Raw genomic sequence first — 72,089 nt, 5'->3', positions numbered from 1 at the left:
CTTTAAAAATAGTTATTTTTTGTAGATCTCAGTGGATGCCTCTGATTTAGTTGAGATTTAATCCAGGTCTCTTGCTAAGTGGCCAAACTTGGAGCAGCTGTGCTAAACTGACTAGGAAATAATAAGGTAGGAATAAATTGTGAGAAACATAAATAATAAGATAAGAATAAATTGTAAGAAACATAAATAATAAGGTAGAAATAAATTGTAAGAAACATAAATAATAAGGTAGGAATAAATTGTAAGAAACATAAATAATAAGGTAGGAATAAATTGTAAGAAACATAAATAATAAGGTAGGAATAAATTGTAAGAAACATAAATAATAAGGTAGGAATAAATTGTAAGAAACATAAATAATAATGTAGGAATAACTTGTAAGAAACATAAATAATGAGGTAAGAATAAGTTGTAAGAAACATAAATAATAAGGTAGGAATAAATTGTAAGAAACATAAATAATAAGGTAAGAATAAATTGTAAGAAACATAAATAATAAGGTAGGAATAAATTGTAAGAAACATAAATAATAAGGTAGGAATAAATTGTAAGAAACATAAATAACAAGGTAGGAATAAATTGTAAGAAACATAAATAATAAGGTAGGAATAAATTGTAAGAAACATAAATAATAAGGTAGGAATAAATTGTAAGAAACATAAATAATAAGGTAGGAATAAATTGTAAGAAACATAAATAATAAGGTAAGAAACATAAATAATAAATAAATTGTAAGAAACATAAATAATAAGGTAGGAATAAATTGTAAGAAACATAAATAATAAGGTAGGAATAAATTGTAAGAAACATAAATAATAAGGTAGGAATAAATTGTAAGAAACATAAATAATAAGGTAAGAATAAATTGTAAGAAACATAAATAATAAGGTAGGAATAAATTGTAAGAAACATAAATAATAAGGTAGAAATAAATTGTAAGAAACATAAATAATAAGGTAGGAATAAATTGTAAGAAACATAAATAATAAGGTAGGAATAAATTGTAAGAAACATAAATAATAAGGTAGGAATAAATTGTAAGAAACATAAATAATAAGGTAAGAATAAATTGCAAGAAACATAAATAATAAGGTAGGAATAAATTGTATGAAACATAAATAATAAGGTAGGAATAAATTGTAAGAAACATAAATAATAATGTAGGAATAAATTGTAAGAAACATAAATAATAAGGTAAGAATAAATTGTAAGAAACATAAATAAAACCACAGCTGTTAGAATCAAACACTTTGACTAAGTGCAACCCCTCCCCCAGCTTTGAGAAGTTTCAGCAAAATGGTTCACAAGCCATCTCAACTCAGACATTTGGGGTACACAAACCCTTAAACAAAAGAAAGTGTGAAAAGGAAAAGTCTATACGTTTGAGAGCTGTCTTGAGCTATAAATACATGAAGAACCAGGAAAGTGTATTTTTTGGGTATTGGATTGAAAAGTTTTGCACATCCTACTCATAAATGTTGCAGAAACATAACACTGAAAGCAGATAAGGGCCAGTAGTCCCACCTATCTTGCCCATTTTATAAGAACTAGATTTGGCTCTGTGGCTCCTACTTGGTCATCAGCTTTATTTCCAAATTCCAAACAAGAAATGACTGTCCTGCACATTTCTGAATTCCCAGACTGATACCGGTCTTGGTATACCCTCAGGAAAGCTTTTCCACGTATTCAGAACTTTCTGTGAGCAGAATACTGTCTAATATTATCCTCAGTCTTTTCCCACATCTCTTTATATTGTCTGTGGTTTCTATTATATGTTAATTTTTTTTAAATATAGTACCTGCTGAACGTTATGAATAGCTTTAAGGTATTTTACAAAAGTTACTTCCATGTTCTCTTTATTCATCCTGGTGTTTTTAAAGCAGTTACTATTATGTTCTCCTTGTCTGTCCTGTTGACCATAAATAATATATTTACTTAGCTGCATGTATTTACACACACACACACACACACACACACACACACACACACACACACACACACACACACACACACTCACACTCACACTCACACACACACACACACACACACGGCACAACATGCAGAGTATAAGTCAGAAACGAAACCCAGGGAATTAATTAGATTCCTTGAGAGAACCACTATGTCTCTTATTTTGAAAAATGTAATGTACTTCATCTGAAGTTATCCCGAGATCAGGCAAACCTTTAATTTATTCAATTCTTTAATAACTAGACAAATCCTCCTGAACTATTGAATCCACCACTATGATCATCCACCTATCTAGAGAAAATATAAAATTGCCAAGGTTATTTGGAAACTTTCGCCGTCTCTATGTCCATTTTGTAGGATCATAGCTCGATATATTATATCTAATTTATCTTTTGTTTATATTATGAAAGATAAGGGCATAGTATAGTTGTATGTATATATATGTTATTGTTGATGTTTGTACAGTGTTCTCCTGTGGTTTATATTGTTTGTCTATAAGATAATAAAATAAAAAGATTTTCAAAAAAAAAAAAATGTAATGTACTTTGTGAATTATATGACGTTTTAAAAAAATTCAATAAAGAATAAGTGTTAAAAAATGAACCTGAGGACCACCATACTGCCTGATGCAAAATATATACACATGTGCAACTTAGGGTGGTTTTTATTGAAAGGAATTGTAAAATGTTGGTAGATCAATGGTTTAAAAGAAAAAGCACATGGCACATAATTATATCATTAGAATGCACTTTAGTTTCAGTAAAGAGTAAGCAAATGAAACAACCAACACATCAATATGTTTTATAGATTTTTATATTTTTAGTCAATCTTTGTTATGACCACGTAAGTATCTGAGTGTTAAAGTGTATTTTAAAATATGCTAATACAACATAGTCAGGTCACTATTGTCTCTTCTCGCCATTGGAGTTTAAACAAATTTTTGTTTATTAACCAGGGGCACAGAACTGATCCACATGGACCTTTTTCAGATTCAGCCTGGGAGCACATTCTGATTAAGTGACTTGTTTAGACTAGCACAGTACGGGCTGAGGAACTGACACCAAGGAGTGAGAGAACAAGGAACCAAGGAGCAGTACTCATTAGCTCATAACCTTAATACTCTGTGTTACTGCCAGAAAGTATACCTTATAATATGACTTCACTGCATGTTATTAATAGCAGGTTACTAAGACATTTTTTCTTCAGTTTAATGTGTCAGCTAGAAATAATTTTGAAATGGTTTGCTTATTTAAATCCTGCGTTCTAACCTGAGGAGTCACCTGGCCTATTAACCAGTGTCTTTACCAATCATCATGAGAGAAAATTATATTTGAACATTTAACAGTGTTTGCATGGTTTCTTTACTTGCCACAGTGACTCACTGATTTCTTAGACAGTAAAGCTGATCTGTCAAAGATTATAGACACAGATACAGAAAGGGAATAGAGGAAGAGACAAAGTTGTATTGTATTTGGCAGCATAGGGGGTTGATTAAAGTGAATAAAAAGTACTTTGTGATAAAAATAACATTTAGATAGAGCTTTTCTGTAAGACAACACTGCTCATTCAGTGCAGTTGTAGAACTTAGATTAATAACTATTTCTTTCAGCTGACATCCATTGAGTTCTAGTAGTGAGTGGAATAGTGCCCACACTAAAACTGATGAGATCATTGTAGGCAATTATGAAATGCACATTGTTACTTTGTGTTTCTATCTCTTGTCATCAGTCATTTTTTTCTCCTTTTTGTTTCTTGTCTTTAAGTATACCAGTAAGCTGATAATTTTATAAGAGATGCTTCTTAGAAGTGTCCCTTACTTATTAGTAATACATACTAGTTTGCATTACAATAAGCTAAAACTTTACAGGTAAATGACACTATTAAACTGTGAAGAAGGTGGCACATAAACAGAGGCAGATTATAATTAACATAAAGCAAAAGTATTACGCTGTTCTTTCTAAGACCAATGACTGAAACCACTTTACAACAGTCACAAAGATGACAAATGCAAAGTACCAACCAGTAGAATTTGTTCCCACTGTAATTCAGAAGTTAATATTTAGGTCTTTGCAATACTTTAAGATCTACAAGCTAAATGAACAACATTGCAAAACAGAATGAAACAGTTCTTCAGAAGAAAAAAAAAACATTAAAAACATTAGATTGATTCTTGAACTCTTGAAGACATGAGCCCTTATTTGTTCAGCTTGGGTTCTTGCATGTTTTACAAGGCCATTCTGATTCACAGACCCCCCCCCCCACTCATGGCCTAGAACAACAACTGTGAGTAAAGCTCAGAGTGCCAGATGCAGACGTGGGATGGTGAGAAGGATTCATGTAAGTGACTTTCTCAGCATGTTGACCTGGTCTAGAACATGTGTGGCTCAGGATTGTTAGACACTCAAGCTGCTCAAGTGTAGGGCAAGGGAGGGTTCCAAAAGGAAGTGAGGGCCACATACTGGGGTACACCATTCTGCCAAAGGTGGGAATTTGTGCAGGGCGAATCGGAGCCACTTCACCATGCAGAGATAACTCACGCAGTTATGTGCGAATGGTTTATTAATGTATTTGCTTTATTTGTCCTTTGGTAACCTGGAAGGTCTGACTGAGCCAATGACCCATTTTCAACAAAGGCCTGGGAAGAAAAACTCCACAACAGATTCAAAAACATTTAAACAGTAACTGATGACTAATTATATACAAGAGAAGAAAAGGTTTGCAACCGATTAAATATTTTACAGTGAGCTGGGGAGAAAGGCTCCTCAAAACACATATAAAATACATTTTATAATAGATGTTAAGTAAGTTATATACAATGAAACAGAAACACATTGAGATACTTTTTCAGAATATTACTAGGATAAACTAAGATCAAGAAATACAATATGAACTGCAAGTGGTAGGACACTTCATAGAAGAGGATATCTGAGGTTAAATAAAACCATATATAGCTATTCAAAATAATGACTATATTTCTAATAATAGATTAGGTAAATTATAGAGTATTCTGTTGCCAAAATAGTCAGAGGAATAAAATGAGATGAGGACGAATGAACAGGAGGGAAAATTAGGGACATGGAGGAAGAGATTATTAGTATTAGAGAGATGAGAATGTTACTAAAGGACACTAGAGAGGAAGTAAATAAGTGTTGGCTGAATAAGTGGAAGGTCATGCACTAATAGTACGTTATTGTGAAAGTAAGCGCTTCTGCTGATGTTGGGCCATTACTGCCTGCTCACATATGGACATGTTAGTGAATTCGGAGTGAGAAAGGCTTAGTTATAGTAAGCAGGTGGCCATGCATCTGCTTTAAGGGTTGTGTAGGTACAGTTCCATGCATCAGATAGATATTTTTTAGATTGGTCTTGAAATTGGAAAGGTTGCTAGTATGTTTAAGGGATGAGGGGACAGAGCTCCAGGAGCGGGCTATGTAGCTGGAATAGAGAGGTTTCTGTTGCCTGATGGGGTTTGCAGGTAGTGAAGAGCATTTTGATTCTTGATCAAAGTGGTCTAGTAGGGGTGTATGTATGTAATAAGTCTAGTCGGGCTTTGTTTTGTTCTGATTTTATATTAATTTGTGGACTAGGAGTAGTTGCATGTGAATAATTTATTTGGGTAATTCAAGCCAATCAAGCTGTTTTAGGGCTAAGCAGTGATTGGTTCTGTTTTATGAGTTAGTGACAAATTTTGCTATTTTATTTTAATATTGGTTTAGTTTATTTTGAATGGAAACTTGAAGGTTAAAGAGTACTGGGGATCCATATAATAAATCAGAGTGTAGAGGCCAGGAGTTTGGTGAATGAGTCATTTAAGCAGTTTTTTGCTAATTTAATCTCTCCAAGTCTTTTGGGATTCTAATAGCATGATGAGAATGGATCCCATTCCTAAGTCAAAGTATGATTCAAGTTCATGAAATTAATACCGATTCACTCTTTGATGTTAGCCAAAATTGCTTTTCGCAGCACCCACAATGTGCTCAGAAGTGACTCCTCCAATTCATGCGGAGTTGCACGCATCAGTAGAATATCTAAATAAGGCTGTACATTCTTTTTATGAGACCTGTTGCTCCTACTAGTACTGAAACTGTCTGGGTATCCTTCTTCCACATTGCTGTCATTTCTGCCTGCAAATCCTGGTATTTTATGGCTTTTTGTCTCTCTGTACACAAGACACTATAATTACTGGGTGTAGCAATTTCAGTGATCAATGCTACTTTTGTCTTCTTTTCCTGGACTACTATATCTGTTTTTTTATCTGTTTTTGAACTATTGGCAATGGGTATGTGATATAAGCTTAATCATTCTTTTGCTTTGTGGCTCATGTTTCAAATGCTTCTCAGCTAATTCAGTATTGTAATGTTTGTACAATCCCCAATGCAACAGTCTTGCCACATTATTATGCCTTTCAGTATACAGTCCTTCTGTCATTAGTGTATCACACCCAGCAATAAGATGTGCAACTGTTTCCAATTATATGTTCAATGGACTTTGTAAACCATATCAACCGTTCATCTTTTGGTTTAAATTTACCTTTCCTTGACTATTCCTGCATCAGATCCTGATTGACATGAGGTTGTTCCAGCAGTTTTCTATACTTGCAACTATATTTATGCTTTTTCCACATTTCTTGCCTTCTCCTCTGATCCTTCTCTTTATATTCTTTCTTTTGTTTTTTGCACATTCAGTTGCTACCTGGTTTTGTCTACTTCTGGTTTGGTTTCCATTTCTGCATGACATCAATATGCTTCTGCGAAACTAAGCAGGAAAGTCATCTCTGATTTGTTCACTTCATGTTTTAAAACTTTCACTATGTTTGGATCTGGTGAGGTCAGCAGATATATATGCAATCCTGCACATGTAATCTATATAAGTAATCAGTCCCGTGGAGGCCCATACCTCCTTCAGTTTGAGGAATATATTATCTTGTTATATGCACTAAGTTTTATGTATCATTTGATAAGTGTGAAGCATTTCTCTTGTTTTTCTGTTTATCTTTTGGGTCCAGTCAGTCACCCCAAAACTGTAAGTTAGAACAAGAAGATCAAATTGGACTGTAGCATGGACTTTGTTCCTAGATGTCAGGGCTGTTTTCAGTATTAATTTTAGTCTTCTAAAATATTCCTTACTGAGTTTTGTTTGCATTTATTCATGTTTTACTGTCGATTCTTCATCAGTTCCCAAACATTTATACACTTCCTCCTGCTCAAGTTGTTTTATATCACATTCTTGTCCCAGATTGATATTTTCTTGGCGTTGTAGTTTTCCTGCTTTAAACGTTGCTTTTGCAGCTTTATCAAGACCAAATGACATTCTTATATCATCTGAGAAAGTTTGGACCACTTGCAGTTGTGCTTTTAGCTCATCTGATGAGCTATACAGGTTTAAATCATCCACAAAATAAAGATAAGAAGTCTTTATACTTTGTTGTTTTTTGGGAGCCAAATTATAGCCATGACCTAATCAGTTAAGTTGACAGCTTAATGGGTTAAGGGCAAGACAAAAATAGCAGTGATGGAGTCACCCTGGAATATCCCCCCTTTGAATTTTTTATCCCTGGCATAATAATTTGTCCTTTATCATGGTTTAGCTCCAAAGTGGTTTGCCACTGTTTCATGGTCACTGTAGTGTAATTGATCAATGTGGGGTGTATCTTATACATTTGTGAGCACTCCTTTATCCATGAATGTGGGATGCTGACAAATGCTTTTTTTGTAATCTGTCCATGCCAAACCTAGATTCTTCCCCTTTTTAAAATGCTCTATTATGACTAACAACAAATTACCCTTTTCTCCATTTGACTTTCTTCTGTTACCCTTCTGTTCTACTGCCATGATTGCGTTTTCTTCTAAACGATTATAAAGCTTGTTGGCATCAATTCAAGTATATACTTTATACATCATTGGAAGGCAAGTTATTGGTCTATAGTTTTTAGGATAGCTTGCAGGTTCACTCTTAAGGAGAAGGGTCGTTTTCCTGTTGTTAACCAGGTTGGTGTCTGTTTGGGGTACACATATAAGTAGTTCTTACTCAGGGCTAAATCTTAGTGTAAAGATTTAGGAGCTTTTCATATTTTTTTCTTAATTTCTCTGGCTGTTACCTCATCCCATTTAATATCCTGTAAATTTGAACTTCTTAGTTTCTTTTACTACTTTTATCCATTCAGCATCTTTATGTTCTACAAGGTCTGCATACAGATTTCTTCAAAATTTGTTTATTACTTTTTTTGTTGGTGTTTCTATTCCTTTTGCTTTGTTTCCTAATTCTCTATAAAATGTTTTTGGGTCACAGTGAATTGCTTATTTTGTACTTTTCCTTTATATTTATCTGAGTATCTTCTACGTTTTTCTGCTTGTGCTTCTATCTTTATTGTATTATTTGCAATGATGATCCTGGCCTGTTCTAATACTGCATGTTGGTTTATTATGTCTAAGTATTTTTGTTGACCTGTCCCTCTTCTGTGCTCTTCTAACATAGACACTTCTTATCTTATTGCTTTGTAGTTTTCTCTGTTCGATAATTCCATGATGGCATTTAATTTATTCCCTTCCTTTCCCATAGTGCCCTATATTTTTGTGGTAAGACTTTATCTGTTATTAATTTAGCTGCAAAGTAATTTATCCTATTTATTTCTGTTATATCACATGAATTTCTGTTAATAGTCTTGATTATTATGTTCATTTGTTTTAGCAGACTTCTAACATTTTGAGTCTTATTGACTCTGTAATTTATTTCTTCAATCGATCTTAACATGCCTGTCCTTTTCTATTAAATCAAGCAACTCTTCCCTTAGATCTTCTTCTAAACTGAGGGCACATTCTTTAGTCTACGTTTCCTGTGGGCATTCTACAGAAAGATCCAGACGATCTTCCTGTGACATATTTTCCTCAGCTGCATCCTGAGTCATCCATTGCTCTTTCATATAGGAGCTCACTGGTATATCACACCACAACATTGACTGCATCAGAGTTGCCACTGTTTCCTGTTCCTTCCCTTGCTGTGCAACTCCAAATTGAACGTTTGTACTAGTTCCTTTCTGAAGACTGCAGAATATCTCTGTGTGGCAACTGATCAGATGCTTCCCGATCCAACTGTTTCTCCTTAATTTGGGTGTTTGTAGAGTGGTGCAGTGGTGTTCTGTTTCAGGTGACAGAAGAATGAAATGGTATATTCTGCTGGATAGTATTTGGACATCTGTAAGGTTTTTTTTTCTTGGAGTATAGGCTAGTGAGGGTGAAACATACTTCAGCTGGCACTGAAGAATCCTTAGCTGTCCTACCTTCATGTGTGAGGAAGTGGGAAATTATGTGGCAGCCATGATGGGTAGAGCTGATATTATTTATTGACATTGCTTATGTGTATCATATTAAGGGTGGGGTCAAGGGTGACACCCAGGTGTCTTAAAGTTTGATTTCACTGTATGGATTAGCTGTTATATGTTAGTGTGGAAGAGAGTGAAGGTAACTTATTAAGCTTTTGGTGGCTACCAAAGAAGATGAGTTCCAGATTCATAGGTTCATAGATTACTACTAGGCTAACTGCATTTGTGGACTATTTTAAGCCTAGCCAATTACCTCATGTAAGAATCAAACCCTGCACCTTTGGTTTATAAGGCAAACGCCTTAACCATTATGCCAACCTCCCACCCCTTGGTTTTAGTAACATTAATGTAGGATCATAGGATCACAGGAAGTTCATAGGATCATAGGAAGTTACTTGGCTATTGGCCCTGAGACCCTTACAAGCCTAGCCAAGAATTTATCCCATGTTCTGACAAGTCAGCACCCGATGTCCCTGTCCAGCAGGGACACAGGTGGAATCCCAATGGTGTATTTTCTGTTCCCCATCCAGTTATCCAGGCTGCTCTTAAAAAGGGTTAATGAGGTACTCTGCTTGAAGTGGAGAGGGAGTCTATTCCATAGAAGGGGGAGTGTCCGGGACACAAATCTGTCCCGCCAACAAGTCCTACTGATGTCAGACCAGGTTGAGGTCATGCGTGCAGTTTGCTCGAGTGGAGCTTGACTTGTGGATATGCAGCAGTCCCATCAAGGCGGGGTCTGAGATTACTTTGCATGCCAGACAGAGGTCACCTCTGAGGAGTTTGTTGGAGACTGAGAAGAGGTGACAGGGCCTTTAGCCTATCTGTGTAAGGTAGATGTTTGGGGCCCTGGATTCACCTGGTGAGGAACATGCCAAAAAGGGCATTGTACTCAATAGTGGGTTTTATAAGAGTACAATACAGGGATGCTATGAGCTCCCCATCTCTGGATGAGATACCCTTACTAATGAGGTGTGCCATGTAGAAAGCTTTCTGTACAGCAAAGGCAATATGGTGGTCAAAAGTCAGTTTGCTGTCAACCTGGGTGCCCAAGTCCCTCACGACTGATTGCGTGCTTAGGACCTTGTTATTAATGTGATAATTTGAAGGGATGTCACTGTCCCCCAAAGGGGATGATGAAGCATTTTTTGACATTCAGTTTGAGGCCATGTTTCTGGCACCAGTCATTTGTTTGGGTGAGACCTTCTTGTAGGATGTCCACATCACTAGGGTAATTGATGACAGCACCCAGCTTGCAGTCATCTGCAAACTTGGTCAGCTGTAGCCCACTGGTTTTGGCCTGCACCTCAGAAAAGTATATCCCAAATAAAAGAGACCCCAAGACTGATCCCTGGGGTACACTGCTTGTTTTGGGTCTACTGTTTGAGGTGGTTCCCCTCTTTTGACTAGGTGGGTTATATCAGTGATCTAGTTTGCTACCTATCTGGTAACATAAAGATTGATGCCTAGTTGAGATAGTTTATCTGTTATACCTGAGTGGGGAATAGTATTGAAGGCTTTGCCCAGGTCAAGATAGGCACTGTGTACCATCTTCCCTCATCCATGGCTTTGGTGACTATCTCAAAGAAGTCAATTAAATTTAACAGGCCTGACCTACCCTTGATGAAAACAAATTGTGTGGGATTGAGTGTTTGGAGGTTGCCAGTGTCCTTGTTAATGAGGTACATAATAATCCTTTCCATGGCCTTGCAGATCAGGCTAGTTAGGCTGATGTGTCTATAATTTCCTGGATCGGTGGATGCTCCACCTTTGTGCAAAGGGATGATAATGGCTGTCCTCCACTCAGCTGGGATGAAACCAGTACTCAGACTTTGGTTGAACAGGATACCTAATGGTGCTGCAAGTTCCTGTAGAATGCAGCCTGGGATGTTATCAGGTCCATGGACGCTGTATTTTTGCCTTTGAAAGGGCAGTGATGATTTGCTCCCTAGAGATAGGTGCTGGGGATGTCCTGATTTACTGATGGGGGGGTGCAGAGGGGTGAGGTTTTCGCTGAACTTGTCTGCCAGCAGGTTAGCTATATCTACAGCGTTTGTGTATGTGGTGCCCTTGACCACCAATTCTGAGCAGATCTGAGTGCTTCCTTTGAGATTGCGGATATATACGAAGAAGGCCTTATGATTGTCTTTAGTAGATATGGCCAATTTGGACTTTGATTTAGAGGATTTCATTAGGGCTCTTATTTGCTTGTTCAGGCTAAGGAGAAATTGCTTCCAATTAGGCACCTGCTCCTTCTTGGTCCTGGACAGCATTTTTCCTTTTATTATAGAGCTTATTTATTGCAGATGTCCACCAGATAGGTTTACTCTTACTTGAGGAGGATGATTTTGTCTTGTCGGGTATTCCTGATTCCATGCAGCTATATAAATGCTTGTATAGTACTTTGCTGTAGGTTTGGACATATGTGCCAGTTCCTATGGAGGGGGAGTGGGCTGTGAAACTGTTTATACCTTTCCTCAGGAGGTTGTAATCAGCTTTGGAAAAGTTTTGTTTATTTGACCGGGGTGGGGTTGGGGGAGATAGTGACTTGGAAAGTGACAACTTTGTGGTCAGATCTTACCAGGGAGGATGACACTGTAGGGATGCTGCAATGGTTACTCATGTTGGTTAATAGCAAGTCCAAGATATTATTACCTCTTGTGGGGGTGTTGACCAGCTGGTCCAAGGCATTTGCACTGACGAAATCAAGGAATCTCTGGGCATTTGTGTTTTGGCATGAGTAGTTCTTCCAATCTATTGTTGGATAACAGCCCAGGATCAGGGTAAAGGGTTGAATCTTGATAAATTCAGAGAGGTCCAGATGGGTGGAGTGGACATCTTGAATCAAAGTTGGGGGTCATTAAAAAAACTTGAGTAAGAAGCCTGGTGGCAAGTTTTTTTTAAATGCTTACTTCCCACCAGGACTCAATGATGTAATATCCATTTCTAGTAAGCTCAAATTAAAAGTTTTTGATAGATGAGAAATTATGACTATAACAAATAGTATTTTGCATGTATATATACATATATATATATATATATATATATATATATATATATATATATATATATATATATATATATATATATATATATATATATATATATATATATATATATATATATATATATATGGATCTACTTCACTAAACCAACATGCCACAAAGCCAACACCCAAAACACCGAGACCAAAGGAACGAAAACACACAATACCGACAACTCACAAAACCGAACACCATAACACCGACACCCAAAACACCAACACAGAAAATGTAAACTACACATTACACACAACTATATATGCACTAACCTTAACCCAAACCCTATCCCTAAGGTCTGACACTACCGCACACTTACCCTACCCGCACCCTAACCCTAACTCACTTAACCCACCCCTAAACCTAAAGTCCGTCACTATCGCACACTTACCCTACCTGCACCCTAACCGTAACTCACTTAACCCACCCTTAAACATAAAGTCCATCACTATTGCCCACTCACCCTACCCGCACCCTAACCCTAACTCACTTAACCTGCCCCTAAAACTACAGTCCGTCACTATCACACACTTACCTTACCTGCACCCTAACCATAAGTCCGACACTACCGCACACTCACCTTTCCCGCACCCTAACCCTAAATCCCTCACTATCACACACTTACCTGTCCGCTCCCTAACCCTAAATCCCTCACTATCGCACACTTACCGAGTCATGCTCACACATTGCCCATGTCGGTGTTTCGGCTGTCGGGATTTCACCTTGTCAATCATCTGCGTCATCGGTCTTTTGGTCTCGGTGTTTTGGGTGTCGGCTTTGTGGCGTGTCGGTGTAGTGAAGGAGACCCATATATATATATATATATATATATATATATATATATATATATATATATATATATATATTTTTTATATACATATATTTTTATAATTGTATCTATGTACATGTTTTTTCATATTAATACATTTTTATATAGTTATTGTGATTTATATGAGTTAATAGCGTATATTCCCTTGCTGCTTCTTAGTTCATAAGAAAAGTTCTTTTTTTTGGGCTGCTTCTTTTTATCTAATCATTCAATCAAATGCAATTTGTTTTTAAACTGGTTAATTGATCTATTCAGTATGTGTATAAAAGTTTTACAATGGGTGTTTAACTTTGTCTGAAGAAGTCTGGTGATGCTCACCAGACAAAAGGGCTCACCAGTGTTTTAATAAATTTGCTTGGGTGTTATTTCCTGGTTTCCAGCCTCGTGTGCTTCCTTTTGGACTGTTTGATTTGTGTTACTACTTGGTTTTCCTGTGTGCTCTTGCATCATGGCTGAAGGAAATGTAGGTGTCACCTATGAGGACTTCAAGCAGCTCAGAGACTCTGTTCAGTCTCTAACAGCCCTAGTACAGCAACTTCTACCTAAGCCGGCTATGGAGAAAGACTGTTCCAGTTTGGAAACCAATTTTAATGAAACACTTATCATATTGAGGGAAGGAGGTATCACAACTAACTCTATGTTATCAGGTTCTGAGCAATTTTCTGCCCTTCCCTCTCAGACTGTAACTTAATTTCCAATTAATAATAACAATGCTAATGTTGGTTCATTTGGAATGCTTGATTCCTGGCTTGATAGGAATGTACCATCATCTCAGGCCGGTGTGGGTATTTCTGATGTTATGGACACTAAATTGACTGTCTCTAAAAATAAATTAATGGACTACAAAAAGCTACAACAGGAGAATGTCTATTTTAATGAGTGCCTCAGAATCACCAAGTCCCAAAAGGCCTTCGGACTTGGAAATTCCAACTGGGTTGGTTCAACATTCACTCTTCCATCAAGAACTGTTAGTTGTCTTTGACCAGCATGGCTGTGAGCTCTTGGAGCTCATGGTTAAACATAAAACATGCCTTGAGAATATGCTTGTTGAGAGCTGCGTTTTGGATCAGGAAATTCAATCGGGCGGGCTTGCATGAAAGTAAGTCGACACCAGTATGATTCAAATTTTAAACAGGTTGATGGTGTGGTAACAGTTATTGCCAACCATAAGGCAAAGAAGTTGGAATGTGATCGTAAAGCCTACCAGACTGGTAGGCTTATCCTGCACCACCAGTTATATTTGGGAATTATATTGAACATCACAGCCCATGAACCCGGGAGAACCTGTAACAACCCATTTTGAAGGGGAGGCTGCACCTTCAGATTTATCAGGGCCGCAGAGGTCAGAGAGACTCAGGAATAGGAGGCCCCAACACTGCAACACCTATCCAAAGGAGAATGCTTGGAATCAACAAGCACAGAGGAACGGTCAAGCTTTCAACATGAGGAGACAGCAGAGGTGACTGTAAAACTTAATATTGTTTCTAATTCAACTTGTGACTTTAAAATCTACAATTATTCTGGCTTTTCATTTACTGTTCAACATGCCGATCTATTTAGTAAAGGGTACAATTTTGTACCTAGTAAATCTAGTAATCTTGGAGAGTTAATTTGTGATTTTAAAATGTATATTAGGAATTTAAATTTTTTGCATAGAAATGATAATCCTGATTATAATAGTAACAACAATGGCTGTAGAATAATGAGTACTTTTAACCCTGATCCACATTATTTGTTTAAATCTTTTGAAACAGCTTGTGAGATGGATTTTCGCCATTATATGGGTAATTCTAGAGTAGAAAATAACCAAAATAATCTTACTGCCTTTGGAGTAACTTTGTCTGAACCTAGGGGTAAAACTGACCTAAGGTTTATGCGACCAGACAAAGGGGGAGGGATGGTGATTGTTCAAAAAGAGGATTACATACAAAATATGTTTAAATTATTATACAGTAGTACCTATAGTGAGGTGGGTGGCCATGGTGGTGCAGCAGTTAGCATTGTCGCCTCACAGCAGGAGGTTCTCCGGTTCGATCCTCGGCTGTGGTGTCTTCTGTGTGGAGTCTGCATGTCCTCCCTGTGGCTGTGTAGGTTTCCTCCCACATCCCAAAGACATGCTGTAGGTGGATTGAACACTTTAAATTGGCCCTAGGCATGAGTGCGTGCGTGTTCCTTCTGTGGAAGGTTGGGTACTGGGGTGGCATCTCGACACTGTAAAAACTCTACTGCCAATCATGAGTGGACAGGTGATCTGCTGTGGTGACTCCTAACCAGGAAAAGCCGAAAGAAGAAGAAGAAGTACCTATAGTGAGGCCTCTCTCAATGAAGTCAATATAGCATAGTATAGGACTGACTGGGAACTGTTTGATATGGTCACTCAGGAACAGATCAGTATTGATTATAATTATATGGCTACTGAAACCCCTAAAATACCAGTTATATTCGGAGTTCAGAAAATCCACAAGGACCTGGCTAACCCTCCCCTCCGGCCAATAGTAGACTTGAGTTGGTCAAAAACTAGTTATATAGTCAGGTTCTTGGACAGCAAACTGAAAGAAAGGGTCTTGAACATCCCACATTTATGCCGTGATTCATGGCAGTTTTTGGAAAAATGTAAAAACCTCATCCCCTTTGGGGAAGGGGGGAGTTTTCATCACGATCGATGTCAAGCACCTTTTCAGTTGCATACCCCATGTTATGGGTTTGGATTGGTTTTCTGACTTCTTGTATGATGAATTTGGTATTGAACAAGGGCTTATTAATACTTATACCCAGTTGATGGAAATAGTTTTAAAAAATAATTATATTTACTTTGAGGGCCATCACTTTAAACAACTCGAGGGTGTCACAATGGGGTCGGCTTGCGGATCCCTATTTGCTAATATAGTGATGGCCTGGTGGGAGAAACATTTTCTATGTTGTTCTTCTTTTTTTTGAACACATCCCCTTGTATCTTTGTTAGCTAGAAGACCTGTTTGTGGCATGGACTGGACCCTTTGAAGATATTCCTGCATTTATTGATTATCTTAACCAAAGCACTAATTTTCTTAAAATTTAAATTACCCACACAGTGGAAGAGGAAAATATTTCCTATTTGGATGTACTGATTACAAATGGGTATATAAAGTCCACAATTTTTAGGAAGCCCACATACTCGAACAGCATGCTCCATTATTCTATTAGCCATCCTATGCATGTCAAGCGTGGGATTACTAAGGGCCAGTTTGTCAGAGCTGCCCGGATGGTTTCCCTGTTTAATGATTTTCTATTGGAATATGATTTTATGAATAAAATGTTCCTTGACAGGGAGTATCCTATTAGTTTTATATATAATATTAAACAGGAGGTTATCAATAAATGAAGTAATGTTTTTTATGCTCCTATAATGGAAAGTTCGGATATGACAGTAAATGGTCAATTGTTGCTACCTCCTAGAATTAACAATTATCATATAAATGATGAAGTTATACCCACTAATGGTGAATTACAAAAATGTATTGTTAATACTCAGGAGATTGTATGTCCTTTTGTTTGTACATATACTAGTGATAGCCATTGTCAGGAAAAATTGGGTTATTCTTATGCGTGAAAAGGCTATGTTGGAGACTTTTGGAGAACATCCTAATTTTGTATTTTGGAAAGGCAGGAATATTAAGAGTTTGCTTGAAGAGATTTTAGTTATTGAGGCTAAGGGAAGTATGGCACCCTGTAGTATGTGCCACCAATGTAAGCACATACTGAGAACATCAGTTATTAATATTTGTGGTAAAAAAATTATGGTTAAGGGGAAATATAATTGCCATACTCATGCAGTTGTTTAGACTGCTGTTTGTTCCCAGTGTTCAGCTTTTTATATTGGGAGGACTTGGGTAAACTTGTACAGTGTATCTATGAATTTTTTATGAGATTTGTTAGCAGTATGAAAAAAATGCCTTAAATAGACATCTAACGATGTTTCCTGATCATACATTCAAATTCTTAGTGATTCAACAAGTCGTGTGTGAAGCCAGGGGGGAGTGGGGACCTTGGAAATTACACATTGAGGAGAAAGAAGCCTGGTGGAAAGTTTTTTTTTAAATGCTTACTTCCCATAAGGACTCAGTGATGTAATATCCATTTCTAGTAAGCTCAAATTAAAAGTTTTTAATAGATGAAAATAAATTATGATTATAACAAATAGGCTTTTGTATGCATGTATATGTATATTTGTATGTATGTGTGTGTGTGTGTGTGTGTGTGTGTGTGTGTGTATATATATATATATATATATATACATATATTTTTATAATTGTATCTATGTACATGTTTTTTTCATATTAATATATTTTTATATAGTTATTGTAATTTATATGAGTGAATAGAATATATTTCCTTGCTGCTTCTTAGTTCATAAGAAAAGTTATTTTTTTTGGGCTATTTCTTTTTATCTAATCATTCAATCAAATACAATTTGTTTTTAAATTGGTTAATTGATCTATTCAATATGTCTATAAAAGTTTTATAATGGGTGTTTAACTTTGTCTGAAGAAGTCTGGTGATGCTCACCAGCCGAAAGCGCTTACCGGTGTTTTAATAAATTTGTTTGGGTTTCTTTCCTGGTTTCCAGCCTCGTGTGCTTCCTTTTGGACTGTTTGATTTGTGTTACTACTTGGTTTTCCTGAGGTTATATAGAATTGTTTTATAGCCAGCGGATAGGCATAAAATAGTAAACTGATAGAAAAAAGTATGATATTTGTATCACTGAATTCTGAAGGCAATGTATCAATTCATATACTGAAGGGTATTGGTGCTAGAATTAAGCCTTGTGGAACATTGATGATTATTTCTGGGGAGTTTGAAAATAAAAGTTGTTGCTTTTGACTGTGAAAGTTCTGTTTTTGAAGGTAGTTTGAGAACCAGTGGAGGTTAGAGGTGCTGAGTCCTGCCTGAGCAGTTTAGAGTGATTTACTGAGTCAAAGACTTTTGTGAAGTGGACAGAAATAGGTCCAGTGTATTGACATTTGTCAGTGCTAGAGAGAATGGTATCAGTCTGGGAGAGCTGAGCATTTGAAGTGTTTGATAAAGCCATGCATGTGAGAAGAGAGTATGTTATATTGGTAGATGTAGTTTGTGAGTTGGTTGTATATGTCTTTCTTTAGGGATTTACCCTTCTGGGCAGCATTGAAATAGGTAAAAAAAACTACAACTTTTGTTGAGTTCACTACATTTTGGAATGAGGATGGAAAATGGCTTTCTTCCAGATATCTGGGATTGTTTGTTGTTGTGGAATTGTTGAGCCTACAAATTTCTTTTCTGGTGTTTCCCTTAGGGTGAAAGGGTGGATGCTATGTTTTGAGGGACAGACAGATTTAGGAAGTTAGTAGTAATTTTAGAGAATTCTATTTTAAATTCATATAGGGGAAAGGACTAGTTTGTTTACTTCCTTCCAAAATTGTCTGAGATTTGAAAACATTATTGCTAGTTCTTGTTTATTGTGCAAGTACATGTAAGTATATGCTTTAGTACATGTAATGTTTTGGCTGGATTTTGTAAATATACATAGTTTCTCTAATCAGAGAGTGACAGCATTAGTTTCCAGGCTGTGTCTCTTTGTTTGAATAGGAGTTGTAGTTCAGTGGTTATTCATGGAAGATGTCAGATTTTAGATGGTATTTAAGTGGGTAAATTTTTTTCTGGATACAGATGAGGGCATTTGTTACAAAAATGGCAGCATCACTAGCATATAAGATGGCACAGAATGTTGGCCAGACAATACTGATGATGGTGTTGGCTACTGATAACATGTTGTGGGTGGATTTGTTTTACTTTGGGATGGCAGTTAAGGTAGGGTATTGTTATTTCAGGGAGTAAGTAAAGGATATGGCAAAAGAGTCCTTAATGTTTGCTGGGTAGATATCTATTCCACTTAAATGTGATGATACTAAGTAAGTGGATGCAAAAGAAAGTTAGGTTTAGTTGGTTCTTTCTTGGTTAGGACTTAGGTCAGATAGATCATTATTCAGGTTCTGATATTTATCTACTAGGACGTTTGTATTTAGGTCTCCAAAAGCAAGGGAGCTTTTTTACTTGTTGATATGCACTGATAGCATGTGTATCAGGTCAGTGAAGTCTGAGTGGGAGACTAGGGAAATAATAGACTGTAGTAACAGTGACATTCATGTTATGGGGGAGAATTAGGTCTACAATGCGACAGTTGGGATAGGGTGTACTTTACATTATCAGATGGACAAATTCTAGAACTGAAGAAATTATGCCTCAAAAGTTTGAAACTGCAAAACACTGAACTTCTACAAAACATTACAAAAACTGCTTTGATGCAGGGAACAAGTCCCCTCTGGACCTCCATGTGGGAGCTGCACCCCCACACCCCCACTTCCCTGCTAATTATATATACCAACTCTGAGATCACATTACAGTTGAGAAAGGGCAAAACCCATTCCTTACTGTACTACAATGTCTGGCAAATGGCTAACAGCATAATTGTATATTTTGTAGTTTTGACCTTTTTTAAACTTTTTTATTGCATTTTAAATCAAAATGAATTCAATTTACAAAACAAAACCATCAATTAAAAAGAAATAAAACTATATACAAAGTTCATAAAGAAAATTTACATTAAGCAAAACCATCAAAATGTTTCCAATAAGTCTCTAAGGTTTTGCCAACATAGTTGTTTGTGTCATATTCTTAGTTCTGTTATGTATAGTTTGTAATTCCTTATTACATACACTTTTTGCTAAGTAAATAAACTCTGAAAAAGAGAGAATATTTTCCAATTCATTGTGATGATTTTCCTGGCAATAGCCAGGATGGACCACAGGAGAGGCACTTGAGTTTTTGGTATGGTAGCTGGAATTGGAACACTGAATAAAATCAAAGAATCTGTGATAATACAATTGTCTGACCATAAAGCTTCTGCAAAGTTTCTAAATCCTGTCCAAAATACGATAATCATATGACACTTTAAAATCATATGATACCATTTTTCCTCCAGGCTCCCATTACACCTCCAACATTTTAAATTTTCTTTCTTTTAAATCAGGGCTATTTTATGTAGTGTTAAAAACCTCCTGTTTAAAAGCTTCCAAGTAAAAAATTCTTCAATATAGAGATGAGGTAGAGTTACTTATAGATTTCAAATATAACTTTTTATTAGTTTCTGAAAAAGTTTCTTTGTTAATTTTTGTTGAATAATCCCAATGCGATAAATCAAAGTCTACAAATTCATTTATTAGAATCCTATAGATTATTGATAAATAAGATTTATTTTTGAACACATCACTATTGATCTTGAAGAAAAATTCCAGTATTTTTGGTATGGGTTTAGTGTTCATATTTAGTGGAATTTGTATATTATTAATGAATTCCCTAAAAGTTTGCATGTTTAACCAACTATTTTTGTTTGTATTATATCTATCCAATAGCCGATCTGCAGTTTTGAACTTTTGTTTTCAATATTCTGCAATTTATCAATTTATTCATGCAATAATTGCAGAGGAACTCTTTGGGTCATATTTATCAGTGATGAAGGAAGTGATCAGGATTTTGTGGGCAACTGTATATTTAACTAACATAATGCAACCACCTCCTATCCTGGTTACAGGATGATCATAATGGTTTGTAAAATAAAGTTGGCCTTGGTAGCTGTGTGGTTTTAGCAAGTATCTATGTCATGTTGTACATTCTATAGTTCTGTTTGATTACATTTGCTGCTAAGTCCTTTGCAGTGTAATCATCCTACTGCAACCTGCTTTTGGTTTAGAATTTATGGAGGGGGAAGGATGGTCATTGTGTGGTAGTTTTTTCAGTGAAAGTTCCTGTGCTTGGAATGGATATCAGCTGAAATAAGAAAATGTAGGGGTATTAACTGGGGTTTACATTTTTGTTACATTATTAGGCAGTATATTTGGAAAAGGATAAGAAGCTTTTATTTTCTTTTGAACGAACCAAATGTAATGAATGATAGTTTAAAAGTGGGAGATTAGGATGACAAATCTTATTACAAAAAGTGCTATATTATGTTGTAGTGTACTGTTGTATTTTTGGTTTATATATATTTTAATGTTTTAGTATTGCTCAATTTTGTGCACCACTATTCTGTTTAATATCAGATCCCATCTAGTCAGTAAATACAGTATGATTCTAATTAGATATTTAAAATGTTGAATTTGTAATTGTTTTAATAATTGTTTTATTTGGTAAATAAGAATAAGAAAATGCATTGGTAGTATTTAAGAGCAAGAAATATATATATTTTGAAACAATTTATATATTACAAAATGATTGCAAATGAGTGTCAGAATGCTAATGAGAGCCTTTGCATATGCAAATGATGAAATCAAACATGGCAGAATGATTCAGAAATGTATGACATTAGCAAAATGAGCCATGGAAGTCAGTCTGTCTGAACACCATTATTTTTAGTATGCAGGATCATTCCTTGCACTCAGATGCTAAGAGTAGCACCTGTTATGTTTGGTTCTTTCTCCATTCCTGTATCTTACATGTATATGAACTAGTCATACTGTTTCTAAATATTGCTTTAATTTAGATGTTTGTGTCTCTAGTAACCTTAAACTCTGATCGGAAGTTTGTTTCTCTAGTAACCTTAAACTCTGATCGAACGTTTCTCCTTGTTAAACTCTGAACTCGGTACAGTACTACATACTAATAAGTAAGCTTTATCATAGGTGCTTCCATATTAACCTGTTATTTATTGTTCTCCTTTTGTATAATCATTTTTTTTGTTTTATCGTCAAGGATATTTTATTTCTTATCAGCCCTCCTGGGCACTTTTTTGCTGAACAAACCAATTATTTCTTTCAGGTATCCCATTTAGTTCCAGTTTCCAATCCTAGCATCTTTGTTTGTTATACATTTTATTTTGTTTATACTAGTTTTATTAGCATCATTCTTCTTTTCAACAGTGGCAGGGACAAACATATCTGAGAATGTATTTGTAATAACCAAAGAAGGAACAAGGATCTACACCCAAGACCTTTAACAATCAGTTCTGTGTTCTAGTATTTTCTGTCAGCGAATGTTCAAAAAGAATTGAACTGACACCAGTGTCATCTGAAAATATTACACATGTTTTTATATAACAGAGTTGGAGTAAAAGATGTATGATGTATATGTACCTTTTCCTATTTTTGATGGTGGCATAAACCTTTTCTTAGCTGTATTTAAAATGCAGACTTGTGTCATTATGTCATGGATCTAGATGTCATACCCCCTAACAATGAAGAAATTGAGGTTACTGCAACATCATTGTTTTAAAAGAAACAAAATAGATAAATAAAAAATATATTTTTAGAGGTGATGAGCCTTCCTGCACTCTCTGCATGGGGCTACACATGCCAACAACTATAAATATGTTAACTCCAAAGTTAGTATCCTAAACGGTAAGAGAATGCTAGTGTACCCCTGAGGTTCAGCAGCCTATTAATTAGTATTGAGGTAACCTTCAGTGTTAATACAGATTAAAATTCTTCCTGAGATGCAAAGGAAGGCAATTCATTTGCTGTCAAACAAATTACATTGTTCTGCTATATTATCCAAGCTAAAGCACCTGTTGACATATTTAAATATGGAGACAAACCAGAAAAGAGATGCTCAACACTCAAAGATATGGAGCATTTCTTCCTGGGCCTCTGCTGAATATGGGCTCTGTCCCAGTCAGACTTTCCCAGGAAACAAATGTTACGTAAATAAAATAAATAAATAAGTAAGTAAATAAATAAACTTCTGGAAGGGGCCCACATTCCATCCAGTGGGCATTGCAATCTATTTCTCAGTACTGACAATAATTTTGAGATTAGTTTTTCAAGAATAACTTAGACTTCATTTCTTATGGTAGAGATATACAACTTGAATGTGCCTGTAGTTCTTAACATTCTGATTTTTCACATGGTCATTCAGATTTGTTTTATTTATTGCTTCTTTATTTTGCTTTGAGCTTTTTCAGTTGTCCATATTTTCTGTGACTTGAAAGTTGATCAGAAGACATTATTATTAAAGTGCTGAAAGAATAGGGCCAACGTGTGCACCATAGTCAATGTATATAGATGTCATAATCTTATATTCCAGCAAATATAGTGCCATATGTGAGAATTAACAGGAATGTAATATGCAGCTCCACTACTGAGCTAATCACCTAAGACATGGGTGCCACAGTGCTTAACAGCTATTTTACGCAGCATTATGCACTCATATTCAAAATCTGTATGAAAGTGCTTGGATAAGATATATTGTAACATTCTGTAGAAGAATCAGTGTAACAACAAGTCATGCTTTTCAGACAACAGCCTTTGCGTATGTGTGATGAACAGTGTGTGAAAAGAACTGTGTTTTGAACCATACAAACATTCACAACCATACTGTAGTTTCAAAACTATGTTAAATTACTTTGAATTTAAAATGCTTAAGGTGCGCAACTTGAAAACTGATAACCTGTATTTAACGCAGTGCATTAGAGGAAAAAGAAAGACTACCAAAAGGGCCTAGAATGTATAAATTCCCTAACTGGTTGGTACTTGACAATGTTGAAATCACTGAATTAACAGAGATGTTTGACAGGCATAGTACTGAATTGATGCAAGTTATCGTAAGGTTTAATAATGTTAGGATTTATAGACTGTTTGAGCTTACAGTGTTAAAATCAAGATATCACAAAGGATTTGTTTGAGAATAATAATCAAAAATATGATACGATTTTAGTCAAAGTAGAACAACACAATAACATTTGGTTAGAAAACAAAAGAAGCTGGTAGAGACAGGATGGACTATTGTCAGTGCAAAGCTTATCATATACCCATTTATTCTACATCACCTCATCATGAACAAAACGATTCAGGAAATGTAAGTATAAGGACAGAAATAGATTTTGGCAACAACTTAAGCTTCTCAATTGCTAATAATACACAACCTGGTACCCCAGAACACAGAAATGAAGAAAATATTTTGACAATTTTAACAATTTTAATATTGAGGAATTTTAAAACAACTTCCCACCCCTTAGGAGGTCTGTTGGCAAGAGTCTTTTTTTACAACACCCATACACCCCAAGGGGTCAAAGGAACAGTGGGAAGAGGGGGGACTGGAAGAGGAACAATTAGAACAATTAGTACAGTTAGACAATACTGAGAACATAACACCCATAGATAACCAGGTAGTTACACATGAAGGTAAAGTAACTAGCTACCAAGGGTTCAACATATTTAATTATACAGATTTAAAGATAGACAAAACCTATTTTATGCTTTTCAAAAAGGTTTCAAGTTAGTTCCTTCTTCAAAGATGGACATAGCGAATGTATTGATTAAACTGAAGTTATATATTAGGAAGCTGAACTTTCAAATTGTGTTTAATGATCCAGGGGTTAAATCTGGAACCCCTTTGGCTATCTTTGGTGCAATAGTGAAGAAAAAACATTCCATCCACCCCTCCACCCCACAGTGGCTATTGCTGAAAAATCCTGTAGTACTGAAAAACATAATTTGTCGAAATCACAACAAAGAAAATACTGCAATTTAACAAGAGAAATGTAATGAATACACTTAGGAATGACAATTCATTGAGAATTATGAAACCAGATAAGGGTGGGGTATTGCACTCATAGATAAAAATTATATACATCAAGCATATTTTTAATCTTCTCCAAGATAGTGAAAGATACAAAATTATATCCTGGAATGAAATTAACCTAGCTTGTAGAAAAATTAAATTCACCAAGGATTTATATTACTTCCTTGTCAACAAACACCTAGTTATCCCTATAGCTTTTGCTGTACCTAAAATACACAAAAGCATAGAGGGTCCCCCTTACTGCTTAATTGTGACAGCACATGACTCTACTACTTACCCCCTTGGGGTTTTTGCCGATCAAATTTTAAAGAATTCTTTACATCCCGTAGAACATATTGTGATGCCCCAGCACTGGCCCATTAATCAAGAGTCCTCAAACCTCACCACTGGCAATAGTAGGGGATGTACACACTGGGAGGATGGCAAGTGCAATTTCCATTAAGAGCACATGGAGTTCACAGTCAGTCTGGGGCTGGTTTCTCCCTCTTTCTCCAGATCCCCAATAAGACTCCCCACTGGCACAGCTATAGGGTTGAGATCTCAGCTGAGTGGCTAAACCAAGATCTTCAGTACCCTCTATGTCCAGCCAGTGCTTCATGTCCCTGGCCAAGTACCTGACACACAAACTCTTTGAAATTTGATTTACATACCAACACACACACACACACACACACACACACACACACACACACACACACACACACACTCCTGGGAAAGGCTGGCACAGGTTTACTAGCTGTGCCCCCTTCTGCCCAAACTATAAGGTAGTTCAAACTGCCATCAGCCACTCTTTATCAGCTACTTTAATGGCCTTAATAAAGGGTGTCCAATCCTACTGTGTAATGTTACTATTAATCCAAATGTGAGTCTGACCAAGAGCAAGGCTATTTAGGAGTGGCCTGTACAGTGTCACCAAATAGATATTCAAGTACTGTAAGAGCTTAAATATCTATAAATAGACCAGCCACAATTAATAGGTTTAAATATATTTAATGATAAATAATAAAAGAACAATACAATACTCAGTAAGTAATCAATTACATCAGAGTTCAAAATCACAGGAAATATTTAAAACAACATTGCAGTACAGTCTTAAATAAATAAAGAAAACATCTAAGCTATAATTTACTATATTCCTGACTGTAAAAGAGTAACATGCCCTAAAGCTTACTTAAGAAAAACAATTAGGCAGAAGTGATGAATGGATGTTCTTGTTAGGTCAAAGACAAAATATAAAATACCCTCTCTCTCTCTCACACACACACACACACACACACACACACACACACACACACACACACACACACACACAGAGTTCTTAAATTAATATCAAATATTACTGCTGGGTTAGTTTGGATGACATCACCTTTTGTCACCTGACTTCTTGACTTTAGTTCCCAAGCTAAACCCCCAATGTCAGAAACTGTCCCCATGTAATATCTTTCTGTGAAAATATATAGCCTTCAGATGTTTACAACTGCTAGAAGACATAAAACAACAAAACACTTACTAGGGGACTCTCTGTGTTGTTTTGCGTAAACATCCTGGCTCCTGTTGGCTGAAACTGAAAGATAACTTTTGTAGCACAATCGTTAAACAATTTAATTTCAACTATTTTCTTGAAGTTTTGCAAGTTAACCCTCTACGTTCTAGTTCCCACTGTTAAAACATATAAATGTACACAATTACAATAGTTTATATACATTTCTGTTCTAAGCCAGCAGGGCATGCTGTGGTTAAATTTTAGCTCAGTACATAGCATACAGTTCTAACAAAGTTGTAGCACAAGCATCTTACATGAAGCATGTTGGTATTCACAAATGCCACATAATCACTTACTGCCAGCCCAGCTATCTGGAATTTTGTATCTCCTTCTGTCATACTTCTATATAAATCATATTACTATTCTCAAATGACATATACTTATTTATAAAACTCCAGCTAGCTTGGTTGGCAGTATTTCCCTTTGTCACACATATGTTAAAAGATTCATGGGATTTTTTTAACTAAAATAAAACATATTTTTAGTCCCACTTGTAGTTTTTCAACTATTGATGTGATCGACTTATTCACCTCAATACCCCACAAAGAGGGTTTAGAGTTGTTTCACACTGACATTTATAAACTCTCCAATTTGGACATCACACTTATAAATTTTGTTTTGTTAGTTATGGAAATTATTTTACAAAACAATTGAATTTTATTTGAGGGGGAATTCTTCCAACAGGTAAGGGGTTTCGCCATTGGTTCCACTTGTGCCCCAATGTATGTTAATCTACTTATGTAAAGCTGGGAACAGACTCATGTTTTAAACTCTGAGTTTAAGAACCATTGGTATACATGCCTTCGATATTTGGATGATATATTTATACTTTGGAAATAGCAAGGGACATTTAAAGAAGAATTTCTGTCCTACATTGATGCTACAACCCATTTTCTCAGTTTTAATCACACCCATTTTGTGGATAAAGTTGACTAACTCGATGTAACAATTTTTAAGGATGCAACTAATGGATGCTTTGGTTCAAAAATATTTAGGAAACCTACATTTTCAAATAATTATTTAGAATACAATAGTAACCATCTGTGGTTTAGGAAGAAGAACTTTTTCAAAGGAAACAGTTCAGAGTGGCTAGAATGTGTTCCATCATAGAGAATTTCAGATGTGAAATGTGGATTTTGATTAGAATGTTTCAAGAACGAGGTTACCCTCTGGATTTCTAGCAAAGGATAGGTGAAGACTGACACCCCAGAAAAACAACTAACAATATGAAACAATACTTCTGTCTCAAATGTTTTTTCCAACTCCATGGTTATTCCCTACAGCAATTTTAATAAGGGCATCAAGATTATTCCAATTAAAAATTGGTGTATGTTTAATGGGAACACAAAGATTTTTACAGCCTTAGGGTATGGTCCTAAATTTGTATTTAAAACAGGAAGGAATCTAAAATATCTGTTAGGGCATCCTTTCAAAGATATTTCTACGCAGAAGGGTAAGGGTGCCAAGTGATGTGGTGCATGTAACCAATGCAGGTACGTGATAAAACCAAGTCAGCACAGTATAGTAAAAAAGAAAGTCAGCACAGTATAGTAAAAAAGAGCCGGACTCCAAAAAATACTTTAGCACTTTTGTTCGTCTTTTAATGCACCACCGTCTTCAGAACAAATATTTTACATTATGAAACACCACCCGTATATACTAAACACTTGACAATGTTAACCAATCACAATTGATTAGCAATTAAATAATCTCATGAACGAATTTTAAAGAAACTCATGTAAAATTTCTAATAAGTGTATTGAATACTTACAACAATCTTTATAGAAATCTTCTAAATAATTCCACATATAAAATAGAAACACATATACAAAACACAAATAGAATTCAACTTATTAATAATTTCATAACTTTTGCATTTGTAAAAAACATTTTGTTTACTGTTTCATTCAGACCTGGAAAATGGTCAGCACTTAAAGCAATTTGTCACTTACTCTCTTTACATTCTAACAAGGTTTTAAAATCTCCATTGAGAACTCTAGAATTTACCGTGTCTAATACAAAAAAATGTAAACTTTTTGAAATTATTACACACTGCAGTATTTTGTGCCAATGCATTTACCTTGTCCTTATTTTTTTATAGTAAAACATGCTCATAAATTCTTCTTCCTAAGGTCCTAATAGTTTTACCTATAAAGAAACTTGTAGAATAATTACAAATTGCAACGTATACCACAAATCTAGAGTCACAAGTGTAGTGACCTCTAGCCCAAAATACCTTGCTGCAATGTTTTAACTCAGTAGAGCATAAACTGGCTATAACCTGCTTGTCTACAATGACCACAAGCAAATGTTCCAAAATCTACATGTCCCTTCTTGTTGTCTAGAGCTGTGTCTTTTTCTAAATCACTTTAATATTAACTACTTTTTTTATAAGTAAACAAAAGTTTACTGCCTAAGATCTTAAACAAATCTGAATGCCCCATCAACACTTTCCAGTTGTCCATTATGATACTTCTGATGGCACCCATACCATTGGAAATTGGTACTGGGAATGCCAATTCAAATCCATCTATATGATGGTTTGAAATTGAATCTGAATTTATTGTACCTGTAAGTATGGGACTGGCAGTACCTTCACATAACTTCATAACTTCTGTAACAATGTTCTTTAACCAAAAAATCATAACCTCTCTGTACAAAAAAACTGAACAAGCTGGTCGACTTCTAAGGAAATGTAATTTCATCACTTGTCAAGTGACTCAGCCTAATTAGCTGGCCCTTGACTACACCTCTTTTCATGTGCTGAGGATGTAAACTGTCCCTATGTAAATACTGATTAACAAATGTTGGCTTTCTGAAGATCTTACTAGAAAAAGAATGTGCATCTTGATTGATCTCCAAATGTATGTCCAAAAAAATCTACTTCCTTACCAAAACTACCATGCGTAAATCTTAAAAAATCTGTAGTACTGTTAATATCCTCCACAAAGATAGAACAGGTCTCAGTCACCTTGCCACAAAAGAAATCATCAATATAACATCTGTAGAATAATATATTATTGGCCAAAGGATGTGTGGTAAGATATTTTATTTCCCACATAGCCATCACTAAATTGGCAAAGGACAGCACTACACTAGAACCCATGGCTACACCAGAAATTTGTTGAAATAGAGTCACCAAATCTGAAAAGTTAAGTATAGTTTCCATCAAAACACACAATGTATCTATTTTGTTGTTATCAAAACTAGTGTAATTTGCTAGATATTCTCTAAACAAATCTAGACCTACTTCTTGATCAATGCTTGTATATAAAGCAGTGACATCTAATAATGCAAACACAGTATTAGAATTGTTAAAGTTGCGTAACAGTTCTAACAAATGCCATGAGTCATGAAGATAGAATTTAGATTTTTGGACCACAGATTTTAAAATATTGTCTAACCAGATAGAAATTGGTTCTGTTTTGGAATAAGCTGCCAAGACTATTGGTCTAAATGGTGGACATGTTCTATTCTTATGTGCCTTGGGAATACAGAGCAGCAAGGCTATTTTGGGATGTTCAACCTGTAAATATCTATATGTAGAGTGACTGATATTACCTTGGCAAAACAAATCAAACAAAAGGCAATCAACTTTTTAAAAACAATTTTGAATGTCTTCAATGGTAACTTGCCTATAATTATTAACATCACTTAATTCAAAAATGGGCTTCTCATAATCACTAGTCTTCATGATGCCAATAGACCCACCCTTATCTGTCTTTATCACTCTTAAATCATGACTGGCAGCTAGCTCATGGAAGAGCTCTCAAGTCCCCAGCTGAAAGATTTGATGGACTATTTGTATTGAATTTCAAATTTCTAAATTGTTTTTCACAAAGACCAGCAAAAAACTTGTAATGTGGGGCACAGAGTCAGATTATAAGTACTCCTAACTCTAGGTACATCTTCAGTTTGTTGTGAGCAGACAAACCCTCAAAAATAAACTTCAAGTTTAACTTTGTCAAATATAATTTAAAATCAACAATCAAATTGGCTGTGTTAACATTGTTCGATGGAATGTAAGTGAAACTACACTGAAGCACAGTCACAGTGACTTTAGAAAAATGATCACCAGTTAAATTTACAATGTCAATACAAAAATTTTTTAATTGTTCTTTCTGTTTTTTTCCCATGACCTTTCCCTTCGGTATGTACAGTTTTTGACAACTTCAGGGTTCTCTGATTCTCCACCTTGTCCACTAAAAAAGGCCCTCCATTATTAGATGTAGACGGGATGTCAGTTTGTGAAATAGAGTCACTGTTCAATGCCACCACACTTGTTTGAACACTCTGAAGGCATAGGAGTGACAACAGAATTATTTTCACTTTGATTTTTGTTACTAGTCTTATTATAAAGTTTGTTAGTTTTCACAAACCGTCTCTGAACCAAATATGCAGTATTGTTCTTGTATACTGCAAGGTCCCTTGTTAATTTGCCTTGCTCTCCATTGATTATAGAGGCCTTTTGCCTATCTACTTTCGCTGAAATGCTGCCATGTAATGTTTTTAAATCAGAAAATCAACCAAAAGTTTTGATTTTAGCCTCTAAGTTCTCCATTTTGATTCTCAACTCAGATAACTCACTTTTATAATGAGAAACAAGTAAATTCATTAGGGCCAAACCTGTGCCATTAAACAGTTCAACAAGCTTTGAAAACAAAGCGTCTCCTTGTTCAACGCAGTTGGGAAACTTATACAGTCTTAAACCTTGTGGAACACACAGCCAAGTCTGATGTTTTCCTCTAAATAAGCTATCTCTAGTTGTAAAGCCACAGTTTTCAAAGACAGTTTCTCCAAAGCAAAAATATTAGCTTTACAAATTTCAAAATTGTCAGAAACTGTATTTTCACTGGTAACGCTTACTTGTTGAATTGCAGCATCCATTTTGAAAGGATTGCCAAACTCACGAAAAACATGAGAGACAATGTCTTGATGCTCCAAAGTGTCAGAATCAACAACTGAAAGGTTATTTCCTCCAGAGCTAGCTCCTACGTGCTCATCTGAGCTAACTGAATAAGTGTACGTTGTACTGACATCATCACATTACCGGCACTACTGTTCTGCTCTCTATCTTGACTTCTATAGTTTCCTTGGCAATGAAAGAAACCCTTACAGATGGCTTCTATGATAACAGTGGACAACTGCTCATTAAGAGCAGAAAACATGTTCGGAACTGGATGGATAGTTAGATTTAACAAACTGTCCTGTGAAAGCTCTGCTTCTGGCATAACTGATGCTGAAAAAGTGCCACAAACACTACACTCACGATGCCGGACTCCAAAAAATACTTTAGCGCTTTCGTTCGTCTTTTAATACACTACGAACTTCTTCAGAACAAGTATTTTACATTATGAAACACCACCCATGTATACTAAACACTTGACAATGTTACCCAATCAAATTAGATTTTTTGGAGTCTGTTTTTTTTTTACAATACTGTGCTGATTTGGTTTTATCTTGTTCTCTGATTTGTGGATATCATCAATGTAGGAGCATCTTACAACAGTGTAACATTTTGGGAGGTTCACCAGACACTCATATCACACTTGGAGATGGAAACTGCACCTCCAAAGAATTAATATACCTTACCATCTGTGAAGGTTGTAACAATTATTATGCAGGGAAGAGTGAAAGGCAATTTTATAGAAGGATTTATTAACATACTTATGACATCACTAAGAAAAACATCAACAACTCTTAATACAAACATACTCTCAGTTGCCCATCATTTACTAAATTTTTATTTGGTGTGCTGGAAACTGTTCCTAAATCTATAAGGGAGGTGCATGGGAGATGGAGTTGGAAAAAAGAGAGTTAATTTGGCAGTTCAGACTTAATGCCACAATTAAACCTGGATTAAATGACATCACCTTTTATCACCTGACTTCCTGACTTTAGTTTCCAAGCTAAAGTTCCATTATACCATTTCTAAAATTTAAAGTAGCTATGTTATAAATTCAATAGGTTAGACAATCATTTCAATGCAAGTTTCTTTTACTATACATTTCTATATATTTTTAAATATATGTTTATTTTTATACACCTCTATTTTTTCTAGATGTTATACTGCATATTTATGCTTTCACCTTCTGTACATACTCAACACTATTGTCTAGCAAAATAGCTATTTCATTATTTTTTAGAATCTAGAAGTGCTATTACAATTTAAAAGAGACAGTACTGTCACACGGTATTAATAGGTTTTGTACTTAAGTAATAGAGTCCTTTCTAAACCGTTTTGCCCGATGAAGCCTTAGTTGGTGAAAGTATTTTATGCTAGCATGTTATAATAAATGTGTGCTTTTTGAGCATCGTAGTGCTGGTTTTTTACTTGTTCTTTTCATTTTTTTCTGGATGCACAGACACACACACTGTTTCTGACTTCTTTTGGTTAATATATATAGGTGTCATAATCTTATATTCCAGCAAATGTAGTGCCATATGTGAGCATTAACAGGAATGTAATATGCAGCTCCACTGCTGAGCTAATCACCTAAGACAAGGATGCCACAGTGCTTAATAGCTATTATACGCGGTATTATGCACTCATATTCAAAATCTGTATCAAAGTGCTTAGATGAGATATATTGTAACATTCTGTAGAGATATCAGTGTAACAACAAGTCGACCTTTTCATTCAGCACCATAATTGAGTTGATACAGACCTATAATTAAGCTCTATGTGTTTAAGTTGACAAAACTCAATACGCCATGCTTAACATTAGCCTTAGTGCAAAATGTGGATTTAATAATCAAATATGTTGAAGTAGCAGATAGTGAAGATAAGTGGCCAATTATTGATCACTGTGTGTGTGTGTGTGTGTGTGTGTGTGTGTGCATGCGTATGTGTGCTGAAGAGGGTGTCACTTATTCAGAAAAACATAAAGCCATATGCAGACACATGAGTGGCTGGATTAAATGTACTCTAAGGCGGAGAATAAGAATCATAATTCAGCCTCATGGTGCTTTATATTTAATTATAGACAGATGCTAATAGTGTTCATATAGCACTAAAACATATTTCTGTAGCTACAGGTTTCATTGTCATTTCAGCTTTGGGTTATGTCTGCAGATTTTACTTGTATATAAATATATGTTTATGGTTCAATTAATCCTTTATAAATATTTTCAAATGTTATTTATACAAATCACATTGAATAAAATGTGGCAACACTGATCAGAAATTCTGTAAATGTGTTATAATCATGTAGCCTGTGTAACGGTCATGCCATTTCAGGACAGCTTGACTGGGCAGAGACAGAGTGGCTGACTATACTGTAACTGACCTGAGAATGGCTAGTGTCCTGGTTTGGCTGGATCAGGGAGTGAGATGCTAACAGGCGAGTATTGACTAGTCTCATTTAATGGCAGGCTAAGCAGCATGATCACTCGACTGTGCCCTACTGGAAACAAGTAGATACACACTGATGGACTTTACCTTTTGTGGCCATGGAACTCATGCGTGTGGCGTGCATACGAATTAGTACCCTTGACCTATCACATATGCAAACCTGTGCAACAGATGGCCATAATTCACATATATTCTCTGAATATCATATGAAGACATTGCTCTGACCAACTGAGACTCTTGAACCTATGAGTTAATTACATGGGAAATGGGTCAATTACATGGGAAATGAACTGTGAATATTAAGACTTAACATCTAATGTAAAAAGCATAAGACTAGTAGATTCGGTAGAAAAATGTCTTAAACAATCCAAAAAATATCAAGAATCTTTAACATGGCTGTCCAACTTTTGTGCAAGGGGGGTTAAAAAATAATCCAAAAACAATGAAATACATTCTGTAACACTCCCTCCTGCAAAGACTATAGGTCTAAAAGGCAAAGGGAAAACTTGACTGTGAAGTTTGGGAATACCAAACATAACTGCTATCCCAGGATTGTCCACAGCAAGAAATTGAAAACATTCAGAAGAAATGGAATCATTAGCTAATAGATCTACTAAAACATTGTGTATGTATTTGTACCTCTAATGAATCTCTACTAAAGAAACTCATTGATATTCATCTTCATCAGCAAACAGTTTTTCCATTTCTTGAACATAATTAACCTGATAGATGATAACAAGCCCGCTCCCTTTATCAGCTTTCATGTTTCTTAAATCAAGCCTAGAATGCTGCCTTTTCTTGTTTATTCATGTTAAACTTCTGTGAACTTTACTGTTAGCCATATGTAAAACTTCCTTACTTCTATCAAATTTCCTCCCCTGGCTTTCTCTCTAAACCATAAGCCTGCTCTTCTTTCACTTTTTATTGCAATTCTTGTTTTATTATACTAACATACCTTTAATTTCTCTATAAACTGGCTAACATTTCTCTAGCTACTAAATCATTGTCATATAACTTGTATCTACTCTTAACCAATGTTTTCATATTATGTCTAATTAGTATTATTATTTAAACTGTATTTGTTGTTTGTATTATTTTTAAAGACTGTAAAATTGTTCTTAAAATGTTTTGTAATAGTTTGGAGCCTTTCTCCTTGGCCTCTGCTGAAAATGGACTCCTTTTCAGTCAGACGTTCACAGTAATCAAATGTAAATAAATAAATATAAATAAATAAAATTAGATTGTCTGTGCTGAGACCATGACCTTATGCATGGAAAGTTAGAAGAACACCTATAACAAATATCTTTTAATATTTTCAAATGTAGCTATATGCCCTCCTATCTTAGCAAACATTAAAAAAGTCCCTAAAACATTCACCAACATCCATCCTTCTGTTCCTCTACCCAGCCATCGATCTACTCATCTACAAAGCCAACTATTCAGTTTATCCATATTCTAAACACTTAGCATCTATTTATCTGTACAACAAACCATAACATTAATGCATGTATACACACAACCATTTATTCAGTATCCACCTACCCACTTACTGACCCACTCAGCCACCTATCTGTCTATCTATTCACTCATCCACCTATCTATTCATCTATGTATACATGCGCTCATACCTTCTTCCGTCTATGCACTCATTAAGCTAGTCATACTTTACTTAGCTTGATCAAAGACTGAAAATCTGATTATATTGCATGTTACACTCATATTATTACTGATCTACAGACCATACAGGTATAAAAATGTGATATACAGAAGTAAATGCATAGATAAAAGTGCAATCTACCCATTCAGGGTCTGATGCTTTAACTGACTTTGACCTTGGGGGCATTTAATAATCAATGGCTAAGTATGATTGCCTTCTTGTTATACATGCACATTCTTTTTCCTTATTCTCTTTATGAGGACTGGCAACCCACTTTATGGATTGGATATGTAAGCCTAAGGAATTTCCATAATGTAAGTTGGCATATTGTAATAACTCTTAATACTAGCAGGGGGCTGTTATGAGATTTTGTGCTGTTTATTTAACATCTGTTTACCAGGAAAGCCCAAATGGGATAGAGCCCATTTTCAGTGAAGACCCAGGAAGAAATGCTCCAGATGCATGTCTTTGGAATGTGGGAGGAAACTGGAGCACCCAAAGGAAACCCATGCGAAAGCAGGTAGGACATGCAGACTCCGCACAGAAGGCACCCCAACCGAGAACTGAACCAGAGAACCTCTGGCTGGAGGCGACAATGCTAATTGCTGCACCACTGTAATGATTACTACACTGATACTGGAAATGGTATGAGTCTGCATCTGATGAAGTCTGTTTTAACCAGACAAAAACACTGAGTTGGTGAAGGGCGTTTATGTGCCTTTATGTGCTTTGATTTTAAGCCTTGGAAGCTGCTTGTGTGAATTAAACTTGGATTTTTGCATCAAAGAACAATTGACTGCTGTATTTTCCTGTCAAGGGTACTTGTTTGGAGTTTATAGTTCTTTTTTTTTGTACCTTTGCTGGCTTTTACTTGATACGGGAAATGAATTACATAATAGTTCTGTAAGTGTGATAGCTTAAATGAGACATAAATCTGTCAATCATATGATATTGGTACCACTAAATATGATTATAATATGATGCCATGTGTTTTTCACAGTTTTGTCTTATTGCTAGTACACAATCATGCTGTTAACACCTTGATCTCAAATCTCAGAAGTTGTGAAATGTCATGGATCATGGATGTGCAAAGAACTCTGATATCACATTTACAAACTAACTATTTTGCACTTGTTACTTCATCAGTGAATGTAAAGTGTTTGTCTCGGTTAGCCATTTACTGCTTCTCAACCATATTCAAAGGCTATCACTATTTGATGAATTATTGTTATATCTCTCTAGCTGAATAAGCAGATAGAAAAAGGTTAATTATTTTGCCACCATTGATAAGGCTTTTTCCACCTCATAGAAAAGCAGAAGTAAGATGTGTCAGGGCTCTGTTCTTCTGTACAATTCATGGAAATCTTGTTTTAAGTCAGTCCTGTGCATGAAGGAAATTACCATTGCTGGGGAAGACACAACTCTGGGCAGAATTTATGCATCCCAGGTCATGACATGATCAGAACCTGTAACTACATTAGTAAAAGTGCAACACCTGTCAACAGTCAAAGGGACAGGTCAAATACTTACTTTGTAGTAATCCACTAGACGCTGTCCATTGATTAAAAAAAAAAAAAAAACTTTGGGAGTCAAGATGGTCTTTTTTTATTGTTTCTCTGTCCATGGAAACAAAAATAAATAAACTATGAAACCCATTCTGAAGTTGCAAATGTCACATGATCGCTTCTTGATCTCAAATCCAGTCTCAAAGAAGTATCATGTTGGCATAGCTGAAATATTGCACAGGTATTACCTGAGGTCAGGTACAGTCATGTTGGTGTAACTGAAATATTGCACATTTATTACCTGAGGTCAGGTACAGCCATGTTGGCATAGCTGAAATATTGCACAGGTATTACCCAAAATCAGGTACAGAAATATGAGAAGTAGCCCTGGTTTCCTTGTGTTTTGTTTAACCTATAGGAAACACCACTGCAGTCCCTACAAGAGTCTGAGATGACAGTTATGGAACCGTAGAGACAACAGGAAACAGAAACACCTATTACATGTTTATTAAATGAGGTAAGTTACCACTTTTATTTGTTTACCAAACATGCCCACTAGGCAGAGGAACTTCGTTTCACAGCTGACTGAGGTGATTGAATCATTTGCTCTTTGTCATACAGTATAGAAGTGAAGCCTTTTCAGTTTTATTGCTGTACAGATTACAAGGAATATTACTATGGATGGAAACACTTAGAAATTTGAGACTGAGGAAAAGATTTCCCACATGAACACAATTTCTTCCAAATTAAGCTCCTGGCTGGGTGGGGGGAGATCATGCTTCATAATGGTATCTGGTGTGAGGAATAACAGTCTTCAACACTAATTGACTCAGAAGTCTATAATGAGTTTAAAGGAAGGGGATGAACGCATTAAAAGCAAAGGCCATTACAGAAGCACAGGTTACCTAAATACACTTAATGTTTTTTTTTTTTATTTTTTTATTTTATTTATCATTTTGTTGACCGGGAAAGTCCGACTAGGTTCCACAGAGCCTGTTTTCAGCGGAGGCCCGGGGAGAAATGCTCCAGATTTCGATAATGTTTCATCTGCATGCAGACTACTGACACAGTGGGAGAAAATAGCCCTGTGATTGCAACACTTACACCATGATTGGATGAAAATGAATGGACTGAGGGTCAGAATGCCTGAACTACATTCACCAGGAAAAAAAAACTTTGTCAAACACATTTTTAAGTGTTTTTTGCAGGGGAGCAAGCCCCATTGCACTCCCAATGTGAGGAGCAAACCACCAGTCCCTCCAAACTTATATATATACCAACTCCATGGTTGTACCTACTTGAAGAAGGGGGCAAATCTCCCCAAACGAGCATCACTGCCAGTACAAATTGCCAACAGCGATGTCTTATGGCAGAACCTCAGGCAAGTGAGGGCCAAAGGTTCAGTCTTCATCTACGACTAGCTTACTCGATTGTAACATTCGTACATTTGTATATAAATTTTAGCATTTTAATTTTTCTTTGTTTTTGTACTGTGATGCTTTCTACAGTTCAATATTCTATATTTGTATAAAGTTTATACACTAGTAATAATGCATTTAGTCAAACACATTTGTCATTCTTGAATCTTATCAAGTTGAATTGCCTAGAAAAATTAAGTTGTGATTAGTCCGCCTAATGTCATATCAAACAAAGTAAAAGAAATAAGATTTTGGAATTAAATGCTCATTATTTTCACCACTTTATAAAAATATGATATTGCTATTAATTGTAAATTGCAAAATATCTATGTAATTTCATTTCCCATCTGTGTGGTACAAAAGTGAACATAAAGTAATTGCTGTTTATCTCAAATAAAATCTTGTCTGAATAACCAGCTGCTTGTAGATACCAATAACACAATAACCGCTTTTATGTTGTAATACAGCTGGAAATGTGTTTATAGAAATTAATAATCAGTTTGTTTCCTGAAAAGAAACTTTTCTTTTTCTTGCAAAATATTTTTTCTACCATTAGAGTACAGGAGTTTTTTTGAGAATAACACTTAGCTAGATATTGCAGAAATCTAATAACATCACAATTAAATAATTTATTATTACAGGAACATAGCTGAGATTTCAACATCCTTTTTAAATGAAAACCAGCCTTGTGTGGCTAATTAACGTTTGCAAAGTTCACTGGTATTGATGAATGTTTTATTGCTTCCTTTCTTAATAAGATGTAAAGATATAAATTGTTTAATGTTTAGTTATCCTGTTTTCCAAATAAAAAGAAAAAGAAAACTCTTTTACAAACCTCCAGGGAATAGCTGAACTGTAATGCCACCAAGAAAGCAGATTCTTTGAATAAGTCACACCACATTATTAACAAGTATATGCAAGGAGTTTTGTGATTTGACTAATTTTTTCCTGTGCTGATTTGCATCATGGATTCTCTCGTTTTCCCATTATTGCATACTACTTTAAAATTAAAAGCAAAAAAACCCCGAGAGCGATACACATAAATAACGGACACTACATTTATGTTGTGTATGAGTAGTGATGTGTACAGGTGCTGTGAAGTATACAAGATATGCGTTAGACAGCTAATAAATAACTTTTAACAGACTGCATAGTAACCAACAGCAGTGGTATGCACTACAGTCTTTCTTGTGAAAAGTAAAACAGACAATTACGTGGCCAGCATTGTCCCTGAAAGGCATACAATATCCACAGGAACAACTTATTTTTATGTGCCACATGTCTATAAATGCAAGAGTTGTGTTTGCGTGACAGCATTGTGTGACACCATGTCTGCAAGGACAGCAATATTTTAAAGGTAGAGCAGTAACAGTTCAGTGAGAAGCCAAATTAATTCTGATGAAGTTGTTTTTTTATAGGTGAGGATGGCAAAAAAATGTAAAGTTACTGAAACCCAAAACATACATCAGATGTTCTCATTGACAGCCATATGCTAACATATAATTAATCAAATGCCATTTCTTTGAAAGAGACCAGATTAACAAGATTTGGCAAAATGTTTATTTGAGATGTAGTAGTCCCAGAACTGGTTAGAATGAAGTGTAGGATACAGTGTTTGTGTTTGTATGTGTGTGTGTGTGTGTGTGTGTGTACTCACACTTACAAAATCTTATTAGAGGTTTTTTTTTTTATCCTCCTAATTATTTCATCCAGCACTTACACTTTCTATTCATTTTTATTTATCAAGCTATGAGGTGGACACATTTTTAAATGGAAAAAAGCACCAATACATGTAGTTTAAGAGAACCCTGGTGCTAAAGGCGCTTGGCACAAGAGCTGTGTGTCTTACAGTGCACCAGGCCATGGTGTTATTGGACATTAAACCACACCCTTTTCTGTCTTAATACTTATATAAAACATGATTCTTGCAGAATTCCAACAAATGGAGCTACTGGAGATGTATAATATGGGAATTATCCAATGCTCTAACAATTTCTGGTGTTAGTGTTACATTCTAACAAGAATGTCAGTGTAATATTTTGCATGGATTACCAAATGCTGTGAACAACACAGAGGCAGATGCTTTCTCATTCTCACAACAGACAACTTTCTAAAGCACTACATTTGTGGAAGGAACTGTACCTGATTGTGCAGAATGCCTCTAATTTTGCCTCATATTTTCCCACTGTCCCTCATAAAGTTTTTGATTTTCGGGTAAATCAGTGAGGAATACATGCAGTCAGTAATGTCAGAGATTAGTGTTTCGTACTTTTTAGTCTTTAATGTCTGCCAGTTCAAATCTTGTAGAGTTATTGACTTTCTAATTGAATTAGAATAATATTTTCCCTGATTTTGGGTCCTTTTTCCCTGGTGATTTTTGGCTTTTTCCCTGATTCTTGAGAAAGAAGGTGAGGTCTTTGGAAGAGGCACAGAACTGAATTACTTTTGTTTTCATAGCCAAAGATTACGGGAAGGTGCTTTTGTCCATAGAAGCACCTATTTCCAGTTAACTTATGTTAAATCACCTGGATTTTATGATGTCATTAAAATTTAATCTGGAATGAAAAATGTTCCAGAAACCTTTCAGGGGGCGGCAGATATCCTGAGAAGGATGGGTGATTTTACTGCAGCCTAGATGGGTATCATCACCAACTATAAGAAGGCATGTTAGGAACATGTGCAAACATTAGGTTCAAGCTGCACACATAAGGGCATGGTGCAAAACAGACTGCCCAACTGTCCCTATTTTGGAGGGACATTCCTATTTTCTGGCCTGATTTATCCTTGCACAAGATGTTCCTGTTTTTGGAGGAATGTTCCTATTTTCAGGCCTGATTTACCCCTGTACAGGATGTCCCTATTTTTGGAGGAATGTTCCTATTTTCAGGTCTGATTTGCCCCTGCACAGGATGCTCCTGTTTTTGGAGGAATGTTCCCTTTTACTGGCCTGATTTACCACTGCACAAGATGTTCCTATTTTTGGAGGCATGTTTAGAGTTGCCACCTTTTAAGCGGGCCAAAGTGGGACATGGGGGTGTGGTCTATATGACACTGGCCACACCCTCCTCTACCATGACACCACCACAGGAGTGGTAAAGGAGATGCTGTTATGGGTACACCAGCTGGCTGGCTGCTGGAATAGCTAGCTGGTTGGCTGGCTGCTGGACTGGCTAGCTAGCTGGCTGGCAGCTGGAGTGGCTAGATGGTGGGAGTAGCTAGATGGATGAAAGGCTGGACAGATGAATTAATTGCTGGCTGGCTGGCTGGATGAATGAATGGCTGGATTGCTGGTTGGATGACTGGCGGGATGGCTAGCTGGATGAATGGATGACTGGATGGATGAATGTCTAGCTGGCTGAATGGATGGATGGCTGGCTGGATGGATTCATGGATGGCTGGATGGATGGATAGCTGGATGGATTGGATGGATGAATGAATGAATGGCTAGATTGCTGGCTGGATGGATGGATGGATGGATAAATGCATGGCTGGCTGGCTGGCATGGCTGTTAGGAAGAAAAAAAAAGAAATCTTGTTTTTTTTTTCTTTAGCGGCTGTAGAAGTGTTAAAAACAAACTGCTCTACAGTCATGATCTTTTATGGGCTCTACCTCCTCCAATCCTCACCGCCTTCATGAATTGCAGCCAATTAGTGCACAATTTAAAACACCTGGACCTAACAGGGAGTAGCACTGCCTGTAGGTCCGGGTTGGTGACTTAACTGAATTACCAAGAATAAGCCAGAAGTAATTGCGGCTTTTCCATGGTGATCAAAAATGGGACTTTTCAAGTCCCACTACTTTTCACAGTAGGAAACGAGATGAGGTAGCTCAATCCATGAGTGTTCCTCTGATAACAGGATGGGTGGCAACCATAGGCATGTTCCTATTTTCAGACTGATTGACCCCTGCACAGGATGACTCTATTTACGATGGAATGTTCTTACTTTCAGGCCTGATTTACCCCTGCACAAAATGTCCCTATTTTTGGAGTTATGTAACTGTTTTCAGGCCTGATTTACTACTGCACAGCATGTCCCTATTTTTGGGGGGTATGTTCCTATTTTCAGGTCTGATTTACCATTGCACAGGATGTTCCTGTTTTTGGAGTCTTGCTCCTATTTTCAGGCTTGATTTACCCCTGCCCAAGATGCCTCTGTTTTGGGGAATATGTTCCTATTTGCAGACTTGATTTACCCCTGCACAGGATTCCCTTATTTTTGGATGACTGTTCCTATTTTCAGGCCTGATTTCCCCTTCACAGAATCTTCTGAATCCTCCTCATCACATGTGATTTTTGAAGCTGTCTAGTACACAGGAAACCTCATCACATGGCCAACATCCTGACAACAACAATAATTTAAAGGAAGAGGATACAAATCTTATATCTCCCTTTTTGTGGAGCAAAAATAAATGACTTTGTGCTGCAGACTTTTGCAATACAGTTCCTTAAAATCTACAACGTTTACACTGTGTTCTTAATGATGTGCTTATGTTTTCCCATCATTATTTTTATTTATTTAACATTTGTTGACCGGGAAAGTCCGACTAGGATAAAGCCTATTTTCAGTAGAGACCCGAGGAGAAACACTCCAGACGCATGTTTTTAGAATGTGGGAGGAAACTGGAGTATCCAGAGGAAACCCACACGAACGCAGGGAGAACATACAAACTTGGCACAGAAGACACCCCAGCTGAGAATCAAACTGGAGAACCTCTTGCTGTGAGGAGGCAATGTTAACCGCTGCACCACTGCATTGCTACTATTGTCATTATCTGATTTTTAAACGTTTCTGAATAGTATCTCTCATTCCTACTGGAAGTGGAAAAAGTGTGCTATTTGTTCAACTTTTATGTTAGATTTTTGTCTGGATGTGCCTACTTTTCAAGGGCCTTTGTTCTTATTTTCAGAGTCTGCAGGTTGAGAGGTGTGATGCCAAATCAAGTCTAAGAAGTGCTAAATGGGGATGAAAAAGTGTACTCTGGAAATGGGGTGGGTAGTGACATCATCAGGTAGGAACCTATGATGTCATGGAAATCATCCAGACATCACTTACTTAGAAGAGCAAATATCCTCGATCACTCTTTTTCTTTAAACTTGTTTTTTGCAGGGGGCAAGCCCCTCTGCACTGCCCGATATGTGGAGCAAGCCCTTCACAGAAGAAAGCTGTTGTCAAGGGGCAAATGGTTTGTCTTGCAAGGATGATATCAGATGATGTCACTTTTATATCAGAAATTGAAATTTTAACTGACATGTTTTTACAATGTGGCTACCCCATTGACTTCATAGAGGGGATAAAACAAGAGGTATGTCTTAAAAGACACAATATTTTTTATAAACCTATTTTATCTCATTCTGTCTTTGTAGAATTAATACAAAATGATGATACAATGACTAAATTGTAAAAGGGAAATTTAGTAGAACTTGCTTCATTACTTATACGGTTGATAGTAAGACCATAAAAGAATATATGCTTAGAAACTGGATAATTTTCAGAATGGACAGTTCCCTCCTAGCCCGTCTGGGCGATGAGCCTTTGTTTGTTTTCAGGAGGGACAGCTTCTTGAAAGGCTTGCTAACTTTAGCAAAGGGACTTTTTTCCACTGAAAAAAACTGCAGGTATGTATAGTTGTGGCTTTTGTTCTTCCTGCCCACATTTTAAAAAAGTAAATCAAGTTCAAGTTAACAGTCATGCTGTATCTATTAATGGCTTTTATAATTGTTTAAATAGGAGAATGATATATATATAGCACCATGTGATTTCTGTCCTGCTTTTTATGTGGAGGTGACAGGAATATATTTTAAAACTTGAATTCATGAGCATCTGCTTGATGTAAGGAATGAGAAAACTACAAATGCCTTATATAGGCACATTAATACAAACTCAGATTATTGCTTTAACATTTTAGTTATTGCTCAGGTTTTAAACGATGACGAGCTTTGTTAATGATGCACATTTCTTCAAAAGAGAGTTAGGATAGCAACTTAAATTAGATGCAACATCAATCCTTGGGCTTAATGAGGCTGTTTCAATTATTTCAGTTCTCAAGCTAAAGTTTTTAAGTGGCTAATTGATCTCATTTAGTTTGCTGCCATTCACTGGTATTTTTTGGCACATGACAGTTTTATTTTTGTTATTTAAATATTTTTTTTTGTCTATGTTAAAGTCAGTTCTGATGAAGTCCTTGTAAAAACTAGGATGAAAGTGCTTAACTGTTTGGTTTGAATAAAGTATTTCTTCTACCAGTCTCTACGAGTCTGCACATGTTTCACTGCAGCAAGATCATTTTTTTTGGGGGTTTGTTTAGTCTTCCTGTCCTGGTTTGTGTTTCATCAAGTGCTAAATGGGGATGAAAAAGTGTCGTACTCTAGGCATGGGGTGGGTAGTGACATCATCAGGTAGGGACCTATGATGTCATGGAAGTCATCCAGACATCGCTTACGTAGAAGAGCAAATATCCAACATCACTCTGCTTCTTTAAACTTGTTTTTTGCAGGGGGGCAAGCCCCTCTGCACTACCCTGTGTATGGAGCAAGCTCTTTACACCCCCTGAACTTTTCAGACACCACCATACCTCAGAGAAAATGGAATATTGCAGGAAATGGCCATCTCAGACTTAGTATATGTTAAGTCCATTTTTTTGTTCATTTAGTCTCCATATTATGGGTGCTCACATTTCAAATGGTTAACAACCATACCATTAGTATATATAAGAAAATTTGTGTAGGACACTTTGCTTTTTTTCAGTGTGCTAATGTTGCAACAAATGGATTTCATGTGGTTGAAATATTAGAGCATTTAACTTCAATGAAATAGAGGGGAACCATTTCAGACTGTAGTCTTGGGAAGTATTGCGTCAGAAATCTCCACAAGGAGTAGAACTCCCATGGAGCACCACAGCAGAAAGTGGATGGCAGAAGAGAGAACCCTTGAATGCTACAGAGAAAGAATAACTTGGGGTTTTATGGGCCCTTCACAGCCTTCATGTTTACCTTTGGGTCTTCATAACCTAGAAAGCGACTGTGGCTAGTGACCACAACCCATTTAAGTAGTTGTACCAGACAAGTGGAAAACTGGCAAAGCCACTTCAGTGGACCTCGGGACTCCAGTCCAAATCAGCCTCAGAGAAGGCACTTTATAACAAAGTAGATGGACTGCAAAGCAAAGAGACTGGCTAGAGTATATAGTATATCATAATGTATTTATTTTATTGTAAGGTAAGTTGACTTGTCCCTTGGGTCCTTTTTCAGCTACAGCCTGAGACAGTGGATAAACATAAATTATAGAATAACAAAGCACAGAAATGAAGCAGCAGTGTTACACCAGCCTCTGTACTAAGGAGACAGATATGTGAACGTACATTTACATCAACCATTAAGTGTGGTTTTACTCACAGCTCTTCCTAGCTGGTGTCTGAAGGTGCAACGAGGATGTGCAAAACATAAGCAGAAGTACTGCCATAACTACGCCAAGTTTCAAAAGAAGTCACTTCTCACCTGCTACATCCAGAAATCCTCCTTCTACAATCCTCCTTTCCCTGATGTACACATCTTGCTGTAAACTAGTGTGCCTTTTGTAGTTTTCATAGCTTTGAAAAAAATTTGTTATGCAGTAGAAAACAGTATTCTTTAATTAGATTTCCTAGTGTAGCACAACAGATATCATGCAGCATAAATCCCTTTATATTATGTGTACTTTTACAGCAAGAAGGTTCTCAAAATATTGGTATATTTTTCTTTGTAAATCAAAAACCAAAACAAAACAGTAACAAAACACGACAATGACCACAAAAACCGTTTTAATAATAATTCGAGGTAAGCGCATTCACACAATCAATGTGTTTCATCAGACACTACATAAAATAAATCAAATGAAATAAATAGCAAAAATAATGCCAATTAACAATTCAAACTATCCAGTAAGAACATACAATCAATTAAACAACCATTACTCATTTAAAGAGACCCCTAGCTTTCAAAGCTGGTTTAATAGAAGTTCTCCCATTGATGCCTGGAAATCTATCTGCTTGCAAACTAATAATCCATGATAGTTCACTTTCCTCAGTAAAATTCCTAAAATCACCCCCATGCACCTCACACTTTATCTCAACTACTCTAAACCCAAAAACATGTCCATTCCCATATTCTATAAAATGCTTAGCCAATGCATTGCATTTATCAGATCTATATATACAATACAAATGTTCCCTCATTCTCTCAAGGAGGGACCTGTTAGTCTTACCTATATAAAAACAGCTACATGCCCTGTACTTGGCTAGATAAATCAGGTTCCTGCTGCGACAATCAGCAGTCACCTTAAACCGATACACCTTATTAGTAACAGGATGCTTAAAATCTACAAATAGATCTATAAATGTACAAAAATTACATCTGGAACAGCAGCGCATCATAGGCACACATACAGTATCACCCCTAGTCCCTGCAGAATTCTTATAGCATAATTGCCTCTTTAAGGATTTCTTATTCTTAAAGTTAAACTTAGGTTGTTCACCAACAATGGAGTGAATATTGTCATCTAAATGTAAAATAGAGCAGTTATTCTTAATAAGCTGTACAACACTATTAACATCACTGGTATAAAAAATAGACATAGGTAGTGTCTTGGCAACTACAGTCAAATCATTAAAATTCTCATTAACCAATGGCAACCCATGAGAATAGTAAGGTCTACCCCTACCCTTTCTATTTCCTCTGGTAAAACATAATGCCTCATCAATCTCCTCCTTCCTATAACCTCTGTCAAGTAACTCACACCTAAGCTGATTTGTATCACTTTCATACAGAGTATCCTCATTATTCAACCACGAAATACGCATGCCTTGGCCTTTAGCTATGTTCTTGAACACATGGCCAGAATGCATGCTACTCTGTTGTAATAGTGTATTTTTCCTGCAACCCTTTCTAAATAGGGTAGTAGTCAACTTACAAGAAGCATTCACTAAAACTTTAACGTTCAAAAAATCCATCTCCTTCACAGATGATTTGTGGGTAAATAATAAAAACGGCACTGTATTATTTAAAAAGCATATAAACTCAGTTAGCTGTTGACCAGTTCCAGTCCAGACCAAAAAAGGTCATCTACAATCCTCCTATAAAATATCATATAAGGGGCAAAAACAGAGTTAAAAACAAAACTCTTCCCATTGAGCCATTACTGTATTGGCGTAGCTATTGGCACAACTAGTGCCCATAGTTACGCCAGTCTTTTGTAGTAATAACCGTTCATTATACATAAGATGTTCTCTAAAACAGTTTCCAAATGCAAACAAATCATCTCAGTGGTTGTCACATCATAGCCGCTCTTATTCACCAAAAACTCCCTTACCATATCAATGCCCCTACCATGTGGAATGCATGTAAAGAGAGACACTATGTCTAAACTCACTAAAAAGTATTACCCATCAAAGCTCATATCCTTAGTGCACTCAAAAAAATCTCCTAAAAACTGTTGGGTGTCCCTTAACACCTGCTGTTGTGCATTTAACACAGGCCTCAACTTTTTCTCTATAAAAAATAGAGAATGGTTCCATGACCTAGCCTTTGCTGAACATGATCAGTCTGAAAGGAGGTTTCAACAAACATTTATGATTTTAGGTAATCCTTGAAACAGCGGAATTAAAGAAAACTCAACTGTAAAATAATCATATAAATCCTTTGATATTAACCCACTACATAAACAATCACTCAAACTCGCATTTATTCTGTCATGTACCAAAATAACATAATCGTGGTTAACTTCACCGTAGACATTCCTATCACTGAGTAAATCTAACATACTTTCATGGTAAAACTGTGAATCCATAACAACGATTGCACCACCCTTATTGGCAGGTTTTATGATCACATCATCATATTTTGTTACATGACAGAATAAATGCAAGTTTGAGTGATTGTTAACGTAGTGGGTTAATATCAAAAGATTTATATGATTATTTTACAGTTGAGTTTCCTTTAATTCCGCTGTTTCAAGGATTACCTAAAATCCATAAATGTTTCCTTTTAGACCGATCGTGTTCGGCAAAGGCTAGGTCACGGAAAAATTCTCTATTTTTATAGAGAAAAAGTTGAGGCCTGTGTTAAATGCACAACAACAGGTGTTAAGGGACATCCAACAGTTTTTAGGAGATTTTTTTGAGTGCACTAAGGATATGAGCTTCAGTGGACAATACTTTTTAGTGAGTTTAGACATAGTGTCTCTCTTTACATGCATTCCACATGGTAGGGGCATTGATATGGTAAGGGAGTTTTTGGTGAACAAGAGCGGCTATGATGTGACAACCATTGAGTTGATTTGTTTTCATTTGGAAACTGTTTTAGAGAACGTCTTTATGTATAATGAACGGTTATTACTACAAAAGATTGGTGTAACTATGGGCACTAGTTGTGCCAATAGCTATGCCAATACAGTAATGGCTGAATGGGAAGAGAGTTTTGTTTTTAACTCTGTTTTGCCCCTTATATGATATTTTATAGGAGGTTTGTAGATTACCTTCTTTTTGGTTTGAAGTGGAACTGGTCAACAGCTAACTGAGTTTATATGCTTTTTAGATAATACAGTGCCGTTTTTATTATTTACCCACAAATCATCTGTGAAGGAGATGGATTTTTTGGACGTTAAAGTTTTAGTGAATGCTTCTTGTAAGTTGACCACTACCCTATTTAGAAAGGGTTGCAGGAAAAATACACTATTACAATGGAGTAGCATGCATTCTGGCCATGTGTTGAAGAACATAGCTAAAGGCCAAGGCATGCGTATTTCGTGGTTGAATAATGAGGATACTCTGTATGAAAGTGATACAAATCAGCTTAGGTGTGAGTTACTTGACAGAGGTTATAGGAAGGAGGAGGTTGATGAGGCATTATGTTTTACCAGAGGAAATAGAAAGGGTATGGGTAGACCTTACTATTCTCATGGGTTGCCATTGGTTAATGAGAATTTTAGTGATTCAACTGTAGTTGCCAAGACACTACCTATGTCTATTTTTTATACCAGTGATGTTAATAGTGTTATACAGGTTATTAAGAATAACTGCTGTATTTTACATTTAGATGACAATATTCGCTCCATTGTTGGTGAACAACCTAAGTTTAACTTTAAGAATAAGAAATCCTTAAAGAGGCAATTGTGCTATAAGAATTCTGCATGGACTAGGGGTGATACTGTATGTGTGCCTATGATGCGCTGCTGTTCCAGATGTAATTTTTGTACATTTATAGATCCATTTGTAGATTTTAAGCATCCTGTTACTAATAAGGTGTATCGGTTTAAGGTGACTGCTGATTGTCGCAGCAGGAACCTGATTTATCTAGCCAAGTACAGGGCATGTAGCTGTTTTTATATAGGTAAGACCAACAGGTCCCTCCTTGAGACAATGAGGGAACATTTATATTGTATATATAGATCTGATGAACGCAATGCCTTGTTAAGCATTTTAAAGAATATGGGAATGAACATGTTTTTGGGTTTAGAGTAGTTGAGACAATAAAGTGTGATGTGCGTGGGGGTGATTTTAGGAATTTTACTGAGGAAAGTGAACTATCATGGATTATTAGTTTGCAAGCAGATAGATTTCCAGGCATCAATGGGAGAACCACTATTATACAACAACCTCCCCATTAATATTCCAAAACGTCACGCTGATTGGTCAGCATGCACGTTGTAAATCAGAGTTATAGTAATGGAAAAAGGTCCAGTCGCCCGGACTTTTTCCATTAGTATAACTTTTTTTTTTTTTTTACAGGAACGGAGAACGCAAGATCTCCGTTTCTTTTTACACACTGTCTCGCTATGTTAAACGAGTTTAACATAGCGAGACAGCTTTAAAAAAAGTAACGGAGATCTTCCTATCTCCATTGCTTTTTTTAAAGGTGTCTCGCTATGTTAAATGGGTTTAACATAATGAGACAGTTTGTAAAAAGCAACGGAGAGCTTGCTTTCTCCGTTGCTTTTGCCCACAGCTCTGATGTACTGTGTAAGCATATGCATGCGCAGTACATCAGAACTGCCGCAGAATACCAGACAGCTGTGGAAGGGCAGCAAGGAGGCATTATACAACGCCAACTATTTTTTTTTAAATAATGTCATTGTATAATAGCAATAACCTACTTCTGGATGTGGGTAATGCTGGATTTACCCACGGTTGTCTTTGGCCACTCGGGCTTTGCCCTCGTGACCAAACCACACCAACCATGGGTAAATCCAGCATTACCCACACCCAGGCATGGGTTATTGCTATATTAAACCAGCTTTGAAAGCTAGGGGTCTCTTTAAATGAGTTATGGTTGTTTAATTGATTGTATGTTCTTATTGGATAGTTTGAATTGTTAATTGGCATTATTTTTGCTATTTATTTCATTTGATTTATTTTATGTATTGTCTGATGAAGCACATTGATTGTGTGAAAGTGCTTACCTCGAATTATTATTAAAACTGTTTTTATGGTCATTGTCGTGTATTGGTGCTGTTTTGTTTTGGTTTATATTATGTTTTGGTTGATTAGCGCCATTAATTCTGAAGGGACTATTGATTTCTTATATTTTTCTTTGTACTGATTAATCCTACAATCACTTTAGTATTTTGATTGTATTACAGTTTCCTTAATGTAAATTATTGCGTAACTAACTTCTTGTATTACCAAACATCTTTTTTTTAATCTTGTTAAAAACCCTGAGCTAAATCTAAACATGTTCTACTTTTGAATCAGTGACAAATAAATGCATCAATAAATAAATAAATGAAACTAAAATGCAAGTGTATTATCATCATATCTGCCTTTTTTTTTAATTCTTCTCATTTTTTTGTCCTAAACACAGTTGTGGCAGATTAGGATTACCTGAAATAACTGGATTTTCTCTTCTGATTTCTTGCACACAACCTTCAGAAATAGGGAATAGAATTTTTCGCTTCTCACAAGGCCAGATAGTTTTTCACTTTGGGCATCTTCTATAGGTGACAAGGTGTCATAAAGGTGGCAGCCTATTCCTGTGAAATGGCATACAAGTACCCATTTTTAAGGTTTGTCAGGGTGGCATGGGGAATACAAACTCATTACCTCACAGAAAACCTCTAGAATGGCTTTATTTATTGACCATCAGTCTCTTTCCTGTACATCCCTAATGAACAGATAGTTTCTAAAGATTAGACATAGTATTATACAAACTTTGGTTGGAGAGGCCCATCATAACAACAGAACATCTGTCACAGCCAGCAAATACTTTGACCGTAGCCAATTCCATCATTATAAACCATAATTTTCTTGCAATTTTTATATATGAATTGCTTATTCTGAATGTATTTTTATAGCTCTTTAATCAGGGACAGCAGACTCTCATAGTAGCCACATCCAATCTCACCAAAATATAGAGATTATTGTGCCTGGAAACAATTGTGATTATTAAATGTCTTTTTCCTTGTGACCATCATCTTCAGACCTTGTATATTTTGCATACAAACTGCACCTTCTCAGTTTTCTAGCCACAGCATTCCATACCTCTTAACTGTCCAGAATTTTGCAGAATGTCCTTGCTTTTGTCTGATACTTTTGCCTGGTTTCTTGTAAAATTTTTGATTTTCTGGTAAATCACTAAGGATTTTAATCAGTCAATAATGCCATAAATTAGTGTTTCATATTTCATATTGTTCAGACAATGAACATTGATGTAAAACCTGCTGTTCTAGTAACTTTTTTAAGTGACTTAGAGTAATATTTAAATATTGACCTGCTTTTGGGCCTTTGTTCCCCATTTGGTTTTATCCAGAAATCTTGAGCAAAGAAATTGAGATGTTTTCGGTGCTCTTTTAGGAACATTAAATATATGCCAAAGTCTTTTTTTGTCTGTGGGAAGGCAAATAAAAGTTGTGATTTTTTGCTACTTTTTATGCAGTGTAAGTCTCTGTAATGAAAGATCATTTCAGCAAAGCTACTTTTCTGTTATCAGCCAAGGGGCTCAGACCTGATTACATTTCAGAATCCTAAAACCAGTGACCTGTTGATAAGATGCTGACCTTTCCTTGGAAGGATAAAGAAAGCAGTGGGTTTGAGAGCTCACCTTGACACCACAGTAGTGCTGAGTGTTGAGATACCAGCTTAATTACTCCTTGGGTCCTTGAAATATATTTGTAGGCAGTTGGAAACCTGAGTGATGAAAGATTATTCATCCATCTGCACCTTTTGGAACTTTTAAAATTATAATTTATCCTGAGGTTAGGCCAAACTGGAGTAAGCTATAATAAGGGAGAGATACAAGGGTCCCAATGTTAATAAGGGTGTGTGTGTGTGTGTGTGTGTGTGTGTGTGTGTGCGTGTGTGCGTGTGTGCGTGTGTGTGTGTGTGTGTGTGTGTGTGTGTGTGTGTGTGTGTGTGTGCAGGTAGGGGGAAGTTACCAACCACTGAAAATAAAAGTTTCAAACGGTAATTAGTTGGCCATTAGTGAAGAGCTTTTAATGAATCCTTTATTGCCTGGATGAACCCTCTCTGTTTAAGTGACTGTTTGTCTTAGAAGCGTTTCAGTCACAACAGTGCCAGAGTAACCTCCCCCTCCCCCATTCCTAAGCTTCATGATAACTCTAAGAAGGTAATTTGCCTGAGTGTCAATAATTCAAAGCAGTTATGCTGAAAAACAATTTATCAGAAGCCTTCTATACAGCATCTCATAACAAACTGCTGACTGCCTTGTGCAGACTGAACCTAAGCTACTCCACTCTAGCTTGGTTTCAGAACTACCTCATAGATCGGCAACAAGCGGTATGCTGGAACAAAGCACTTTCTCCCTTACTACCAGTGACTATGGGCATGCCTCAAGGGTCTATTTTCAGCCCCCTCCTTTTTAACCTGTTTACAAATAATCTCCATAATGCTACAACTCTAGCCACCCTTATACAGTATGCAGACGACTCCACTGTCATATGTTCTGCCCCAACTCTACCTGAACTACAGAACTTAACCCAAACATCCTTCAATGCTATTGAATCATGGTTGGCAGATGCCCAATTAATCCTGAACCCAAATAAAACTAAACTCATGCTCTTCCACTCCACTAAATTCAAAACCCAATCCACTTACTTCAACATCACATCCAGTAATAAGACTTTGATTGAACCAGTACCATCCACCCAACTTCTTAGTGTTGTTATTGATCAAAATCTGAAGTTCAACTTACACATTGCCCAGACTTTAAAAAGGTACACAAGAAAATAGGTACCTTATACAGATGCAAAAACTACCTAACCACAAACTCCAGAATAACCACAGCCAGAACTCATCTTCTGTCAACTTTACTATACACCTCACCCATCCTTATCAACCTCTCCAAATCAGACCTAAGCAAGCTAGATGCCTACTATAATAAGATAGCTAAATTTCCCACTAGCTGTCCTAGAACCCATCATTGTAAGGCCCTAAGACAACTATCTTGGTTAGAACTACTCCACCAACTCATCGCAACTCTCTACCGCCCACCAAATGTACTATAAACCTGATAAAACACCAGCTCTACAAGGCCTCCTCAATCCCCATATAAGTACCCGTCCACTAAGATCCACTAATAAAGCTCTAATTGAAGTAACCAGGAGTAAAAATAGTTCAGGTGACTCTCTATACTCCTACTACATTGCTAAACTGTGGAATGCCTTACCACTTGAAATTAGAACTATAACTAGCTGAAAAAAACTTCAAGCATCACATTAAAGCCCACCTCACCAATTCCTGGACTTGTACATGTACTGGGTATGGGTAGCCCCAAGCATGGAACTAGCTGATTTTAAAATTTTAATTGCATATGTAATGAGCATTGAATTTAAATCATATGACTACCTTATGTTTTTTTTTTCTTTCTCACTGTTAATATCTATCAGATTTTAAGTCTTCAGTTTGCTATGCTACCTGTATAGAAGACTAAGTATCATAATTGCACTCTTACTGTATACAATGCCACTACCTGCCACTACTGTAAGAACCGTCTTCTAGAAGCATTGTTATATAAGATTATTGGTCTTGTCTCCCACTTGACCAATTTATTCTGTTCTAGTCTTTTTACCGTTATGAATGTCTGTTACTATTTATTTCTTTATTGTATTATACAATTTTTCTTCTCCTAACAAAATAGTTTACGACCCAGTTCGGCTTTGTTAAGGGCAGATCATGCCTACTAAACCTGGTTGACTTCTTCGAGACAGTCACCATGACCATAAACGAGGGAAAGGTGGTTCACACAGCCTATCTTGACCTCGCCAAGACTTTTGACACCATTCCCCACTCGGGAATTATAGAAAAACTCACCAGCTTGAACATAAACCCCTACATCACGAGATGGATTGCCAACTGGCTTACAGACAGAACTCACACGATAAGAATAGCGGGCTCCAGGTCCGACTCTCAACCAGTCAAAAGTGGTGTCCCACAAGGCTCGGTCCTGGGACCCCTACTGTTCGGCATATACTTCTAAGAACCACAGACAAACACAGGAGGACTATGGCTAACCAAGTTCGCCAATGACTGCAAACTGGGAGCCATAATTGACTCTCTGGCTGACATTAACATTCTCCAAAAGGGCCTTACTGAGATGGACACCTGGTGTGAAAGTCATGGTCTCAAGCTAAATGCCAAAAAATGCATAGTCATCCTGTTTGGGAAAAACAAAACAACCATGAATTACCACATAGGTGGCAGCCACCTTAATACAGAAGAGGTAATAAGAGATCTGGGGACCCAGGTAGATAGTAATCTCTCCTTTGACAATCATATTGCCAAAGTAGTTAGGAAATTCTTCTATGTAGCCCATCTATTTACTAAAGGGTTTGCATCTAGAAATAAAGAGGTTATAGTGCCCCTCTACTTGTCACTCCTCAGACCCATCATAGAGTACAATGCCCCATTTGGGATGTACATCACTAGACACTTCCAACAGCTGGAAAGACCAGAAAAGTACCTCACCAAGAGGATTACTGGCCTCAAACATATGTCCTATGCAGCCCAACTGGAAAAACTCCGGTTGTACTCAGTGGCATATCACTTACTCAGAGGTGTTCTCTGCCTGACTTACAAAGCCATGTCCAAATCAGAATTGATGGACATGCTCCACCTAAAGAAATCCAAGTCACTGCGAGCCAGTCAGTCTAATGAGTTAAACCTCGCCACAACAATAAATAGAACATGCTGGAGGGATAGATTTCTGTCACAGAAACTCCCCATGCTTTGGAACAAAATTCCTAACTACATTAGGCAGAGCCCCTCACTAACAATCTTCAAGAGAAACCTTGATGAGTGGATGGGTAACAGAAAATACACCCCTGGGATCACTTCATTGGCTCTTCTTGTCAAGAGGCTCAGTTAATTAATCAATGGGGCGGCAAAAGCTGACACACTCTGGCTAGGCTTATAAATGCCCTCGGGCAGATAGCCTAGTACCTACCTATGAACCTATGGAGCTTTTCTCCCCGGGCCTCCGCTGAAAAAAGGTTTTTATGCCCAGTCAGTCTCTCCCTGTCCCTGTAAACAAATGTTAAATAATAAAAACAGCATTTGTTTAGAGGCAAGTCTCCCTGCACACCCCCCCCCCCCATGAGGATACATGACATATGGCTAGTGGGGAAAACAGCAAAGTGATTGCTCTTTGAAAGAGGTTTTCACCATAACCATTTTGTGATATCAGTATTTGACATTATTTGCTTCAGAGAGTTCTCGTATTCCTTTTCAAAGTGCTGGTTTTGAGGTTCTGCTAGTCAAACTGTACTAACAGGCATTTGGGTGCATCTCAAACTAAGATTAGCCTTAGGAGTTCCTCATAACAGCCTGCATTTACTGTGGTTCCCAGTCTTTAAGAGGTAGCAATGATAATGCATATATTCTTTTATAAATCCTTTCCTGTACCTCAGGCCTCAGTGAGTCAGTGATTCAGTCTGGTGGAACTAGCATCACATGTGGACCTCTGTGGTCACTGAGGATGAAATCAGTGCTTTAACTCCTGACTTCTTACCAGTGACATGCAGGAGAGAGCTGGATAAAATATTCAATGAAGAGAAGAGAGGTGAAAATAAAAATCTGAAAAATTAAACTAATAAATCAGACAGAGTTAAGGCACCAACAGCGGACGACTCCTTCAGCTGTTCTGTAAAGCATTATACAAGCAGTTAATTCCAGAAGGCAGTAACTGAAGTAGTAAAGTTTGCTGAGAAGAAGAAGAAATTCACAGAAAGTCACTAAGAGGGAAGTACTGAACAGATGTTGAAATATTCAGGCAGAGAAATAAATTATGATAAGAAGTGAAATAAAATATTTAGAGCTAACAAAATTCTGCTATCTAAACAACCACCATCAAACCACAGGACTATATCTGGCATTTATATTACATTATTGACTGATGAAAATAGCGAACGTGAACCGATAATGTCGAAAGTCCTAAACAGCGAAGACATGGAACAGCAACTTTTTCCCAAAGAAAAAATTTGCTGCTCTGCAAAAAAAAACAAAAATAAAAAAAAAAAAACAAAACAAAAACACAAAACGAGTGGGGGTCTTTGCCTCCCACACCACCCAATGGGGGGTCTGTGCCCCCCACCCTCCTTACTTAAATATAAAAACTCCGAGATCGCACCATAGTGGAGGAAATGGCAAAGTCCTGAAGACATGGCCAACCATTTTTTTCCCTGAGAAAAAAAAACAATGTTTTGTGTCTTCGCTGTTTAGGTCTTTCGACATTATCGGTTCGATGAAAGAGCGTTCGCTCTTTTCATCAGCTGATAATGTAATATAGACCCTATATCTGTACTCCTGGTTTCTTAAGCCCTGGAAAGATTATATTGTGCAGGCTTTTGGTTTCCTCTTCAAATTCTCTGTTAGTTATTCCACATTCCATTCATTCTGGAAACATCTCCACTACAGCTGATCTCTTTTTAAATCTTCACAACAACCACATTTAACCCCATTCCAGTTTTCAGTTACTTTGGCTTCTACCTAAATGTCAGCCCATACCAACCACCTTAAAGGTAAGATCTCACATTCCTTACCCTGTTGGGTACTTTTCCATTATCGGGGCAACACTGTAAATGTGGTAGCTGACACTTGTAATTTTCTCACAGCTGTTATCTTGGTACATTACTCTGAATTTCAGCAGCCTATCCTAGTGGTGGCATGTGCAAAGCTCTTCAGTTTACTTCTCTTGAGATAGTGCACTCATCGGGTAACCAATCCACCATTGCTCCCAGCCCAGATTGTCTCTAAGGAAATCGCTTTGATGTGTGATTCACGTGCAGAGAAACTCAAATGTATGTCATTATTTACTGACTTCAGCCACTGAAGAAAACACAAATCTGATGTGGAACACAGCAGAAATATGGCAAAAATCTGTACAGTTGAGCGGTATGAAACTCCATTTGTAGCTTGAGAAAGTCTACACTGTCATATGATGTGTGTACATGGACAAAAGAATATTGCTTCCCAATAAGACTGTTTTCATACTAAAATCATTTCCCGAATAAAATCTGGCTAGCGCATATCACTTATCTTAAATAAAATCTGTCTCATTTTTTTGGGGGGTAACGCAAAGAGCGATGTTTACAATCTCAAAATATCACACAGCTTGTTTCCTGAGGCACAGGTTTGAGGACTGCGACCTCTGGTTGTACAGTGCTTCAGCAACTATGTAAATAGCAGAAATATTATTGTCTGTGGACAGCCTACCGCAGTGTCACACAGCAGCATGGAAGCTGACCTTTTGGCAACATCTTACCTGGCCAATTCATTGCAGCTTGCAGACTTGGTATGGCTAGGCATATACGCCTTGATAACGGAAAAAAAAAAAAAAAAAAAAAGCACACAGAAAAGTGATGCAGCTCCATCGGGGCAACACCATAAATATGCTAGCTGGCGATTGGAAACTTCACTAACAGCTGTGCAAAAATTACAAGTGCCAGCTAGCACATTTATATTGTTGCCCCAATAATGGTAAAGTACCCCCTGTTGTTCCAAAATATCAAACATTCTAAGATTTAGTTCATGGCACATCACTGGTAAAGGCATTCTCCAAGCTCACCTTGAGTTTGTCCTTCCTATCATCTTACATTCCTATACAGAAAACTTTAATGACCTATGAAGCCAGTATAACTGCACTGATAAATTTAGTCTCCCCTCTCCAAGATAGAAATATCAATGTACAATGTCCTGATCTTTTACTTCTCACACTTGTACACAAAATCTTCAAGTTTCACATCTCTCTCTATCTCTCTGATTTACTGCCAACTCCATCCAAAATCACCACCCACTTCCTTGGGTCATAAACTGACAATGTAACACATATCCAAAGACCATCTAACTGTTTCATCACTGCAGACCATGTCTTTTCCACATTAGGCCCCAAAATATAGGACAGCCTTCCTCCTGATACTCCGTTAAGAGGAAGACTACTTTCTTACTTCCCTCAACATACCCCAGCCTACCTTTGCTCAAAACTGTCCTCTTTGCAGACATCTGTAATTTATGCAATGAGATGCATTTTCTCATGGGCATTATTAAATTGTATAAATTGCTGCAATGTATTACTCACTATAAATTGTGTTGAATGTAGCCAAAATATATTCATTTTGTATTGTCTTAATCACTATAAATGTATAAATTATGTAATGTGAGTAATGAATATGTGTATTAGTGTTGTGAATCAGTGTTCATAGGTTAGTACTAGGCTAACTGTCCTTGTGGGCCATTTTAAGCCTAGCCAATTACCTCATATGAGAATCAAACCATGCACATTGTGCCTGTAAGGGAAACACCTTAACCATTATGCCAACCTCCCAACCCTGTCAATATTTTGTCAGTTGTTGTCAATATATGTGTCCTTGGCTATGGGTTTCTGTCAGTGAGATCAGTACACTGGTAAATAAAACAAAAATAAAACAAAATAAAACTGGCAGAGATAGCTTTAAAATGTCAGGCCAATTCTGTCAGTGAGATCAGTACCCTGGTAAATAAAACAAAAATAAAAGAAGATAAAACTGGCAGAGTGAAGGGAGAGAGCTTTAAAATGTCAGGCCAATTCTGTCAGTGAGATCAGTACCCTGGTAAATAAAACAAAAATAAAAGAAGATAAAACTGGTAGGCTGAAGGGAAAGAGCTTTAAAATGTCAGGCCAATTCCATACATGTTCCAAGTTCAAGGTCATTTTTTCCCTTTGTGCCATCTAGATTCTCAGTCAGTGAAGGTTTGGTGGTGTTTGATCAGTACTGCTCAGTGATGCACTGTGTTTTACAAAAAGGAAGTTGTATTCCAGCAGGTTTTCAACACAACAGTATAACATGGAGAGAATTTGTTTTATCAAGAGCTGATTAAGGATGACCTTCTTTCAAGAAACTTCATAGGTATTTAGTCAAATTATCAATCATTGCAGAGGTGGGATATAATTGCTATTATTTAAAGATGACGGGATGAGAGTAGGATTTCTTATGCCCCCAGCTGTGTCAGTTTCTTTATAAAATCATTTAAGAAGGAATGTAATTATATACCAGCATTTTATTACACTTCTGTTTTTTAGTATGGATGACTCATTTATTGGTAAGGGTGATATATCTGAACTGGTGTTTGTTGATCAGTGGAATAATCCTTATGACTTGGAGTTCCCCTGTGATTGCGACATATGTGAAATTACTGCCTTAGCCTTAAATTTAAAGGAGAAAACGGAAAGATAAAAAAGCTGGTTTATATAGAAGAACAGTCGATGGAAAGACTCCTGCAGGCCAACAGGTTTAATTAGGTTCATAGTATAGTACTAAGCTAATTGCCCTTGGGAGTCATTTCAAGCCTAGCCAATTATCTCTTGTGAGACTCAAACCCTGCACCTTGTGTTTGTAAGGCAAACACCTTAGCCATTAAGCCATTCTCCCAACCCCTTTGTTATTATAATTTTTTGTTCTACAGTGAATGTTTATGAAGTGAAACATATTGTTTCAGTAGGTTAGCTTTTAAGAATCAATGTGAAAGATATTTTTGAGAAACTTTGTCTATAGGATATAGTAGTTTAAAAACAGATATTTTGAAAAGGTAATCAGCTGTCTAGGGATATACATCTTCTTGGAAGAGTCAATGAGTTTATAGAGAAATATGGACAAGACATATTATTGCTACTGAATAGTTGCTTTTGTTCTTGAATATGCCACAATTGCAGAATATTCTGCATCACCTTTTTATACTTTTTGCACATCTAAATAAGCAATCAGACACCTTCTTACTGTTATTCCTAGATTTTAGAGTGCAGGTTTATAATGGAAATAGTCTAGTAAACTGGATATGTAAAGGGTCTTTATACCAAAAGACATTAGCGTCTTACTACCTCCATTGGATAGTAGCAGACATAAGTGCTAAAGATATGCTGTTTGCTATTACGTACTTTCTGACTGCTCCTGGAATTTAAGTAATCTACTGCATTTTAAGCATTACTTTATGACATGCACTAAGGGCAATATTATTTATTTTACACCCAGCGATATGTAACACCATATAAGACATGCTGTACAATCTAAACTTATGATGCAAGAGCATCTTGGAGATTCTGTGAATAAAATGATACTGATGCAATTGCAAAACATCTTAATGAGGCTCACAGTGAAAATGTTACTAAAATGTGTTGCATAGTTGTGTTTGTATTAAAGAGTTCAGTTAGATGGACTACAAGTGATAAGATGAAGCATTTAGAAATGTTAAAAGCATGATTTCTCTTTAAGTATAATACAGTAAAGGAATGAATGATGATTTTCCTTTAAAAAAATAAGAGTTGAATTAATTTTAATTATGGATTTTATATAAATAAAATGAATGATTAGCTGCTCTGTTTCTTCCTTGAAGGTACAGTGGTGGCAATGTACTAGATATAAACTACATACACAGATTTTTACAGCTCCATGGTTTTTTTGAATTTTTCGGATTCTGTTTGTTTTTTTTTTCTTATAAGAAGTAACTGATTAAGAAACAAGAAATTAATTGCGAAGGATTGATTGTAAAATTGAACTTGATGGGAGGTACCCTATATAAAAAGACAGCAAGCCAGAACAGGGAGGTTGAATGTATTATTGTCTCATCCTTAAAGCATCATTATGTACTGCTGCATTCAAATCAGGCTGCACATGTCTTACACTGTGCCTGTCAACCTGTGGTTTATAATCAACTCTTTTGTCTAGCAGGGGGATGGAGAAAGAGGGAAACAATTGTCAGGGAAAACTGTATTAACTTGACACTTATTTAGTCCGCTAAGCTGGCATAGAGGAATAGAGCCCTGACTATGGGCCAGGTTCAGTAAGTGACCCAAATGATTGACGACGCAGCAGGGGAATAGATGTAGCCATCCTGGGGGTGGGTGCTAAGTCCTGTGGGTGTTTACAGTGGTGATCCCTGGCCAAGGCTGTAGACAGCACATGGCAGGAGTACCTAAAGAGGAAATAGGGTAGAGACATGCCTGAGTGGCTGTGGTGGTGGGGCGATACTCCCCGTATCTTCTCTGCACACCCACTGCCAGGCATTCCATTGAGACTGCAAGGGATGTAGGAACAGGTAGGTCACAGAGCAAAAGTTTCCCCCTCGGACAGATGCTTAGATGTATTCTTTATCCACAACTGGCCCAAGCATACTAGATTGAGTCCAGGGTGGGCTGGGAAGATAGCTTGCAGACCCTGCATGGACAGGTGCTGGGGAGCTGGGCTTGTAACCATGAAGGACATGGAGGGAAAAAGAAAGCAAAAAAATTACACATTTTATATATTTGTTAGAGAAAATGGGAATTTATTCATTTTCTGATACTGTTTTATCCATGCCAAGGTTAAAGAGAAGTCCTCAGTGAACACTAGTAAGAGAAACTAATCCTGTTTAGGAGATAGATATGGGAGGAAAATACAGCACCTGGTTAAAACCCACACAAACAAAAGGAGGATATGCAGAGTCCATATGGAAGAGTCCCAGTCAGGAACAGAGAACCAATAATTTGAGTGCTGCACCCCAGCCACCCAAAAATGGAATTCATTGTGCTGACACACATACAAACTGAGGATGCATAAGTCAAATGTATGTCTTCAGGTTTACAAATGAATACCTTATCCACTATGTAGTGTTATCTAAAGTCTGCTGTATAAGATAATTGCTAGCATAAATTTCTAGCATATTGACATCAAGCAAAAATGTATTTTTCCTTTTTTTTTTAATTTAACTTCATGAGCTTCTCATAAACATACACATTTACTGATATGAATTGAGAGAACACGGAAGGATAACATTAGTACAGAAAAGGAAGGAAGGGGTGTGCTCACATATTTTGGAACTCTTCTCTCCAGCCTTCCTCTGAAAATGGGCTTCTACCCAGCTGGACTTTCCTGGTAATCAAATGTCAATAAATAATAAATAGATGAACTAGTTTCAAAATGTGAATGCTTTTGGAGCACTGGTTAGTACCTGCAGTGTTAACGTCACTGTCATATAAACTCTTTAAAATATCCCGCATATAGAAATACTATGCTATATGCTATTCAGACCGCTTCCTAACTATCTTGTAAATAGAAACATCTCTAGGATATAAAATTACTTTGTGTGTTGAAAGTTCTTCCCACTGTACCTTCTTTATTCTGAAAAAAGATCAACAGATCAGCTCTCCCACCCGGTCATCAAATTGTTAAATAAATAAATACTAGAAGTACTAGATTTTTGTTTACTTTGATGATGTTTAATGTGATTTAAAAATAAGCCTAGTTTAGTCTATTTCAAGCTTTATATTAGCTTGTCTTACATATGATTGTCTTGTAAATGGCTTCATTACATAAATTTGTTCTATCAAAGTGTCACACAACAGATATGAAGTCAGCTGTGCATCTCCTAGTCACTATTAGGATCATAGGTTCATAGGCTTTTACTAGGCTAATAACCACAAGGGCCTTTTAAAGTCTAGCCATGCATCCCAAATCCCTGACAAGTTATGATACCCTTGATAAGTGTAAATAGGGGTTTGGGAGATTAAACATTTACAAGCAGAGGACTGGGAGATGAACCATTTACAGGTTGCCTGTGTCCATTAAAGATATAGGTGCCAAACCGGGATGAATTTCCTGTTCCCCATCCAGTTGCCCAAGTTGCAGTTGAATTGGGTTGGGGGTAACTTTGCTTCACATGGATGGGGAGCCTGTTCCATAGATGTGGTAGTCTTTGGGATACATACCTGTCTCTCCAGCAGGTCCAATTTATATCACAGGCAAGGTTTAAGTCTTTAGAATGTGTAATTCTGGTGCTGTTTGTTTTGTGGATATACAGGAGATCCATCAATGTGGGGTCTGACTACTCTCTGTATGCCAGGCATAGATCTCTCATTAAAAGTCTGTAGGAGACAGAATACAGGGATAGGGCCTTGAGGCAGTCTGCATAGGACATTTTACGTATGTCCTGTATTCTTTTAGTGAGGAACCTCTGTGGATGTTCCATTTGTTGGATATGCCTGGTTAGGTACATACCAAATGGGCATTGTACTAGATAGGTCTGATGAATACTAAATACAGCAGAACAATGACTTCCTTGGACTTAGATGCCATACCTTTGTTTATAAATTGTGCAACATAGAATGATTTCCTCACTACTGCAGACACCTGATGGTCAAAGGCTAGATTACTACCTGTGTGTGTCTCCAAGTCCCTGACTACTGGGTCAGCTTTAAGGGGTGTGTTGTCAATATGCCAGTTACCAGGGGTGGATGACTTCCCAAAGGATACTATTATGCATTTCTTGGCATTTAGTTTTAGTCCATGGCTTTGACATCAGTTGTTTGTCTGTGTCAGCCCCTCCTGGAGAACATTTGTGTCAGTGTGGGATTCAATGACAGCTCCTAATTTGCAATCATATGAAAATTTAGTCAGCCAAAGACCACTGACATTGGCCTTGACTTCAGAAAATTAAATGCCAAAAAGGTGCATTCCAAGGACTGATCCCTGAGGGACTCTACGTGTGACTGGCCTCTTTGTAGATGTGGACTCCCCAGTTCTAACTTCCTGGGTCCTGTCTGTGAGCCAGTTGGCTATTGATATGTTCTCTCCCTCATCGTGACATCACTATTAACTTCTTTCTGTGATCTAAGTATACAAGTACACACAGTGGTGTTAAACCAAACCGATAACTAATAAGGTACCCCATTGCATGGCCATCCCTATAAATTGCCAGAAGGATTGAGATAAAGGGCATGCATACACTTCCCTGCTCTTGTGACCTTCTTTTGCTAGTTTTATGCATCATCAGTCCTACTGGGAAGTAGAATAATAACATTTTGCCAAATGTATGTAGTCCTTTGGAGGCTGGCATACTGGTTAAGGTATTTACCTCACAGACCGAAGGTACAGGGTTTGATTCTTATTTCTGAGTGGGAAACTAAGCTTAAAATGGCCCACAAGAGCAGCTATCCTAGTACTTATCTATGAGAAATACTTCATGCAGAAATTTCCATACTTGATAACATGATTCTGTCAAGTGTCCCCAGTATATGCTCAACAGGAGCAGCCAGTAAATGTGCTAATTATTTACTTACTTTTGTTGAACAAGTTATCCTCACTAGAGTTATGGCTGATTTTAGGGTAATACTGAGGAAGTCCCCATACAAGTTCCTCTGGTTATTTATTTACTTATTTATTGCAATTCAGTAACCAAATAAATGGACTGGTTTAAAGAATTAAGTTGAAGATTTTCCAGGTGCACATAGGACTCTGCCTAGGGTGTGCCTTGCCTCCACTTCCATTTATAATTTCCTTGTACAGTCTTAGAATTGGGACAGTTTCCACTTTGGAGACATTATGATTACATCTTTGCTGGTTGTGAACAATTGTTTCCTCTTAGCATCAACTGACTGAGATCTCAAAATGTACTGGAGTGATTCACTGTTAATTATTCATTGTGAAGCATCTGGGATGAAGAATCCAAATCAGAGGTCATGGTTCTCACTAGAAAAAGTGTGACTTGTACTCTGTAGGTGAAGGAGGAGCAGTTACCACATATGGAGCAGTTTAAGTATATTGGGGTCTTGTTCATGACACAAGGTTAAGGGGATCAGGAGCCTGACAAGTGGATGGATGCAGTGATGATGGGTGCAGTGGTGGTGGAAGCAGTAGTGATGACTGCAATACTGATGGGTACATTAGTGATGGATGCAGTGGTGATGGGTGCAGGAGTGATGGGTGCAATAGTGATAGGTGCATTACTGATGGCTACATTGGTGATGGTTGCAGTAGTGATGAGCACAGTGGTGATGGACAATAGTGGCGATGGGTGTCATAATGATGGATGCATTGCTGATGGGTGTATTAGTGATGGATACATTGGTGATGAGTGCAGTAGAGATTGATGCAGCAGCAATAGGTGCAGTAGTGATGGGTGTGGAGGTGATGGGTGCACTTGTGATGAAGTAGTAGTGAGGAGTGCAGTAGTGATGGGTGCGGGTAGTGTTGGGTGCAGTGGTGATGGAAGTAGTAGTGAGGAGTGCAGCGATGATGGGTATGGGTAGTAATGGGTGTGGTGGTGATGGATGCATTGTTGATAGATGCTTTGGTGATGGGTGCAGTAGTTATGGGTGTGGTGGTGATGGATGCATTGGTGATGGGTATTAAAGGGCATAGTAGTTATGGGTACATTGGTGATGGATGCAGTACTGATGGGTACAGTGCTGATTAGTGCAGTATTGATGGGTGCCATAGAGATGGGTTCAGAAGTGATGGGTGCAATAGTGGTAGTTACAGTAGTGATGGGCACAGTGGTGATAGATGCATTGGTGATGGGTGCAGTAATGGGTACATTGGTGATGGATGTAGTAGTGATTGATGCAGTGGTGATGGGTGCATAGTGATGGGTACATTGTTGATGAGTGCAGTAGTAATGATTACTGTGGTGGTGGGTGCAGTAGAGATGGGAGAAACTGTGATGGGTGGAGTAGGGATGGGTGCAATAGTGATGGTTGCAGTGCTGGTGGGTGCAGTAGTGATGGGTACATTGGTGATGGAAGTAGTAGTGATGGGTACAGTGGTGATGGGTACATTGGTGATGGAAGTAGTAGTGATGGGTACAGTGGTGATGGGTACATTGGTGATGGAAGTAGTAGTGATGGGTACAGTGGTGATGGGTACATTGGTGATGGAAGTAGTAGTGATGGGTACAGTGGTGATGGGTACATTGGTGATGGAAGCAGTAGTGATGGGTACAGTGGTGATGGGTACATTGGTGATGGAAGTAGTAGTGATGGGTACAGTGGTGATGGGTACATTGGTGATGGAAGTAGTAGTGATGGGTACAGTGGTGATGGGTACATTGGTGATGGAAGTAGTAGTGATGGGTACAGTGGTGATGGCTACATTGGTGATGGAAGTAGTAGTGATGGGTACAGTGGTGATGGCTACATTGGTGATGGAAGTAGTAGTGATGGGTACAGTAGTGATGGGTACATTGGTGATGGAAGCAGTAGTGATGGGTACAGTGGTGATGGGTACATTGGTGATGGAAGCAGTAGTGATGGGTACAGTGGTGATGGGTGCAGTGCTGATGGAAGTAGTAGTGATGGGTACAGTGGTGATGGGTACATTGGTGATGGAAGTAGTAGTGATGGGTACAGTGGTGATGGGTACATTGGTGATGGAAGCAGTAGTGATGGGTACAGTGGTGATGGGTACATTGGTGATGGAAGCAGTAGTGATGGGTACAGTGGTGATGGCTACATTGGTGATGGAAGTAGTAGTGATGGGTACAGTGGTGATGGGTGCAGTGGTGATGGAAGTAGTAGTGATGGGTACAGTGGTGATGGGTACATTGGTGATGGAAGCAGTAGTGATGGGTACAGTGGTGATGGGTACATTGGTGATGGAAGTAGTAGTGATGGGTACAGTGGTGATGGGTACATTGGTGATGGAAGTAGTAGTGATGGGTACAGTGGTGATGGGTGCAGTGCTGATGGAAGTAGTAGTGATGGGTACAGTGGTGATGGGTACATTGGTGATGGAAGCAGTAGTGATGGGTACAGTGGTGATGGGTACATTGGTGATGGAAGTAGTAGTGATGGGTACAGTGGTGATGGGTACATTGGTGATGGAAGCAGTAGTGATGGGTACAGTGGTGATGGGTGCAGTGCTGATGGAAGTAGTAGTGATGGGTACAGTGGTGATGGGTACATTGGTGATGGAAGCAGTAGTGATGGGTACAGTGGTGATGGGTACATTGGTGATGGAAGCAGTAGTGATGGGTACAGTGGTGATGGGTACATTGGTGATGGAAGCAGTAGTGATGGGTACAGTGGTGATGGGTGCAGTGCTGATGGAAGTAGTAGTGATGGGTACAGTGGTGATGGGTACATTGGTGATGGAAGCAGTAGTGATGGGTACAGTGGTGATGGGTACATTGGTGATGGAAGCAGTAGTGATGGGTACAGTGGTGATGGGTGCAGTGCTGATGGAAGTAGTAGTGATGGGTACAGTGGTGATGGGTACATTGGTGATGGAAGTAGTAGTGATGGGTACAGTGGTGATGGGTACATTGGTGATGGAAGTAGTAGTGATGGGTACAGTGGTGATGGGTACATTGGTGATGGAAGTAGTAGTGATGGGTACAGTGGTGATGGGCACATTGGTGATGGAAGCAGTAGTGATGGGTACAGTGGTGATGGGTACATTGGTGATGGAAGTAGTAGTGATGGGTACAGTGGTGATGGGTACATTGGTGATGGAAGTAGTAGTGATGGGTGCAGTGCTGATGGATACCACAGGGATGCATGCAGTAGGGAAGAGTGCAACAGTGATAGTCACAGGCATTGCACAACAGTGAAGTGCTGAAGTGAGAACTGAGCTATAGGATGAAGCTATAATTTTAGCAGTCAGTTGTTTGCCTTTCCTCATGATTACAAACTTTAGGTATCAGCTGAAAGGATGAGACCCCAGATACATGCATTAAAAATGAGGTTCCTTCTCAAGATAGCTGGCCCTCTATATAGATACACACACACACACACACACACACACACACACATATATATATATATATATATCAGAGTGAGGAGCTTGGTAATCTGGGAGGGTAGAACCACTGTTCTTCTGTGTTGAGAAGTGTCAGTTGAGATGGTTTGGTTAGCTAATGAGGATGCCCTTGGGTGCCCTTTATTGTATCTGTACCTGGCATTGCAGACAGAAAGGTGACACAGGGCAGACCTAGAACATTTTAGAAAAATCATACCTATCCATTCACCTTCACATGCCAGGAGATCCCCCATAACTGAAAACAATAACTAGAGTTGGACAAATCATGTCTACCCTAAAGAATGTGATACCTTCCCTACCTTCACCAGGGCAAACTGCTGGGTTATACAACATAGGAATGGACTCTAATGATAAGGATGTTATACTCTCACTCTGTCACATACTGATGCAATTACATCAAGAATACTGCCAACAGTGCTGGAAACCTGGCAAGGAAAATGACGTGAAGCATCAGATGAAAGTTAGAAGAATAATTAAATGGGGGGTATTTATTTACTTTGCTGGTAGTTTCTTTATTTATGTACATACATATTTATTTTCTTGCAATAATTGGACTAGTCCTATTGGGCAGAACCCCCTTTCAGCATGGCAAGATATATTTATTAGGCTGAGACAATTATAAGTGAATTTTAGACAGAGTACATAATACGGTAGCTCTGGAATCCTTTAAGAAGATGATGCCTAATTTGTTGTATCTTTTATGGCTCCTAATAGCTGGCCATTTACTAATCTACTGAGAGGACATTAGTCCCTACAAGACAGTCTGATCTGCATTATGTCCTTGTTCCACCAGCTTTTTATGGCATGGCTCATATTTGAGTTAATAAAGTCTCATGTGTTTGCGCTATGTGAACAGTTGTCCATTTGATGGAAGGAGTGCTGACAACTAGTTACTTGCATGTCTACATACCGGGCAAAACATATTTAAATATGGACCATATACCATCAGAGGACTGAAGAGACATGGCAAGATGTTGGATCAAGTATTTGGTAGTATATGGACTGGGTTTCAGGGTATTGTTTTATAATGTACATGAAAGAATAAGGTAGTACATGTTCTTTCATTCTGACAGGTATCGGTACATAATAATTACCTAAATACGGCACATGAGGTAAGATCAGGAGAGAAAGGAGGGTATCCCATATGTATACTGTCTTAATGGACGACCAGTTATGTCTTAATGGAGCCCTGCATTCTGGAGTACAGTATTTATAGTGTATTTTAGGGGTGTTACTAATCATTGTTCAAAAAGTAGGAATATCTAATTTCATATTTCAGTCAGAATATTAATATTACTAAGTTTGCATTATATGAATTTGTAACCCTTTTTGCATTCATAAATATGGTTATACATATTAATATGTTAATAATTAATTTACTAACAGCTATGGTTACACACAGATGTGTCTTCATCAGGCTTTCAGATAAATAGGATTATAGATTCACTCTGTGCAGATGGAGTATAGTTGATGCATGTTGGTACTATTTTGTACAGATTTATGGACTGAACTGATACATAGAAAAAAAAAGGTGTTTATTGGAGAAAAATGTTATATTGGGACTCTGTAGGTACAGCAAGAAGTAATAGTGAGTAATCTACACCAAGTATCCATTTCTGTGGATGTTTTGTTTTCGCCTAACCCTGGATGTCCTGGATGTTTCTCAGTTTTGTGTTAATTCCTCTCGGGCAGACAGTCTGGGGTAAACATTTCACAATGGAGCATTCATAGATATTTAGTATAAGGGGGCAATCAGCAGAGAGTTTATACAGGAGTTGTATAGTAAACTGAAGGAAAGTATGAAAACATTTCTAGGCTATGCTTTTAAATTCCCTTTCTACATCCAAATATAACACATCCCGGGGTCTCTTATTTATCATACTTTTATCAAAATTGTAAAGCCATTTCAATAGTACCTTGGGCTTGGTAGATCTGAATAATCTCACATCATTCCATTGAAGTAAAGTTAAATTTTCACTGTCAGTCATGTTGTAGTCTTTGAGATCAGATGCCAGTGATAACTTTTGGTTAAAGTCCTGACTGATGTGGAAGCTCATGCAGGAGGTATTTAGTCCTAATATTTTTTAGTTGATTTGTTTAAGTTAAAACAAAATCTGCCTTTATATTAAAATAAATTTGCCCTACCTCTTCATTTTAGCAGTATTCGTGTCTTACAATGGAGTCATTCAGGTTGTGAGCATTAAGAACTCCATTCAATACTACTCTTACATGCTTTGTGCCATATACTCTTCTGGCTGCACACACCATGGAAGCTGACGTCCACCACCCCACTAGGATTCCCCCCTGAAGGGGGATTCCCCAGACCTCCTCAGAGAGAAAACTGAGTTTCGCATCAGTTGTTCATTCCTTCCTTCCTCGACAGTCCTTCTGATGTATGAACTATTAATCGAGCTCTGGTCCTCAATGGTGGTGCAGACATACACGATTGCCTCTGTAACAATGGACTAGGTTGTATTCACAACATCTTGGTGACATGTCAGCAGATGTTACTGTCCTGTAAGGGAAATGAAGGTGGAAATGACAGTCCACATCTGGTTGTTGTAGTCTCAAAGCAGACCTGTACACACAAAACGTGTCACCATGTCCCACTTACACTGTCACACTGCTGCCGGTATATTTTTTACTAATCTACAAGCCGATCATTCATTGTGATGTTGTCATTCTTATCACATTCAAATACCACTTCTCTCTTTTGCTCACTTACCATTGGAAATGCAAATAAATGAAACAAAACACCTAACAACTTAGAAACTCAGCAAAGTAAATACCTGAGCCATTAAAATTGCACTTGGACAGAACAACTACCTTCATAACATTACAACATGAAATAAAATAACAAAATAGACTGGGACATGACATGTTTCAGAAAAAGCAAAATAAATTTATCCTGAATAATTTGCCCAATGATGTGCATCTAGTATGTATTTGCTGTCCCCTCCCCAGCAGTTTTGCTCAATCCTTTCCAGATGTCTTATATTTTTTCTGAAAGTCTCCATATTTTTATACCCATCACACAATCAGTTAATCTGTTTCAAGGACCCATCACTCAGTCAGTTAATCTATTTCAAGGACCCATCACCCAATCAGTTGATCTGCTTCAAGAACCCATCACCCAGTCAGTTAATCAGTTTCAAGGACCCATCACACAATCATTTAATCTGTATCAAGGACCCATCACCCAATCAGTAAATCTGTTTCAATGACCCATCACCCAATCAGTAAATCTGTTACAAGGACCCATCACCCAATCAGTAAATCTGTTACAAGGACCCATCACCCAATCAGTTAATCTCTATCAAGGGCCCATCACCCAATCAGTTAATCTGTTGTAAGTACCCATCACACAATCAGTTACACTGTTTCAAGGACCCATCACTCAGTCAATCTATTTTAAGGACCCATCACCCAATCAGTTGATCTATTTCAAGAACCCATCACCCAGTCAGTTGATCTGTTTCAAGGATCCATCACCCAATCAGTTGATCTATTTTAAGGACCCATCACACAATCAGATAATCTGTTTCAACAGCCAACAGCTCTCCATGTGAAAAAAACTACTTTTGACATCTAGGTTGACATGGCACCTTTCCAATTGTATCTGATGGCTCCTCCTCTGTCCTTTACACTTCATTTATATCCATTCCCATGACATGCTCCCTTCTTTTCATAACTTCCAGTGGGTGTAAGTCCAATGACTTCAAATTCTAGAATGCAGCATTAAGTCATGAACAATTAACTACTCTGCTCTTATGTTCCCTCACTCTTGATACAGAACAGGCACATAATTATATATACCACATTTCAAAGTAATATTGGAATATAGTTGTCTTTT

This window comes from Protopterus annectens, chromosome 14.part0, assembly GCF_019279795.1.
Source record: "Protopterus annectens isolate FY-2018-M chromosome 14.part0, PAN1.0, whole genome shotgun sequence".
NCBI classification, from domain to species: domain Eukaryota; kingdom Metazoa; phylum Chordata; order Ceratodontiformes; family Protopteridae; genus Protopterus; species Protopterus annectens.
This window is presented reverse-complemented; position numbering follows the sequence as displayed.